This window comes from Leptinotarsa decemlineata, unplaced genomic scaffold (genome assembly GCF_025532065.1).
Source record: "Leptinotarsa decemlineata unplaced genomic scaffold, Ldec_3_MD MMD2_tig00026358_RagTag_RagTag, whole genome shotgun sequence".
NCBI classification, from domain to species: domain Eukaryota; kingdom Metazoa; phylum Arthropoda; class Insecta; order Coleoptera; family Chrysomelidae; genus Leptinotarsa; species Leptinotarsa decemlineata.
In genome coordinates, this window is record NW_027412703.1 from 6,353,526 (window position 1) to 6,425,614 (window position 72,089).

Sequence of the window (72,089 nt, forward strand, 5' to 3'; positions counted from 1 at the left end):
CCATCTCTGATACAACAAAGTGGATGAAATAATGTAAAAAACTATAGAGAATTCATAGACTTCATTACCGAAAATCTCTGTTGGAATAATCATATGGAGAAATTTCGAATAAAATCACTGATTACACAACACAACAAAGTTTTTGTTTCGGGGTTGAAATTAGATGATTTTAATGTATTTCCACGTGTTAAAACCGAAAGTGACCATAAAAATTATATATTAGCTCTTGTTTTCAAGATATAGTATCATTATATTATATATATGTATATTGAGTTTTCAACAAATGAAATATTTCATCACCAACAGTTGGTACACATGTTTGTTTACATAACACCCCTCTCATCAGCTGTTCTTAAGTAGTAAACATAACCTATGTGAGTTTGTCAATTGTACGCACGTGGTTGCTATTGAAATTATCGTGTGAAGTTGATTTTTAAATTAATTTAAGTGCTGATCTGAAATGCCTCGAAAGTGTGTGAATTCTGTCGATAGATTTTGCTATATATGTGGTGAAATAACATTTAAGGCTCAGAAACGTAAAATGACACTTATCGTTAAGACAGCCTATGAACATTATTTTGGTGTGAAAGTTGGGGACCAAGATAAATCATGGGCTCCTCATATATGTTGTAATTCTTGTTCCGTCATATTGCGAGAGTGGCTGAAAAATAAAAACCGGGCAATGGCTTTTGCAGTACCTATGGTTTGGCGTGAGCCTACCGAACATACAGACGACTGTTATTTCTGCTTAACTCCTCCCATTAAGCAAGGTTTATCTATGAAGAAAAGAGGAACGGTTAAATACCCTAATCTCCCATCTGCTCTTCGACCTGTAGCACACTCAGACAATTTGCCAGTCCCTTCTCCACCCCAAAACTATGAAATTTTAGAGGAAGGTGATGAAGATTGTTTAGAAGGAGCAACCCATCCTTCTACATCCTATGACCCTGATTTTGAGGTAAGCGATAGGTTTAGTGATCCGCACAGAATTAGTCAAGCAGAGTTGAGTGACCTTATAAGAGATCTTCGCTTGTCTAAGGAAAAGGCTGAGCTGTTAGGGTCAAGACTACAACAGTGGAATCTTTTAAAACATGATGTGAAAATATCTCAGTACAGACAGCGTCAAAAAGATTTGCTTCCTTTTTTTGAGAAAAAAGAAAACGTCGTAGTTTGTTCTGATGTTAATGGTTTGATGGACTGTTTGAATTTGAATCACACTCCATCTGAATAGAGACTATTTATAGACTCTTCAAAACTAAGCTTAAAAGCTGTACTTCTGCATAATGGAAATCAGCTACCCTCTATTCCTATAGGTCATGCAGTTCACATGAAGGAAACGTATATAAATATGAAAACACTTCTCCAATCAATCAAATATGAACAACACAAGTGGCACATCTGTGGTGATCTGAAAGTCATTGCTATACTCCTAGGAATGCAATTAGGGTTCACCAAGTACTGTTGTTTTTTGTGTCTGTGGGACAGTCGGGATAGAAAATCTCACTATAAAAAATGAACTGGCCTACACGAGACCTAAACCCTAATGAGAAAAATGTAGTTTACGAGCCTCTTGTAGATCCTAAGGATGTTCTCCTTCCCCCATTACATATTAAGTTGGGACTAATGAAAAACTTTGTGAAGGCCATGGACCAGGAAGGACAAGCTTTTAAGTACTTGAGAGCAAAGTTTTACAGGTTGAGTGATGCTAAAGTCAAGGAAGGCATCTTTATTGGGCCTCAAATCCGTGAAATCGTAAATGATCCTGCTTTTGACATGATTTTAACAGGAAATGAAAAAAGAGCCTGGGAAGCCTTTAAGGGGGTTGTACATGGGTTTTTAGGTAACAAAAGAGATGATAACTTCACAGCATTGGTTAAAGAGCTTCTTCAAGCTTACTACCAACTTGGATGCAACATGTCCTTAAAAACTCATTTTCTTCACTCTCATCTTAATTTCTTCCCACAAAACTGTGGAGCTGTGAGTGACGAACATGGAGAAAGATTCCATCAAGACATTGCCTTACAGAGATATCAGGGCCGTTGGAATGAAGCAATGCTTGCAGACTACTGCTGGTCTGTGTGTAGGGATGCTCCACAAGTGTTTTATAAAAGACAAGCTAAACGACAGCGATCTTACAATGAATCGGATGGACTTAATTGAAATTTGGTGGTACAAACGTCTTTTATTTGTCAAAACATTAAGAATAATGTTTTTTTTTTATTAATTTTGTACTTAAAATATTCTTAAAAAACATAACAATATTGTTTTATGTACTTTCACTTTTCACGTATAACTACTCTTTAAGATTAAGTACTGTGTATCTCAAAAACCAGAGCTAATAAAAATTTTTCATTGTTATTTTCGTTTTTATCACCCCAAAATTAGTAGAAATTGACTAATTTAGTGTAGGAAACATTCAAAAAATATTTTTTTGTTGTGTTGTGAATATCGATAATTATCGATATTCTTTATGAAATAATAGCAAGTCATTTTTTTTTATTTTTAAGTTCCTTCTTGAAACTTGTCTTGGAACTATCGCCATGACAGGCGATCCTCGATTTAAGACAAATTTGTGAAGAACTAAGAAGAGTATATGAGGAGAATAACTGCTCAAAAGCAATTGAGACCATAAGTGGGACCACCTATTGGTGTGACACACAAGTTAACTTGCCAAGTTTCCATGTCAGTGTTGGTGGTTTAACCATTCAACCGAAAACTGCATTAGCAGAGTTCTTTTAGGTTCTTGACATTTTGTCTTCGATCGAGGACCGCTTGCCTTGTACTGATGATGCCCAACAGCCAGAAACAGCTTTTTACCAGTGGCTCTCAAACTGAAATCAATTTGAAAATGATCAGAATAGTATTATCTTATTCTTTTGATTTTCATGGAATAAATTTTCACCAGCTTGACTGCATTAACCATTCTTGATTTTATATCATTTTTAAAAACATGAGAATTCGTTTACCAATGGCATTTCCAACAAAGTTTCGCAAATTCCTGCTAATGCAGTTTTGGTTTGATTGGCCAACCATCAATAATGTCAAAAACTTAGCAAGTTGACTTTGGAGTCACACCAATAAGTGGTTCCACTTATGCCTCGCTTGCGTTTACGCAATTATTTTTATCGAGTACTTTTCTTGGTTTTTCACATTTTGTCTTCAATCTAGGACTGCCTGATCAGTACTGACGATGCCCAATAGGCTGAAACAGTTGTCTACATATGGCTCTTAATTTGAAATCAATATGGGAATGATCAGAATAGTCAAATCTCGAAGGAATAAGTCCAGGTATCACCCGAAGCCGATTGTGGATAATAACAATCGAAACGTCTCAAAGTAACTAGGTTTGGAATATTTCAATTTTTTTTATTTTCATTTCTTGTCAATAATTTTTTAATTTTCATCTCGTGTTAATAGTTCAATTTTCTTGGTTGTTGCTTGTATTTTATTTCATTGTAATTTCAGTATTTTTTGCTTAATATAATTGTTATTTTTCAGCTAATCTCTTTTAATTTTTCACAGATTCTTTCAAGTATTTCAAATAAATTTATATCATATTAGATTAGTCTTTCTCTAAGTGGACGATCACGTCCCTTTGTGGAAGCTGGATGCCTGAAGGGGCACAGAAGGCACAGAGAATATAAGGGGGCGTTGAAGAGGTTTAGGGGAGCGATGACTGATTTAAAAATGTTTTTTTTGTTTTTAACACAAACTTTACCGCTTCTTTACGCGTTTTCTTGTGTAACGCCATCTAGGGGACTAGACAGTAACTATTTCCTGTCCGATAGTTGTCAAACTATACAATAGATGGCGGTAAGTTTCAATGCGAAGCGGGAAGTTTCTAGTCTCCATTCTCGAAAGTACTTGGCCCGCCCGCTGCCTCATATAGAAGCGGGCGCGCCGTCCAGCCAGTAATGTCATTCGACGATATCACAAAAACAAGTGAATTGAGTTAGCGACTAGCTGTACGTGCACTGCACCGCTGTACGTGCGGTGATGAATACTGTGAGTGGTGTCATTAGCAAGTTTTTAATACTCGATTCTTTACTTCGGCATTTTTTAAGACAAAATTATGTCGGAAGCAAAAACGAAGAAACGGCAGTATAGCGCGGAATATTTAAAACATGGATTTATTGAAAATCCCAAAAATCCATCTTCGCCTATGTGCCTTCTTTGTCAAAAAATATTTTCGAATGCATTCAGATAAAAAAGACAAAAGTGTGACTTATTTTCAAGAATTGGAAAAGAAACACTCAGTTCAGCCAACTGTGTCAAAACTTTTTTCAGCGGCTTTTAAGCAAGACGACGACTGTCTCCGAACTTCCTACAATATCTCCTTGCTAATTGCTCAAACAGGTAAACCTCACACTATTGGAGAGGATTTAATTTAACCGGCAATAAAAGAAGTACCTAATAACTAATGTGCTCCATAAACCAGCGGCAGAAATTATCCAAAAAAATCCTTTGAGCAATAGTTCCGTGCAAAGACGAATTGATGAGATGGCTGAAAACATTGAAGAGTCATTGTGCAATCATCTGAAAACTTCTAAATTCTCAATTCAGTTAGATGTATGTATGAAGTATTGTTGTTGTCATACGTGAGGTTTATTAAAAATGAGAAAATATATCAAGAACTACTATTTTCCAGAAATTTAGAGACGGAAACAAAATGAGAAACCATATACTATACACTGGAAAAATTGTGTGATGAGAAAGAAATTTCACTGAAAAATATTATATCAGCTGCTACGGATGGCGCTCCGGCTATGACATGACGTCACAAAGGCTTCATAGCGTACTCAAAAAATAAAATTCCAGATATACTCGCTGTACATTGCGTCATTCATAGGCAACATTTGCTTGCGAAAAATTTGAGTGACCGCCTCTCTCAATCACTGCAATATATCATCAAAGCAGTCAATAAAATCCGAAACAGCTCTTTAATTGACAGATTATTTTTTCAGCCTTGTGTTGCTGATGATGAAGATTTCAACCGATTGCTTTTTCAAATAGAAGTGCATTGGTTATCAAGAGGTAACTGTTTGACTCGATTTTATAATCTATTCGACTCTGTTATAGAATTCTTGGAAAACAAAGACAAAGAATTGTACGACAACCTCATCACTTCAAAGAATGATATTGCGTACTTGACAGGCTCGTATAAGTTATTTAATGATGTCAATCTCCAACTTCATAAACATAAAAACTTGGCAAGTTGATTTGGATGTGACACCAATAGGTAGTTCCACTTATGTCTCACATGCGTTCACGCAGTTAGTTATATTAAGTACTTTTCTGGGTTATTCACATTTTGTCTCCAATCGAGGACCGCCTGTCCGATACTGACGATGCCCGATAGGCTGAAACAACTGTCTACAGGCGGCTCTTAAATTGAAATATATGGACATGATCTGAATAGTACTTATCTATTTATCTTTTGATATTCATGAAATGATTGACTAGTTAAGACCTAACTTGGAAAATATCTTTGGGTAACCAGCAGAATGAAAGTGTACTCAAGTTATTCCAATATTTTGATAAAATTTATTATCACCTTCAAGGAAAAGCTACAAAATTTGTATGATGATAGTGCAATATAAAATTATTATAAAAGGGCTCAACTTACTGTAAGTGAGGATGGCCGTGTCGAAAAGAATGTTACATTTGAACAATTGAAACATGTCAATACAATAAAACAAGTGTTATCCTCAAGTTTTACCCATTCATAAAATATTTTCTAAAGTTAAGGATAAAACCCCTATGAATTTCCAGTCTCAGTTAATCTATTCCATTTCATGTTTAAATTGTAGTAGTGAATATATTGGTCAAACGTCAAAACCATTCAAGGATACAATCAGTTCAAAAGAAAGTGATAGTAAATTACATCCAGAGAGATGTGCTCCCAGTGATCATGTTCCCAAAATCTCATTCTAAAAACAAAACTATTTCGAATTCGAAGTATATAATGCTAGAAGTTTCAAATCAAAATAAAACTCCAATACTTCAACGTTCAGACCTAATTCATTGTATACCATATTCCAACTGCTATGAAGAATATATTGGACAAACTATAAGATTATTGAAAGATAGAGTAACATCTAACAAAAGTTACTGTAGATTAGGGCCAGAAAGATTCAATATAATGGCTCATATTATGAACAGCGTGAAGGAACGGCTATGGGTAACCCATTGTCTCCATTTATAGCGAACCTATTCATGGGTAGGTTTGAAACGGAAACTGGGAAAGAACTCAGTTACTTTCCTAGGGTCTGGATCAGGTATGTTGATGACATATTCGCTGTAGTGGATACAAGGATAACCAGAATCGAGAATGTCCTTTCAGCACTAAACAACAGGTGTAAGAGTATAAAATTCACATATGCAGTAGAAAAAGAACGAAAGTTGCCGTTTTTAGATGTATTGGTCATAAGAAACGAACAGTACAAAATAGAATTTGACATTTACAGCAAAGACACGGGCACTTTCAGATAAATTCCCAATGACTCGAATTATTGTCCACAACACAAAAAGGCGGCACTGCAATTTCTGATATACAGGTTAATAACTTTTTCTTTAAAGGAAGATAAGTACGACAATGAAAAGAGAGTGATTCGGTATGTAGCTGGAGCAAATGGTTTTAACCCAGATATAGTTGACAATATAATTAGAAAATGCAAGTTTAGGGAAGCACTTCGTAAATCTTCGACTTTTCAAAAAGACGAGAGTAATAACAAGTTTATAGTAATCCCATATGAACCCCAATACACGAGAGGGCTTCAACAGATATTCGATAAAGTAAATATGAAAGTTGCATATAAAACTTCTCATAAATTGCAACAGCTTCTTGGTAATCCAAAAGATAGACTAGAAAACACAGAAAGGTCGGGGATGATTTACGAAATCAGTTGTCAAGATTGCAACAGCAAATACATCGGCCAGAGCCGACGAGCGATTAAAACCCGCTTCAAGGAGAATTGTGCACACATGATAGATAGAGATAGAGGATAGAAAAATCCAGTGTCGCACAACATGCTCTAAACAAGGACCACAGAATTTGTGAAAACAATCTGAAACTGATTAGGCATGTGCATGACACCAGGCTACTCGATGCATGTGATAGTCTAGAAATAGCAAAATGTAAAAACTGCATGAATGGCGATAAGGGACACATCCCGTTTAGCCCGCTTTTAAATCTTCTGTTAGGAAGAGAATAATTACTAAGAACTTGCAGGTAGTTAATTACCGAGAAATTCCATATTGGACTTCAGGTATACAACCTCAGGTAATAAATTTTAGTATATAAGGACTAACCAGACTAGGTATCAATTTTCTTCTCCTGAGGATGCTAACTTTGTTGGCGAAACGCTCGTCGAGGGCAAAAATATTAGTTTGGTGTTAGGGCAATTGATTTCGAAAGAAGTTATTCTATGTTGAAACTGGCTTCTGGATATGAAGCAATAATAATAATAATGTTTATTTTGAAAAATAGGAAAATACAAAAAAAGGCTATCCAACTTTGAAAATAGACATGAAACTTCACTGAAGCTTTGAAGCTTGTGCGTGATATAGATGTTAATATTTATATACAACAGTAATACATCAGAACATTATTAGAACAACAAATATTTACATAGGTACTATCGAACTAATTTCATATTTTTTTATTATTTTCGTCAAGGTAGGGTTTTGGAGTCTTATTTTGGTAGGTGGGTTGTCATAGTCCGGTATATGTCTTATTTGGGTGATTTGGAGTGTAACTGTCCATTGTAGAAACTTTAGGTTTATAAGGTTATTGAATATGTTTCTATCTGTAGTTTTCATCCATTGTTTTACATGGTATTCAAAAGAGGTATAACATTTGATAGATTTGAGGTTTTGTGGCAGTATATTGTGTAATACTGGTGCAAGATATTCTGCTGAGCGTTGACTGGCTGTTTTTTCGCAGGTTGGAACTTTCATGTTTTTATTTTTTATTCGAGTTTCATAACGGTGGTCGATGGGTGTTAACTTGATTTTATTTTTACGGATATACATTAGAATTCGTTGACAAAATATTTGTCTTATATCAAGAAAATTGGTCTCTGAGAATAGCTTGTCACTGAGATATCTTATGTTCTTCTTCAACATTATTCTCAGAATCCAGTTTTGTATGATACTCAAATTATGTATAATATTTTCTGACACACCTCCTCAACCTAAGATTCCGTAAGAAACCTGAGATCGCACAAGTTCATAGTATAGTTTTTTTAAGTTTTTCATATCCAAGAATTCCACTAAGTACTTGAATTTTGTGGGTAGACCTCTTAATTTATTTTTCACCTGCGCGATATGTAAATCCCATCTCAAGTGTCTATCAATTATTATTCCTAAATATTTCAAGTGATCTTTTTCTTCTATACGAGAGTTGTCTTCAATGTCCAGGGTTCCCAAGTTTGGAAGGGGATTAGGGTAAAATGTGAAAGGCAAATAATATGTTTTTTGAGTATTGCCTGTTAGTTTGTTGTATTTGAACCAGTCACATATACTCCTCAGGTCCTGTTCTGTTGTTGTTTTCAAATCTGTCTATGTTTTCCCCTTGTAGATTATTGCCATATCATCTGCAAAAACTGATGAGTTTACCATCAGATGGTAATGCCATCAAACTATTTATATATATAGTGAATGATAAGGGTCCAAGCACCGATCCCTGAGGTACACCGTAAGTGATAGTCCTAAGATGTCTTTTTATTCCTTCAATATCAACTATTTGTTTTCGATCTGATAGGTAATCTTTCAGCAATTGGTGTGTAGGTGTATGCCATAGGAGTAGAGTTTTTGCAATAATCTCTCGTGGCGTACAGTATCAAATGCTCTCGATAGATCTACAAAAATGCCTAATGAAGGGATCTCCTTATCAAATGCGTTGTGGATTTCGGAAGTCAGCATCAGAATGGCATCTTCTGTACTGCGATTTTCTCTAAAACCGAATTGGTTATCAGACAGTATATTACATTTCTCTAGAAACTTGTATATCCATTCTTTCATTATTTTTTCGAATATTCTAGAAAAAGCTGACAATAGTGTGATTGGGCGTTAGTTTTCTGCATTTGTTTTATTGCCGTTTTTGTGCAGTGGTTTGATAACCCCTATTTTTAGGCAGTTTGATAATTTTCCTATCTCAAAACTTTTGTTGATGATATGAGTTAGAGGTAAAGCTATTTGTTCTCCTAATTGTCTTACTATTTCTGATCTGACGCCATCCCATCCAGGTCATTTTTTTAGTTTTAGGTTAGGTTGATAGTATTTTCATTGGTAGGTTTTAGGTAGACACTATTTTTTGTAATTTATTGGTATTATTATTTCATCCGCATATCTCTGACATAAATTAATAAAATGGTTGTTGAAGTGAATGAAGTGTTTTAGGACAAATTTCATTGACTGCTTTCCATAGACCGCTTGAAGTGTTTGGTCTCTTTTTTATTATTTCATTTATTGTTCTTTTTTTTTTCACATTTTGTTTTTGAGTGCTTTATATCTTTCTTTGATAGTGACGTTATCAGGATTTTCCCGTAATTGTCTATAATTTTTTTTTTCATTTCATATTACAAAGCGAAATATTGTTCTGAGGTTCTATAATTTATTATAACTTCAAAAATTTCTCAATGTTTTTTTGGTATGTTACTTTTCACAATTTTGAAAATGAACAAATCTAAATCGATGGAGAATCTGCTGAAGTGTAATAAAAGTTGACCTGAATAGTTTACTCCGAAGAGTTACTGCTTCATATAAACCACTGAAGAGTCCAATTAGTCTGTAACTTGTATTGATACATTTTTTCTAACAAATTGAAAAATATCAAATATTCTTGGGAAAGAAAGTTTTTGGCTTTCTACTACTCCATCTTGATACAAAAAAAAAAGATGAGGGAGTCTTCCAAAGAAAGGAAGAAAGTAAGTCTATACATGGATGCGTAGATCATGCAAAGAAGTAACTTTCAGACACAAACTGAAAGAAAGTCCTCTTGAAACAGCTACTTTCATATATGATCTACACATCCATGTATAGAGTTACTTCCTTCCTTTCTTTGGAAGACTCCCTCATCCTTCTTTTTTTGTATCAAGATGGAGTAGTAGAAAGCCAAAAACTTTCTTTCCCAAAAATTAATCACTCCTAAAAAATATAACCCCCTCAATTCAAATCAAATATTCATACCTGACTTTCGTTGATGGTCGATGATTCGAAAATTTCTTTCCGTTTCCAAAACTAGGAGTATTCACTTTAAAACTTTCGCCACAAATTGTGAATAGCTGCAATTGTCTTTACATACGTCAAAAGAATGAAATATTCACATGTCATATGCTAGTCTACATAAATACTTACACTAGATTCTTGAGAATTCAGTTAACGTTCATATTGTCGTTTTCAACCTCTTTCCTTAGTAATGGTAACCAGGTACGATCCATTTCTACAGAGCTATTTGGAATACACTTGTTACCTTCTAAAGAAGTATGTGCGGCTTTCATGAATTTCTTTGGTGATAATTTTTGTTTCACTCAATTGAATGACGTAATCACCAGTTGATTTTAGAATATGCTCCGCTATACCGATCCTGCCATATGTGTTCTCCTTAAACAGGTTGGACCATCGAAAACTTGACATGGAGGTTTTGGGTACTTATTTTACAAATCCTAAAGAACGTTCAGACAGGTCGATTTTTACTGGGAGGGGGACAGTTTTTTCCCCATTTACAGCGTCGTCACTTCAACCCCGAAGCAGAGGGGTGAACAACCCTTGGAAGTTCAACTGGGGGCGAGTCGCACATCGTTTGAAAGAACTTGGAATTCTCTAAACAACTGTGTTCCTTTTTTTCAATTTAGAGTTGAAGTTATTTACTTTATTCACAGCATATTCTCAAAATGGGCACCTCCAGCTTCAATGCAATAATACATATTCTTCTGGAAACGTCCTTGAACATTGTGGAGCATTTCTGGAGTGATTTGACGACATTCATTTGTGATTCGTTGCCGTAAATCTTCGAGTGATACAGGAGGAGACAGTAAATTCTGCTTTTCAAATAATCCCACAGAAAGAAATCTGAGGGCAAAAGGTCTGGTGATCGTGGTGGCCCGCCTCCCAATCCAGTGATCCGGAAAAGTCTCATCTGAATACTGCCGAACAGGCAGATTATGGTGTGGAGGAGTCCCATCTTGTTGAAATAATAACACATTTTCCAGATATTTGTGATCATTTTCGATAATATCGGTGAGAAGGGAATAAATAGTACCTTCCAGAAGCTCCAGATGCATTTATCCGGTTAAATTGCCTTCTAAAAACAATGGGCCAACAATACGGTCACCAAAATATCCAGCCCATACATTTAATTTTTATGGACGTTGAGTATGCACTTCATGGAAGATGTGAGGATTTGAATCGGCCCAATAGCGACAATCATGGCGATTAACTGTGCCATTCAGAAAAAAAAAACATTCATCACTGAAGCAAATGTTAAAAACTAAATATGGATTTTCACTGCGCGTTCACTAATCAACTCGCAAAATTGCAAGCGTCTATCGAAATCACCTTCAATCAGTTCTTGCGTTGATTTAATCTTGTAAGGATGCATTTTGTGGGCTTTTAAAGTACGCCGAATGATAGTTCGTGACACCTCGAAAAAAATGCTAACTTTCTTGTGCTCAAAGTATTGTCAAGCTCAACATGGTCCAGAATTGCCACTTGTGTCGCCTCATTTGTTACTATTTTAGTATTCATTGTTTATGCATATTTTGCTCGATATCAAATGTACTAGTAATTTCGATAATTAAATAAATAAAAGAAAGAATTATGACTCAGTTTTATTTCAGGTATGAAATGGAAGCAAAGAAGGAAGATGTTGACTCCTTCAGTGCACTTTTCAGTAGTATCCAGTTATCTTCCAATTTTTAAGAGATCTGCTGAAATTCTAGTTCAAAGAATTTATAAACATTTAGAGACAGAATCAGTCATCGATATACATCCTTTCGTTCCTACATTCACATTGGACATTGCTGGAGGTTTGTACTTTCGTTTCCTACTATGGAAGATGAATCCCTTAGCAAATACAAACATGTTTCAAATTCCTTCTCTTGTTTTTTGTTTTTTTTTTTTAGCGACATCTTTTGGGTATGACTTTGGAAGTCAGGATTTTCTCAAAGCAGTTGAAAATTTCACGAAAACTCTTTGGATTCGAAATTTTTCAGTCTGGCAAAGGTCCTACACTCTATTCAAATTGTTCTCCAGTAAATACGCTGCTTTCAAGAAAGATTTAGATATTATAATTGGGTTGTCCTATCGGGTGATTGACAACAAACGGGAATATTACGAAAAACATGGGAAAGTACAGGGGATTGACAGCAATGAAAATAGTTATAAGAAGAAGGTAGCTCTCATAGATGCTCTGTTGCAGTTGCCTGGCTTGTCTGACAGGGATATTCAGTAAGAAGTGAATACGTTTCTGTTTGGGGTAAACTAAATTTATTTACACGTGCATACATCAATAATGTTTATTATATTTGTTAGAATCCATCTTGAATGAGTGTTACTATCTTCATTCGGGTTTGAAGGCCGTGGTTGTTTGGAACTGCATCCTAACGCATTGCCAGCACGAGTAGCTGGCTTCTTCAGAAGTTTATTCATCTTGATGATTCACCGATGACTGGTGATTTGTAGTTCTCTCTCTCCATATATTATATATTTTGGATGGTCGTTGCTACCCACTCGGGCGCATTTAGCCAAGCTACTTCTATCAAGGTTGACAGGAGCTTCGTCGAACACGTGGTTCGATTTGCCGTTTTTCATTTGCTACAGATCCAGGTGCGCGAAATTTTGCAATCAAATCGATAACATGCTGTCGCGACACATTCTTCCCATGTTGTTGATTGAACAGTTCAGCGGCTCTCGCAGCACAACGTCTATTTCCATACTACAGTTCAATCAACTCAACCCTCTCTGCACTTTTAACATGAAAATGAGAAATAGAAACAGAATTTTTAACCATTTCTCAATTGTAATAGTCCTCTTATCAGAGAATAACTAAACAATTAACAAAAAAGTAGCGTAAGAAACAAATGAAAGAGTTATATGATGGAATCGGCCGATACTTGATGAAAATCCATAACTAACGTATTCCAAAAACACTTTATTGTGAGATTTTCACTAAATTGTTTTACAAAAACGCAACACGTGTTTCGCCATACAATGGCTTCATCTGGCGTGTCTTTCAACTAATTCTACCCGTAGAATTAGTTGAATTAGTAGAATTAGTAGAATTAGTTGAAAGACACGCCAGATGAAGCCATTGTATGGCGAAACACGTGTTGCGTTTTTGTAAAACAATTTAGTGAAAATCTCACAATAAAGTGTTTTTGGAATACGTTAAATGAAAGAGTTCCAAATACATTTCAACTGAGCGGTGGTGTACAACAATTTGTTGCTATTAACAATATTGAAAAATTTAATTATCGGAAATAACTCTTTTAAATACGTCCAAATTTTAAAAATTGTACACCATTGTTTAGAGAATTACAAGATATTTCAAACAATATGCGACTCGTCCCCTATTCCTTATTAAAATTCCAAGGGTTGTTCACCCCTCTGCTCCGGGGTTGACGTGACGACGATGTAAATGGAGAGAAAAACTGTCCCACTCCCAATAAAAATCGACCTGTCTGAGCGTTTTTTGGGGATTTGCAAGATTAGTACCCAAAACCTCCATGTCAAGTTTTTGATGGCCCACCCTGTATATTCAAGATATTTATTTTTTTCTCATACATACGTCTTGAGGTTTCACGTATATAAATTTTTCCGCAGGAACAAGGTATATTGTGAATACAATCTTTCGTTTCGTTTTTTCAATTTCTCAGACAAACCAGGAACATAAGTATGGTTTTAGTTGTGAGGTATATGTATTTACTTGACTAATTTTTCAGTGTTTTGCGAATATACAGTGCTTTTCAGATAAAAGTATCCACCTTTAATAACTTTTGTAATACTGGTATTTAGGAAAAATCCAAAAACACGTCAATTTATGTTGGAAGGGGCAAGCATTATGGCTTATTTAAACTTACTGGAAAAGCCACCCCCTCACCCCTAGCATCATCCCTTTTTTTATAAATTACTTCTCATATTTTTTATGTAAAATTTGGATACTCCTCTTTGAGCTGATTGCAAAAATGTATAATACTTGTAGGTTAAAGTGGTTAGTTTATGAGATAAACAATTTTTCTTTTAATAGCACAAATTTTACTTATTTTTTACTTTCACCTTATTTGCCTGTACTAAAATGGGTTGTACAACAGTTCAAACTCTTTAATTTGTTTAACTGTGCTATTTATTCTACTTCAAAAATCCAAACAACAAAAAACTTTACTTTTTATTAAAGTTTGACATTGTCAACTAGAATTTGTAGTCACTATTGATAGTGTACTTTGATACATTATTTATTTTGTTTCGCTGAAATGGTTTACTCTTTGCAAGAAAGAATTGAAATTGTAGGTTTATACTACCAAAATAATAATTGTGCAAGAGCTGCTGCTAGAATATTTAACGAATTACATGACGGAAGACATGCAACTCATAAGTATGTAATTCAACTGATGGAGAAATTTACCACAACAGGGTATGTTTGCAATAAAGTGCATAAGCGAGAGGGACTCGTAAATAACGAAGCAATTCAAGTGGCAATTTTAGGACAAGTCAGCTTAGATGCTCAACAACCCCAATTTTTGTCAACAATAAGTAGAGCGATCGGTGTTTCATCTTCTACAGTTTTCCGAGTTCTACATAAATTCAAGTACCACCCATACAAAGTTAAGTTGGTGCACGAGTTGAATGAAGATGATTTTGATCGTCGTCTAGAGTTTTGCGAATCAATGACGCAATTTATCAATAACAATTCACAGTTGTTAAACAATATTTGCTTTTCTGATGAATGCTCATTTTCATTAAATGGCTTAGTAAATAGGCATAATTGTTGATATTGGGCTGAAAGTGATCCACATATTATGCGTGAATTCCATACACAAAAGTTAAACGTCTGGTGTGGTATCCTAGGTGACCACATTGTCGGACCTTTCTTCATCAACGGAAATTTAAATGGTGAATCATATCTTGAGTTACTCAGAGAAGGGGTTGACCTACGTATTACAACAATAATAGAAAATGATGATAACCTTTCCGAAGATTTACTGGTATTTCAACAAGACGGAGTTCCCCCACACTATGCTATGCATGTCCGACAATTTTCAAACGAAACATTCCCCGCTCGTTGGATAGATAGAAGAGGGCAGATGATGGAGTGGCCACCTAGGTCACCGGATTTAACACCCCTAGACTTCTTTTTCTGGGGGCATTTAAAAAGAAAAGTTTATGCTACCCAACCAGAATCTCTGGATGATTTACGAGGGATAGAAAATGAATGTCGACAATTAAATCCAGCCGTATTAAGCAATGTCAGAGAGGCATTTCAAAATAGATTATATCATTGTATGGAAGTGAATGGCACGCATTTTGAACACTTATTGTAACTTCATAATAAATAGCACTGTTGTACAACCCATTTTATTACAGGCAAATAAGGTGAAAGTAAAAAATAAATAAAATTTTTGCTATTAAAAGAAAAATTGTTTATCTCATAAACTAACCACTTTAACCTACAAGTATTATACATTTTTGAAATCAGCTCAAAGAGGAGTATCCAAATTTCACATTAAAAATATGAGAAGTATTTAAAAAAAAAGGGGATGATGCTAGGGGTGAGGGGGTGGCTTTTCCAGTAAGTTTAAATAAGCCATAATGCTTGCCCCTTCCAACAAAAATACCAGTATTACAAAAGTTATTAAAGGTGGATACTTTTATCTGAAAAGCACTGTATATTACCCAGTAACTTTTTAGGGTGAACTCTTCAGTTTACTTTTCATTACACTTCAGCAGATTTCTCATTGATTTAGCTTTCTCTTTTTTCAGATTGAGGAAGGTTATATACGCAAAAAACCCGTAAGAAGCATTGAGTTTTCCACAAAAAAAATGTTTTTCAAAGAATAACTACAAAAACGTATTGAACCATTAGTTGACTATTGTTTTCATTCATTGAACGTAGACAATAGTGTTGAATATGTATCTTAAAGACTTTCAGAAGTTTTTTGTGGAGGTCCTTTTCGATTTCGGTAAAAACGATTGGAGATTCACATATCTGTGGCATATTACCATTATATGTGTAACACTCAAACTGAATAAATAATATGAAAAACTCAATGTTTTCGATATTGCCAAAAGAAACACTTCGCTGAGAATAATTCCAATAAATTATTTATCTTCAAGAAGATACCAAATTCAAAATTAAGTTGAAATGGATTGCATTTGATAAAATATTGGTTTCAACTGTTGAGAAACATATAATTGGAATATACAGGGTGTCCCTGGACTTCCTCTTTTCCTCTCGGGAATGTATAGATGGGGTCAAAATATCACCAGTACTTCATATAACTTTTTTTCCTAAAAGTCTTCGTAACCAAGTTACGGGCCCTCGAAGTTACAAAATGAAAAATGTTTTTCTTTGATAACTTTTCAAGTGAATATTCAAAATCATCCAAATTTTGGTAATTGACTAAACAAATGAATTCCGTCGATGAGCTTTCATGCAGGAGTCAGTTGTTTTGCTACAAAGTCAGGAACGGACTACCCCCGATGGTCCACACCCCAAAACTTTGAAATGACAGATATTTTTCAATATTTTTCAACAAAATAAGGTTACTTGGACAATTTTATGAATAAAAGTACTCGTGTGGAAAGTCGATCGGAGCAACGAGTCTTGATAAAAATGTAGTTCTACTCGACGACATCAAACCCGCTCGTCCACCATTATTTGAAATGAATAATTATCAAAGCAGAAATAATAATGATAACGTTAATTCAACAACATTTATCCTGAGATGTCTACCATTATTCGAAAATATTAGTTTTTAAGGAAAATGGAAATGATAGGTAAAATGTTCATAACGAATTTTTATAATGCAAACACGTTTAACTAACGAAACTCAAGAGCCTCAAGAGCAAACAGAAATGAAAAATCCGCTACAGAAACTGCTCGATATGATCACCTTCTCTCTCTATACATTTTCTTAGTCTGCGAAGACACCCTCTCTGTACTTGAAATAGAATTCCAGGGTCGTTTCGTATGGTCCAGGGACACCCTGTATAAGTACGAACCGATACAATGACATTCATTTGCCACGAATATACACCAAAAATCGATATTACTATGAGGAATTCAGAATTCTGAGACGAAAAAGTAAAAATCTTATGTTTAATGATTATGAAACTTATATACAAATAATATCAAAAACTAGATCAAAACGTGTCCCAAAAAGTTCTCGAAATAAGTAACTTCATGTAAAAATGATGTAGGTATTCCTAACAAAATCAGCTACAACAATACGTTTGCTGAAAATGTTGAAAGTATATGCGACCTATATGCTACATATTTTCGCAGCGTTTACGAGCCCTATCAGCAAACATATCATGTTCCTCTTCAGTTGAAGAATAATAATCTGTTTAAATCAATAGAGTTAGTTTACTTCAGAAATCATATTAGAGAAAATGAAGTCACTCGATGTGAATAAGGGTGCTGGGATCGATGGTTACCCTACATACTTCGTTAAAAACTGTGCCTCTGGTCTATGCTATGCCTTGAGTATCTTATTAAATAAATCCATGCAGTCTGGTGCTTTTCCAGAGGTTTGAAAATCTGCTCTCCTAGTTCCGATCCTTAAAAACTCTGGTAATAGAAACTCAGTAATAAATTATCGAGGTATCAGTAAACTGTCTATTTTCAGCAAATTGTTCGAAATCACCGTTTATGACTTTATGTTTTACTATATCAAGTCATCAATCATAGAATGCCAGCATGGTTTTTTCCACAGGAAGATAATAGAAATGAATTTAGTAATATATGCCGACTACATTTCAACTGCATTAGACAATCGAGCACAGGTAGACTCACTGTATACTGACTTCAGTAAGGCCTTTGAAAAAGTCGACCATAACCTTCTCATTTCAAAACTTGCTGGAATCGGTATGCAGGGAGATCTCCTTGGATGGCTTTCATCCTGCTTTCACAATCGCCGTCAGCTGGTGAACGAAAATGGATACAGATCTGCTCCATTTGTGGTAACCTCGGGAGTCCCTCAAGGTTAACATCTGGGTCCATTAATGTTTCTAGAATTCTTAAATGATTTGAAAGATTTCTTCAAGCATTCTAAAGTACTACTATATGCTGATGACTTGAACATGTTCAGAAAAGTAACGACGATTAGAGATTGCTCAAAGATTCGGAAGACCTCAATGCTTTTTTCTGTTGCCTCAATAAATTAAAACTTAATATTGATAAATGTATATGTATATCTTTTTGCAGAAATAACATACCAATATATTTTCAATACTCCCTGGGCAATAATATTATTGACAGAGTAGACCAAATTAAAGATCTTGGAATCTATTTTGATACAAAAATGACTTTCAATCCCCATTTGGATCATGTAATAAATTTCTGCAGCAAAACCTTGGGATTTTTCTGCAGAATATGCAAAGACTTCAACAACGAGGCAGCAATCAAATCTATTTACTATGCATTTGTTTATAGTAAACTTAATTTCGGAAGTGTCATATGGAGTCCAGATTAAAATACACATAAATTACGATTAGGAAGACTCCAGAACAAATTTGCAAGGTTCTTGCATTTCAAAATAACGAAGACTTATGTAACACTTGGCATTAGCGAAATTCGTATCACTACAAAATACACAGCTTCTAGAACAACGAAGAATAATAACCAACTTAGTTTTATCTATAAAATTATAACAAACTGTTTTGACTCACCCAATCTAGTATCAATGATTTTTTATCACGTTCCTCATAGGAATAATAGAAACAGAAAATTACTTGCCAGTCCGAATTTCAACACAAATTTTAGCTAAAACTCCCCAATTACTAGAATGAGTGATGTATTGTAGTAATGTAAATGTTTTCTCTATCACGTTGAATTCCTTTAAAATAAAGATAAAAAGAATATTCAACATATAGCAAAAAAATAGGTTAGTATGTACGAAATTTATTAATTCATTAAATTTTATTTTTTCTTGTATCTGTTGACACCGTATATCTCTATAACCACTACTATCAGTGGATGCTTCCATCGGAATTTACCTGTTTGTATCCCAAATTTTGAATAAATAAATAAATAAACACAAATTTTCAAAATCTTTTATCTGAAATCTGTGCTAATTTTACAATAATTGATTGGAAGCATCTTTTGAGAGTTTTATATAATGTTATTCTCTAGAATTCACAAAAACAATGATATGTAACCAATAGGAGAGAAAATAAAACCCAATCAGATAATAACAATAAAATCCAACGACTGCCAATATTGAAATAAAACCTTATCAAAAAGCTTTTGAAAACGATAAGTGCACCTGCGTAGGCATCTGTGTTACCTACGGAGTATGTCGCTATGTTAGTGTCCCTACCCCGAAATTCAGGATAAGAATCAGGATATAAAAGGACATTCCCGGATCTGGTGCATTCCACTAGCCATCTTCAACTGTTCTGATATGATGTGGTCAGCAACAGTGCTTCTTGCGGTTTTTGCCGTTTTTGTTTTAGTACATGGTGCACCACAAGAAGTAAGTACTCTAAGAATTTACGTTATGAATATGTTTTTGTATATTCCTTTGACTAGTGTTTGATTTAACAAAATTCAGAGTTTTTACAAACGACTATGAAAATCAAAGATGAAACTGGTGGAGAAAGGTTTAGTCATTAGTGCTTAGTATGTTAATCATCAGAGTATAGATATGAAAATTTTACAATGAATTGAAGTATCTTGAAAGCCTAATATTTATAATTCTGTGTGAAATTCATCTTAACTATTTTCAAAAATTATATGTTATGTATATTGGATATTTTCCGTCTTTATTACATGAATAAAGTTTCTTGCTGGCTATATACTGTTGAATTTGACATTTGTGGTTTTCATCGTTACATACACCAATTGTCTTGCTAGCTATAGACTGTTGAATTCGATATTCTTATTATAAACTCGGAACTTTTTTATGTTGAAGGATGGATACACCTAAATTGAAATTTATCAAAGGACATGCTTAATATTAAACTCCAATAACATACGTTCAGAATGTGAATATAGGACCAGATTATGTCCTATATTTACACTGAAGTTACTCCTCTCATCTCAATCATTTCAAGTAAGAGTATTTTCCTCAGATTTGAATATTTGTCAAAAATACTGGTATTCCGAAAATCAAGTTAGTGTTGATGTTGACATGAAGCATTTCTTATGAATGAATTTTAATTTAAGGGTCTCTTTCATTAAATAATTTTCTGGGCTCATTTATAACAAGAAGTCGGACATGTTTTTACAATTAACGATAAGAACACACAATCTCGAGCTGAAATCTAATATTTTTTCCCTTGTATAATAAATAACTATTTCAGCACTTATGTTTAACGATAAATTGAAACTTCAGGTTGAATCAAAACTATTTCAACAGATCACTGACCCACTCCTCACCAGTTTCATCCTAGAATTGGGTAACAAAAAAACTCAACAATAAAAATTACATTCATTACTTTGAAAATTCATAGTGGAACAAAAAGATGTTGATCACTGGAAGTTTGAATCAGCTCATTCCTCTTTCATTTCGATAATTATTCATTTCCATTATCGCATGAGGAGTGTGATATTGCAACACATTACTATTATTATTAATTATCTCTATAATGTCAATGTATCACATATATTGACTGCCATTCATTCATCAACCAGAAATTGAACTATAAGTTTGAGAACTATGGGTCATTATTTTCTAGAAATGATGGTTTGCAAAGATTGAATAAGAGAGAAAATCAATTCTGGTACCCCCAAGAGTTGTTATTAACATCATGAGGCTGTAGCTACAAGTCCTTGAAACTTGATAAATTAATTGAAATTATTAATTGAAATTATTTGACAGTATTCATCTGTTTATTTGAACGAATAACATAGTCCTTATAAAATTTAGATACGTAGTTATTCGAAAAAACATTTACCTTCAAAGTTTTCTCCGTATCAGATTCACAGTTTCACACATCATTTCAATTTGAAATTACATATATTATCAATAATAATTTTCTTGTTGTTTTTCGTGAATATTACTGGAGTTTTTTGCCAACACTAAATCGTTATTTTTAACACCTCGACACGTGTTTCCATCACCAAGTGATCATCTTCAAAGAGGAAGATTAAGTTTTTATCTTCTTCTTTGAAGATGATAACTTGGTGATGGAAACACGTGTCGAGGTGTTAAAAATAACGATTTTGTGTTGGGAAAAAACTCCTGTAATATTCATTACTACACAAAAAGGTTCCAAACAGTGCATCATAAGTTGTTTTTCGTATTCATATTATTTTCTTTAACGAATTCATCCCTATAAATTATTATCTGCAGTAAAACATTTTTGCATTGAACCAATAGATGGTGTGTATAGCATTTTAAAACATTTTGTTCAGGTTTTTGTAATGAAAAAATCAGAACCTTCAAAATTTTCAAGTATAATTGTTTCAAATTTTCAGTAACTCACCATGTGTTATTGGCTTTGTAGTTTTTATGCAGTTTCATCAACTAGTAAATTCTCTAGTCGAAATTATTTCATTCCTAAAAAATTTATACAGAGAAACTAATTGTGAAGAGATTAATGAAACTATACCGAGTCATACTTAGAGTCAGTTGAACACTTGAATTTCATGATTTTTTTACGTAACTCATCGCGTCAAACTATTCCTCCTCGTTGAAAATTGCAGATTTTATTTATGATCATATGACAGCTCTGTCCGCTGGAACCCGCTTTGAAAAAAATCTACCTTTTTTAGCCTACTTCATCTACAAACGAAGGACGAGTAATAATGTGTCAAAAAGTTCTGAAATAGGTTCTAAATGGTTTGTAGTTTATTGTAGTAACAACAAAATACAAACGATGGAGTTGACTGTAGCTGAAATTAGATGTTTGTAGTTACCATTAAACACATCAAAAATGAATGAAATAAAATCGATTATTTTTCAAGTGCATTTGTTGTGAATCAAGAACAAAAAAAATGTTCTTTTTTATTCAGTTTTAACTACAAACGATGCTGATGAATGTAGTAGAGTTCATTTTTTTGTAGTCTTATCGATTACTGAGAAAGCACTATTGATATTATTCTAACTACAAAGGACAAGTAATAATGTGTCAAAAAGTTCTGAAATAGGTTCTAAATGGTTTGTAGTTTATTGTAGTAACAAAAAAATACAAACGATGGAGTTGATTGTAGCTGAAATTAGATGTTTGTAGTTACCATTAAACACATCAAAAATGAATGAAATAAAATCGAATATTTTTCAAGTGCATTTGTTGTGAATCAAGAACAAAAAAATGTTCTTTTTTATTCAGTTTTAACTACAAACGATACTGATGAATATAGTAGAGTTCATTTTTTGATAGTCGTATCAGTTACTGAGAAAGCACATATTTATTATTAATTACACTTTTTATTATAAATAGGTTATTCAAAATTACCAAATAGGTTTGAATTTTTGTGATAGCCAAATTTAACCGACAATTTGAATAGTGACACAGTATAATTGAGTCAAGTAGTAAAAAAAAATTGTATCATACTAAAAATTCATTCACGAAAAATAAACAAAAAATATTTTCTTTTGAATCACCACAAAATTACAGTAGGACATTTGATAAAGCAATTTGTAGTCGTTGAAGAGTTCAACATTTTATACAATTATTAGTTTTTGAACGATGACTGTAATTTTTTGTTCTTGATTCACTACAAATGCACTTGAAAAATACTGGATTTCATTTCATTCATTTTCGATATGTTTATTGGTAACTACAAACATCTAATTTCAGCTACAATTAATCCATCATTTGTAGTTTGAGAACAATAGTTATTTTATGAGTTGTAGTCTTGTTTTAGTAGCTTTTCTGCTACACGTCACAAGAATATAAAATATAGTAATATTTTGTTGTTACTACAATAAACTACAATCCATTTAGAACCTATTTCAGGAATTTTTAGCACATTATTACTCGTCCTTCGTAGTTAGAATAATATCAATAATGCTTTCTCAATAACCGATAAGACTACAAAAAGAAATTAACATTACTACATTCATTAGCATCGTTTGTAGATAAAGTAGGCTAAAAAAAATTTAAGTTTTTCCAAAGCGGGTTCCAGCGTAACGGAGCTGATGCAGCTTTCCAATCACCATATCATATGTGACCCGTTTTTTAAATTTCAAAATGGGTATAGATCCCTAAAAGTAAGTCATATGCCATCGACTATAAAATAAGAATAATATGTGGTGAATTGTTTTATTAACCTCAAAGGGCTTTGCATGGATAGCAATACCATCCCGGCTTCGTACTATGTCACCTAATTCATTCAACTATATTCAAGCAACATTTCTTTGTGAGATCTTCACAGTTCAGAAGATCACAACACGTGTTTCATTATACAATAGTTTCTTCAGACGTGTTCATACTGACTAACTTCTACCTAACCACTGCTTTATATAAATAACCAATTTGAATAGTATGACTTACTACTTACTTGGTGACCAATAATTTCATTCAGGTTTTGGTAGGAGCTAATTATAAATTTTAAAACAAACTCATTAAGATGGACGTGTGAAATCTCACAATAAACCTTTGGGAATCACACGTTGAAAGGTAAGACCTCGTAAGACCTTAGCTCGCACAAGTTTCGACTCTTGAGAGTTGTCGTTCGTAGGGGTGCGAAAGCTGGTTAACGGAAAAACAGTTTTCAAACAGTAATTTTCAATTTCTTGTTGAAAATATATTTCCAGTAAATAATGTTATTTATACTCAAGTTGTGCTGGTTCAGACTAATTTAAATTTCCAATATCGAGTTAAAATAAACGTAGTGTTAGTCATCCCTTCCGATAGTTAATGAGTTCTTGAAATGCCTACTCCTATTGGAAAACTTATTTACTTGTTTTAATTGATCCGATCATTGACATAGCGCGTTTAAACCTGATATCTTCCGTGGACTTCATTCGTATCGCTCTCATGCAATAATACGTTTTTCGACTATTCACTCGATTCATTAACATCGCGGTTTTATAGAAAGAGTGAAAAAGTACGGGTATGTATTTGTATAAACTTTTCACTACATATCAATGATCTCATAGAACAGTTGAAAATTGAAATTCCTTTTTTGAATCATGATCTATGAAATGCTAGTATTTGGGGTCAATATCAGAAAAATATTGATATGGAATTGTTTATAAAGGGAAATGTTCCTCAATTTGTGTTATTACAGCAAATGCAAGTTTGAACAAAATAAAGTTGAGTTTATTTCATGAGTTTTTCAAATTCACTTCGAAAAGTATTCAAATTCATGTTTCCAATGTTGGGTTTTAATTTTCAAAGGGATCTGGTTCTAATTAACACATTGGCAACAGCGTCTATATCAAGTTGACTTTATCAAGTTTCTACTTTAAAAAGAAAAATTATTTTTATAAATCAACAATTAAGGCAAAATATAAATTATAGTTCAATACCACCTCCACAAGCCACATGAACAACAGTTGCTTTGTTATTTATTTATATAGAGGAAGATAGGTTAGGTGCACAAAATGTCATATGTCACAGAACGTTTCGGAACTCGGAACAGAAGTAAACAGAACATCACGCCTCTGAAATATGTCATCTTTGTTTGTCTCATGCAGGTAACAGATTCATTGTCCTTTATTAGCTATAACAGATGTTGCCAACTGTTGAAATAGAAACGAATCCCTTTAAATATTGAATTCATTATTTCATTCGTCTTTTTTAAGTAGGTATTTAAATAATTTTTAAAGAAAAAAGTTGAAATGATAAGTTTAAAATGCGTTGTTTTAGAACTCTTTTATGTAAACTACTTGATTTTCGTCAGAAGGAACATTTCCCATTATATGATTCAGAATAGGGTGGCATATTTTTGAGAAAATTCATTTCATTGAAATAACTATCCTAGAGACTGAATGAAGTGTTAGAAACCATCTTTTTTATATTGAGAAAAAAAATTAAAGAATCATTTCGGAAATTATATTTCCAGAATTTTGCTTCATTCTGAATAGCATTCAGTACTCATCAATATTTTTCCAAGCATGGAAAATAATCATAGATGATTAAATTTCCAATAGATAACCCATTTGACACCCAATGATTATGTTTTATGTATTTCAAAAATTGAACTGATTTCTGTAAAATGAATTTGAAAATCATAAAAAAGAAATCTTGAATAATTGACTTTCCTGGTCGATTGAAATTATCACTGATGAAATTGAGAACTTTGGTTATGCTACCTATCACTCTGTTGTTGAGGACAAGAAAATCGATATCCTACTCATACTTGATTGAAGGTGGTTGACAATGTTTCATGGTGAATTTTTTCAGTTCGGACTTCCGTTATGTAATAAAATATAAAATGATTTGGAATTCCCGAAAGGACCAATACAATTGGAAATTAAAATTAATAGCTAAAAATAACAATTATATTGAACGAAAAAACCTTGAAATGAAATCAAAACGGAATAAAATACGAGCAAAAAATTGTACAAATAAACAAAAAAAATTTTTTTAAATGAAAGATTTCAAGCCAGGTTTTATATCTGTAGAGTGAGGAGGGTGAGTGTAGACTCACAGCACTTATTCCACATGTGAACCATTGTAGATCCTCCCGAGGAGTTGTCCTCTTAGGTCATCGTCCTTTCCAGGAAGGTGAACAGGTCACTAGGAGACATCTTCTTCATATTGCCAGGTGTAGACCAAGACTCGCCGAACACACACTCTCTTTGGCAACCTTGAGGTGTCTCACGGAGGCCTCCGCGAATATTGGGGTTCCCTCCGTGGAGGTGCACAAGTGACGGAGCTTTCTTGCAGGGGTAGCCGGTTCCTTGCCTTTATTCAAGGCGGAGCTCTTGGCGCCCGCTTCAGGAAGTGCCCTTGCTGTTGGAGGGGATCTGCTATGTCCAGACTCATTCCAAGCGGTAGATTTGGACGGACATTTCTGTTCATCCCCAGCCGCCGCCTTAGATTGAGGTGAGTACTTCTCTCCTGCCTCGGGATTGGTTTTTGTTTTTGTTGTTTCTGTTTTTGTGTTGTTCCATTCATGTGTGTTCCCACGAGTAGCAAGGGAAGAGTTGGTCACCTCTGGAAGAGCCCCGCATTACCAAAGGTAGGCTGATGAGGTTTCGCCCAGTTCCCTAAGGGGATCGTTCGTAACCGCATATCACCCTGCGGCCATTCAGCTGTCGGCACGATTCCTTACACCTCAGCTTGGGTAGGCTGGTCCACGGTGGCATGTTTCGCAAAGGTTTTTGGGGGTTTTAGTTCCCCTCACCCTACTTATTTCTGCCACTGACCAGGAGTCCGGCGACCCCGTCCGTAAGGCCACATTGGCCTCCCCAGCAAGGCCTCCAGTCCCCTGGCCGTTCCCCTATCCGCCACCTAGGTAGCCCAACCCACGGGTTCAAGCCAAGTTACTTCACGACATTTCGATTGTAACCACAGTCACTACTCGAAGACGTTTGTGGATACTAACAATCGAAACGTCGTGGAGTAACTTGGCTTGAAATTTAATTTCAGGTTTTTTGCTTAAAATAATTTTTATTTTCAGCTATTCATTTTAGTTTTTGATTGTATTGGTTCTTTCAGATTTTTCAAATCATTTTATATCATATTAGACAATGGAAGTCCGAACCAATGAAATTCACCCATTCGTAACTATTTGCATATCTAAATTTGAAATTTGAAAACAAAAACAGTCTTCTACTGCTTTTGCTCACCTGTCTGACTAAATACAATACCTGTCTGACTAAAATTCAAAGACTACTGAAAGGATCTTTATCCGGTTTTCACCAATGAACGAAGTGACTGAAAAGCAAGGTTTATAAGTATAATCAATTGATGTTTTTGTTCAAATTATGAGATGGAATTGGCCGATGCTTGATGGAATTGGCCGATGCTTGATTTATAGATTGAGACATGACGATTTCATTCGTACGATGTGGGGGCGGTGGTGCTACTCTATCGGAGCCGGAGAGCTTTATTAGAAAATGATCCTTGATCCCTTTGAGATATAACAAACTAATCCACTAGTTTATTGTTCTTCTTCAACAGGTCTAAAAAAAGTTATAGCGTATGTATCGCATATAATGGGATAATTGGAAAGACATTTGAAAGGATACGATATTAAAAAAAAAATGTGTTTTTCCGATAACTAGCTGTCGCCCCTGACGAACAACTAATCCCAAAGTTGAAACTTGTGCGAGCTAAGGACTAACAAGGTCTTACTTTTTAACGTGTGATTGATCTTCTATTCTATTTGAAACGAGACTAAAACAATCATGGAACACAACTCAAGTAGTGAAAGAGTAAAACAGGAACATCTTGAATTTCACTAGTCCGGACTTCCATTGTCTACTATATAAAATGATTTTAAATCCCTGAAATAACTAAAAAAGAAGAATTGAAAATGAGATAGCTGAAAATAATAATTATGTTAACCCAAATAAACCTGAAATGAAATAATAGTGAAATAAAATACAAGTAAAAATAGAACAATTGAATAAATAAAAATAAAGAAAGGAACATCTTGCGTAGAACAAATCTAAAAACAAGTACTTTTCCCAATCACCAGAAATGAAATACCGTTTTCTGAAGATGCCAACTTGGGAAGAGTACTTGTTTTCGGAAAATCCTAGTAATCAAAAAATCAACCCCTTGTCAGCGAACCTTCTCCACAATAACCCTCATGTAATAAAATATAAATTAAATGAACAGCTTCTAATTTCTCCATTACATTATGAAGAATATCAGGTATTAGTAGCTTGCAACACCTGTTTATTTCTTTTCGTAAATTAAGTGCGTATCGTGGACTGACTTCAATCATACCCACAAAAAATCCACTGGAGTCAAATGGGGGGATCGAGGTGGTCATTCTATAGAACCTCTTCTTTCAATCCGTCGATCTGGAAAGTTTTTAGTACTGTCCTGAACGTCTCCTGTTGTCGTAGAGGATGCACTTTTCATCACAGATCACAGGTGATGATACGATCTGAAGAAGAATCGTTTTGATTGCGCAAAAGCGAAGAAGAACGGACCTCGAAACGTGACAATTTTTGTCGATCGTTCAAATCATGAAGCACCCATTTTTCGTGCATTTTGACATTTCCAATATGGCATGATAGCCGACTCCCAGTTCTTCGCCATCCCAAGCACTGTTTGTGCTTGTTTGGTCAGTCTCCACCAGGGTACTCAAATCATCGTCGTGGATTACTGTAGGTTGATCACTTCGGGGCTCATCTTCGAGGTTAGTCTCCGGAACGAAATTTCCCAAAATAACGTCGGACAGTGGGTTCATTAACACTATCATTGCCAAATGCCAGGTTAATTTCTTGCATTGCCGAAGCAGCGCAAGAAATTAACCGTTAATAATAATAACAATTCATTATTATAATTAAAATGACTGGAAACCTATTTAGACGGATACGATATTGATTATTATCAATATCGAAAAGTGGACATTCCTAGCTGTAAATTTGTATAAACTCTGTATTTTGACATCATTGAAGTATTCTCAAAATTCACATATGATTCAACGGCCGCAACTTCAAAAATTAGTGGTCAAAAGTCAAAAAAAACCGACTTTTTGCACGTTTTTGCCAAAATTTCGGTTCCAATGGGTTTTATGCCAATTATATCCATTATCAGTATTGTAGAGAATTGAATTCTCTACAACTTTTGTTTCAAACATTTTTTCATACGTTGAATCGATTTTGAGATAGAGGGCAGCGCGAGCGCAGATTAAATATTGTCTGAAATCAACTGGTTTTCCCGATCGGAATCAGCTCATTTGAGGTTTATGAATTGTTACTTAATGAATAATTATAAATAATTTTCATTTTTCATTAATAAATAAATTATATTTAAATATTTTTTTCATTAATTATTTATTTATTTATTTTCAATTATTTAATAACACTTACCTGCCCGTGTAGTTATAAATATGTAGAAGGAAAAATATATATTACATTATAATTTAATCTGTAGTAATTATTCTTTAATAAATAAAAATGAATAGAAAAGAAATAAAATTTTAAATAATATTTTTATTATAAAATCTCATTTGATACATTTATGAATGTCAAAATTAAAATAACAGATAAAATAATTAAAAGAATAATGAGTTTTAATTTCAATTTTCTTCTTCTTCATCGTCGTCATCTTCTCGCAGCTGTAAAAATTCAAGGGCGTTATCATCTTCATTGTCATCTTCACCCAGATTTGTTTCCAATTCTTTCATGATTTCTGGATCAAAGGACCTATCTTCGTTAACATCGGTCTCATATGGTACAGCATTGAGACAAGCTTGCCCATTACACTGGCCACAAGCTAAATAACATTGCAACCCCGCTTTCCTGCATCCACATCTTGAACCACAACCACTTTTGCAGTTACAGAATATCGTATTGAGTAACTCATCTAGAGTAGGTGGTAAAATGATCATGATAGGTTCTAGCAATACGTTACGCATTGTCCAACCTCATTCCTTGGGTTCCAAATCATGTCCTAACCAAGTTTGAACTTGGTAATAAACACGATTGAAATGTTGGTGAGCTGCTCCACTTGTTGGTGGGATATTTGATAACTGCACAAGTTTATTGAGCTTTGTTAGCTTGGCAGTTTTCTTCTTCAAATGCTGCGGCAAGTTCATCCAAATTACATAATTTCTCGAATGTTCTTAAAAACGTTTTTTTTTTCTTTTCTATAGAGCGCAGAAGTCGTGTCACAGCCGCTTAAAGCGTGAAGGAACAAAATGTGTTTTTAGAACTTGACTATTTGTCAAAACTCTTAGAGGAGTATATTTTCGTTTTCGCATTTGCTTTGCCAACTTTTTCAAAGAAAATTTCTTGTTCAAGAGATAGTGTACGCCCAATTAAAATCTCAAGTAAATCAATATCTTCACCGACTATAATTGCTGTTCTTTGACGTTTAGATTATTCAATAGCATCATCCGCATCATCTCTGGCCTGTTAAGTGTTGATGTTAACAGCTTCTAATTTTTCAATAAACATAGTAATGAGCTTTTCTTTATTTTTGCTGTTTGATAGAAATTTATCTTGGCTAATTGATACAACCATGGTTTCGTCGAAACAAACTTCGTATGTTTTTGAAATTGCAGCCATTCTTCTCTGCTGTTCCATAGCGTTTATGTTTTTACTGTAATCTGAGTATTCATCAAATACAACAATAATCTTTGATTTATAATGTGTTTGTAAATACTTAATGTATTTATCAAAAATAATTGAAAAAGTATCTTCTTTACTCCATACAACTCGATGTAAGTGAAATACAATTACAATGTAAATAAAGTATACCCCTCATTAACTTTTTGAAATACAGGAATAAATTGCATTATTGAATTCATAGATCGGTTCATTAATGAAAAATATATTTCAATATAATGTATTTGTTGATGAAAAATCGAAATTATTCATAATTATTCATTAAGTAATAATTTATAAACCCTAAATGAGCTGATTTCGATTGGGACAACCAGTTGATTTCAAATAATATTTAATCTGCACTCGCGCTGCCCTCTATCTCAAAAAAGATTCAACGTATGAAAAAATGTTTAGAACGAAAGTTGTAGACAATTTAATTCTCTACAATATTGATAATAAATATAATTAGCATAAAACCCATTGTTAACGAGATATTGGCAAAAATCGTGCAAAAAGTCTTTTTTTTTTACTTTTGACCCCCTATTTTTGAAGTTGCGGCCGTCGAATCATATGTGAATTTTGAGAATACTTCTATGATGCCAAAATTCAAGGTTAATACGAATTTACAGCTGGGTATATCAACTTTCCAAAGTACAGGTCTAAATCGACCTAAAATGACTGGACTACCTCACAAATCGACGCGACGGTAATGGAAATTGTTGTTCCGTTAGTTTTGAAGGTCAATGTAGCATTTTTGTTTTGTATTCTCTTTAGTAGATAGTAACCCACCTATTTTGAAACTGAAATCGAAAGTCATGAACTTTTGAATGAGTTTCATTGAAGGTATTATTATTAGTTACAAGCTGATGATGAAAATTATGACAGAAAAAATGTAGACATAGGTGATAATTCGGGTCGAGTCGTTTGTGATAGATAACTGTTGTTTCAAAAAAGTGTTCCAAAAGTAAAATACGAATCTCATAAATATCCCAGTTTGAAGAATACAATTGACTAACTAGTACATATGTTCCCCATCCCAGTATTAACTGGGAAGGGAAACATATAAAAAAAAATTGTTTCGTAATAAAATTGTTCAGAAAACTTTTTCTGGGATCATAAAATAGATTTGTATTGAATACTGGCTCTGTTTTCATATGCAAAATTTCATTTTATTTTTCAAAATTCACATCTCATTTCAATTCCCGAACACATGTGTTTTATTGGAAATCATCAATTTATACTGACAAGTGAAAAATATAACAGGGCTTTGGTTGAAAACATTTTCATTCAGATCACTCCTGGTAATCAGGTTCATGCATCCAAAAAGTAATTTTGCACCGCACAAATATACGAAATATGCAAATTCGCCGGACATTCAGCTGATTGTGATTGTGTGTTTAAATCAAAGCAAACATTGCAGAATTTGAAAAATATGAATGAATTTACTGTAAATCTACTAATTGGAGTTTGTTTGTGCAACTAGGTTTTATAATTTTCACCATGATTTCGTAATGTACGTTTTTGTAAGCTCCCGTAGTCTTTAAGGATTAGTGATATTAGCGATTGTAACTGATACCAGGAGTGATCAACTAATAACATCGATAATTTATTACCAGTAAATTGTTTGTTGAATATAATCTAAAATCATCATGAAGAACTATCCGTATATATATATCTATATCCTCTACTTTCATATCATGATTCTGAAACCAATTGATATCCTAAGTAAACAATTTCAGCAAATCCAATATCTCACAATAATAATATCATTAGTATTTATATAGCACGTAATGTAAAACTTCATTGGGCAAAAAATTATATTTTTAACGATAGGTAAAGTTACCGGAAAATTAAAAAGTTTTACTGCAGGAATTCAAAACCTCACACATTTTTCCTTCAAATTCATTATTGCCCTACCAAAATTAATATTATTATATCTATTCCGCCTATTTCAAAAGTGGAGATGAAGTTTTTGATGAAAATTCACTGAAGGTATTCATACTGCTCACAATGAGTTGTGAGCAGTATGGAACGTGTTAGGAATCACACGTTAAAAGGTAAGACCTCGTTAGTCCTTAGCTCGCACAAGTTTCTCGACTTCTGAGAGTTTTCGTTCGTATGGGGACGACAGCTGATTAACGGAAAAACAGATTTTAAACAGATAAAGAAAATACCTCCTTTGCACTGTTTGGAACCTGTATACACCAAAGGTGTACATTATTATAGTAATGAATATTGCTGGAGTTTTATCCCAACAACAAACCATCATTTTCAACACCTCGACACGTGTTTCGATCACCAAGTGATCATCTTCAAGAGGAAGATTAAACTAAATATACATACAATGTTGTCCTTATGTTGCTTCATATACTAGTCCTGAATTAATTTCACAATGTGGCCTTATCTAATAGTCAGGTTAATTAAATGATTAAAATATTATTTCAAGAAGCTATAGAGTATGCTATTAGGCAATGGTCCACCATCGTTATTCATAAAATCATTATGTTTACTTATTTCTACACTTTTGTAGGCTTCTAGATGCCTGTTGTTTTTAACTTGTCCAACTAATCTTAATAAACTAAAGTATATGGAATGATTTTAAAAACATACTTCCCAAACTGAGTTAGGAAATTCCTTTTTTGAAGAAATTTGTTGACGATGTCATCTGTGCCATACCTTATAAAAACCTGATGAAATTCTTGATGTTATCAATAGATATGATAAAAAATTACAATTCAATATCGAAATAGAAAATAATCAGACCCTTCCTTTTCTTGATACAAGAGTTATACGTAAAACTAATAATTCCTTGATTACTGATTGGTATGTCAAACCTACTAATTCAGGAAAGTATATCAATTACTATTCTTTTCATAAAAAGTCAGTTGAAATCAATTTACAATTTAGAAATTAGAGATAATATCACATACACGGATCAAATACCCGAAAAACCAGTTCAGCATATTCCTATCCGTGAAAACTTCAGATTTCATATATATATATATATATATATATATATATATATATATATATATATATATATATATATATATATATATATATATATATATATATATATATATATATATATATATATATATGAAAACGCTTAGAGTTGCGTATTTTAGAGACCTATTCAATGATGTGAAAAAATCTAATATAGCTCTTTTGATTCTGGGGATATACAGGAAAAACCAAAAAATTCCAAATTATGTTTTTGCCTATATCTTCTTTACTCACAGACATATTGAAAATCTATCCACATTTTGCTATTGGCACTTGATGTGGGCTATCAGAATATGTCTATGAATCTTTTATAAAGAGTGTAATCTGACTTGGGCCACCCTCATTTTGAATTTTTAAAAACGGACTTGTATTTTTTGTTGTAGTTTTTGTATCGTAGAGGTTCACTTCATACTGAGAAATTGAATTTTATTTTATATTTCGAGATGTTTCGGTACTATTTGATTATAATTGGGTGAATTATTCCCTTTTAAATTACGGCCCTGGAGATTGGTTGACTGAGTGAAATAAAAACAAAATAGCAACTTTAACGTCTCGTTATGTACCGTAGAATTTTTTTTTCATTTTTAGGTACCTATTCATATTTTTTCATATTTCCAGTACTCTAAGCGTTTTCTACAATAAACTTCGAATAAGAAAACCTTTTATGATTATCTGAAACATTTATATAACAAAAATATATTATATGTGTTTTGATGAGTAGAAAAAGAAATGATAGCAACAATAACATTCGAAACGAACACTATAATCGTAATGAAAATTGAAATGAAGTAATTTATATACACAAAGAAATTAATGGCACAATAAATGTTCGAATTGAAGTCCTTCCATTTCGAGACAAATAATGGGCCGATGAGATGGCCTGCAAGGTCACCATATCTTATTATTTTGGACTATTTTCTATGGGGGACATGGAAATGAATGGGATTTATGCTAGCAGAGAGATAGAAAATGTTGAAGACTCGAGATTGCGGATTTTGAATGATTTCGCAACAATGCAGCAAATAAGTGTATATTAATATGAAAAATCGAGTTCAAAAATATCTCAAAATGAAAGGACTTCAATTCGAAGATTTATTGCGCCATTAATTTTTTTCTGTATATAAATCACTTTATTTCAATTTTCATAACAATTATAGTGTTCGTTTCAAATGTTATTATTGCTATCATGTCTTTTTCTGCTAATTAAAAAACATATATTATATTTTTGATGTAGATATGTTTCAGATAATCATAAAAGGTTTTCTTATTCGAAGTTTATTGTAAAAAACGCTCAGAGCAATGAAGAAAATATGAATAGGTACCTAAAAATGAAAAAAAATATCTCGAAAAACTCCACGGTACACAGAGAGACGTAGAAGTTGCTATTGTGTTCTCATTCAACTCAGTCAACCAATTTCCAGGGCCGTAATTTAAAAGGAAATAATTCCCACTATTATAATCAAATATTACCGAAACATCCCGAAATATACAATTGAATTTGATTTTGAAATATGAAGTGAACGGCGACGATACGAAAACTACAACAAAAAATACAAGTCCGTATTTAAAAATTCAAAGATGGGGGTGGCCCAAGTCAGATAACACCCTGTATAAAAGATTCATGGATATATTCTGATAGCTCACATCAAGTGCCAATGGCAGAATGTAGACAGATTTTCAATATGTATGCGAATAAAGAAGATATAGGCAAAAAAATAATTTGGGATTTTTTTGTTTTTCCTGTATATCTCCAGAACCAGAAGAGCTATATTCAAATTTTTTACATCATTGAATAGGTCTCTTAAATACGCAACTTTGCCACGATTTAACCGACACTCTATCTCTTATCTTTTACGAGATCCCCATGTACAGAAACGAATTCGAATAGCTCTGTATATATATATATATATATATATATATATATATATATATATATATATATATATATATATATATATATATATATATATATATATATATATATATATAAATATGAAAGTTATTGAGTGTCTTGATATAGAAACAGAAGTTAATGTCGGACATAGCACTCATGAAAGTGGCAAACCATAGACACGTGTTTCGGGCTTTTGGCCCATCATCACTCAATAACTTTCATATTTATATATATATATATATATATATATATATATATATATATATATATATATATATGATATTCATATGAGTGATGCAACTAATTTTTCTTCATTTTCACTATTTCAATATTAATGTAAGTCACAAAAAGGATTTGAAGCTCGAAAATTTCGACTTGAACTCGGAATTAAGTGATTTCGTTTTCAGAATCGTTTGTGATCCTTCTACACCTTCGTACTTACTTCGTAAATCCGTTTTGTCTTATTTTGTTCAACTACTAAAATTGGTCGGATCAATTCGGCCGTTACTTGATGAAGATCCATAGTAATTTCAAATTAACATTGATGAAACCCCAAATTCCAAAATTATATTCACTCATAAAACTGCACAGAGTTATCCAGGACAGTGATTTCCTTTGTCACTGCACCATCAGTAAAATTATCAGAATCAATATCATCTTGAACCATTGTAACTTCCAACCAAAATTCAGTCTACGGAATTCATATGACCCAATCAATGAAATAGAGAACATACCTAAAATTATTATTTTTTGATGTGCAGAATATATTTCCCAGCATACCTCCTGATGATACTATCACTTTAGTAATAGAATTATTAGATAAAAATAGAGTGATCCCAGTCATGAATCGAGAAATCATTGACCTTCTGTCGTTATGTCTCAAACGAAATTATTTTCAATTTAACAACAATATTTATTTCTCCTCGAAAGGTTTAATTGTGGGAAATCCATTAAGCCGCTTACTTGCATAAAATTTCATGGATAATCTAGAGAAGTCGATCTTTAAACATCCTTTGATTGAGAATTTTTTGTATTGGCATAGATATAATAATAATAATAATACGTCTTTATTCACCATAAAAATACAAATGGAATAGACAAAAATAAAATAGAACAGAATACAGGAACAATAACAAAAACAAAGAAAAAAAACTTTCAGTATATGGTGAATAGACGGAGTATCAGCCAAGGCTGTTTTTCAACTCAACCTGGGAGAAACTATAGATAAATAATATGAACACAAGTCGAGTTAACAATATCAAAAAATTTTAGTTTTTGCTTTACTTTAGAAAATTCATTTTAGAAATGCCAAGGTCGGGAACGGGCAAGAGGCTAATGAGATAAATAAGTCTTCAGTCTTTTTTTAAAGTTTACGATGGTGTATGATCGAAATTCGCAGGGTAGTTGATTGTAATATTTGGGTGCATTATACGAGAAGCAGCGGGTGAAGATGGAAGATTTGTGTTTGGGGATGACTAGAACTGAACTGTTCCTTGTAGTAAAGCTGTTAATCGTAGAGAATGTTTTAAGCTTCTTCAGTAAGTAATCAGGTTGTCGAGTTATCAAAAATTTATGTGTGTTGGTAAGAAGGTGTAGAGGGATATATGGTCATATTTCCGAATACCAAACGAGAAACGTAGACAGCTATTCTGAATACGCTGTAGTCGGAGAGTATCCGATTGTTTCAAAGCAGGTCCATAAATACTATCGCAATAGGAAATTTTTGACATAATCAAAGACTCGCATAGTCTGAGTTTTAAGTTTGTGTTGAGCAAATCACGATTAGGAAAAAGCTGTCTGAGAACGTTATAAGAAGATTGGTTCAGATAGCTGACATGTTTAGTAAAGCGGAGATCCAGATCAAACCACAATCCTAAATTTTTTATCTCGTCCACGGAGGGAAGTATATCGTTTTGGATGCGAACTTGAAAGGTAGAGTTGGTAAGCTCTCTGCTCTTCTTAGCTCCGAACATCATTATTGCGGATTTGTCTGAATTGAGCTCAAGCCTATGGGCAGTAGAAATGTCAAAGATGGCTTGGAGATCGTTATTAATATGCGACAGAGCAGATGTAGACTCGCCTGGCAAAAAGAGAAATATAACTGCGTGTCGTCTGCATAGTGATGTATATTGCATTTTTTCACGGACATATAAAAGTCACAAATATACAAGCTAAAAAGCAAGGGCCCAAGGATAGATCCTTGTGGCACTCCCTTCAATACCGGCAGAGCATCTGAAATAACTTCATCCACAACAACTCTTTGAGTACGATTCTTCAGATAGTTTTCTAAGAGAGACACTGCTTTCCGAGAAAAACCGAAGTAGACAAGTTTGTCACACAATATCACATGATCTAGAGTGTCAAATGCCTTGCTGTAATCTAGTAGTATTAAACAGGTCAAATTTTGTTCATCTGCAGCTTGAAAAATATCGTCAGTAATTGACAGAAGAGCCGTGGTGGTACTATGCTGAGGTCTGAATCCTGATTGTACAGATGTTATAATTTGATTTTCATTGACGTACTCATTAATCTGATTTTTCAGAATCGATTCCACGACTTTAGAGAGATACGGTAGAATTGTAATTGGTCTTAGGTCAGAAAGGACAGTAGGTGAGTTACACTTAGCCAGAGGGATAACCAATCCATCCTTCCAACATTTTGGAAATTGGCAACTGGTAATGATAAAGTTTATGAGAAAGGTGAAGTGATTTATCAAAAAAGAGTCAATGAAATTGATCATTTTGAAGGATATCCCGTCAGAACCCAAAGCGTTGCTCTCGATGCGTCTCAGGGAACTTCGCACAATCTCACAGGTGACTGAGGTGAAGTGAAAGGAGTTTTCAGTTTCTTCCGAATTAACATATCGATCTAATAAGGACAATTGGCGAGCAGATCTGATAGGTTGAGGTATGGAATTGAAGTGCTGGTTAATTAGATTGACGTCTTTTAATTCATCAGGGATATCTGATTTTTTGTTGTTCCTCAGGATATCAAGCGTTCTTAAGGTATTCCAAGTTGCTTTGGAATTTTTATTTCTCAAAACAAAGTCCAGATATGCTTTTTTCTCGCGTCGTATTGCACTACATGTATAATTTCTGAGGTCCTTATAGCTATTCCAATCGGCGATAGAGAAAGATTTCTTGTATTTACTCAGAGCTCGGTTTTTGAGTGCAATCATCATTTTTATATTGTAAGTTAACCAAGGTGCTGGGGGTTTAGTTACTCTCTTCGTTTGAGAAGGGGCGTGTTTTTCGAAAAGATTAAGAATGTTGTCGTTCAGGAAGGAGACCATACAATCCACGTTATCGAATTGATAGATGAGATGACGTTTTGTTATGTTCTACAGGTACTAAGAGATAATTATATACTTTTCATAGAGATATTAACAAAATTATTGAAAACATTAAATTCACTATTGAAATAGAAGCAGACAACTCAGTCAATTTTTTGGCCTTAACAATTAGTACTTAGGCCACATGTGACCCATTGTACAGGAAGTGCCCTTGCTGTTGGAGGTGGAGTGAGGAAGGAGGAGGGTGCATTTATATTTCCTGCCACTCCTGCCTCTTTTGCTCTTTTTCTCCTTTTGGCCTCGGCAAGGCAAATGCGCTCACGCCTTGGCCTTTGTATTACATCACGAGGTGATCTGCTATGCCCAGCCTCTTTCCAAGCAGTAGATTTGGGTGAACATTTCTGTTCATCCCCAGCCACCTCCTTAATTTGAGGTGAGCACTTCTGTCAAGCCTCGAGATTGGTTTTTGTTTTTGTGTATGTTTCATTCATGTGTGATTCCACGAGTAGCAAGGAAAGAGTTGATCACCTCTTGCAGAGCCCCACATTACCAGAGGTAGGCTGATTACAATGGGGTTTCGCCCAGTTCCCAAGGGGATCGTTCGTGACCGCATATCACCCTGCGGCCATTCAGCTGTCGGCACGATTCCTAACACCTTAGCTTGGGTAGGCTTATTTCTACCACTGACCAGGAGTCCGGCGACCTCGTCCGTAAGGCCACCATTGGCTTCCCGGACAGGGCCTCCTGGCCACCTGGGGACACGCCCGATAGGTGTCCCAACCCGCGGGTTCCTATACGGATATTACTGTACATTACGATTCTATACCCATCCTTATCAACACAAAGTAGCAGCTCATAATAACATGATTCATAGATTAGTCAATGTTCCTTTCAATAGATAATTTCAATAAAGAACCTAATATCATTAAGCAAATTGCGGTTAACAATAGGGTTGAAGCCGAATGGTTGCATTTAACAATTTTTTTATCTCATTATTTGAAAGTTTATGTTTCAAATAGTACATCTACAAAAAATCTGAAATTTCATTCTTTATCTTCCTCCTCAAATTAATAGTTGAATGTGGTCAAGCTTGACGTCACATCAATCGACTCGGCGACAAGGGAGTGCTGACGGCGATCGCGATGGCAGCGATTCATAATCTCCAACTACAGGCCCGGTTGCCACCGCTCGAAGCTCGTTGCTTGGTGTGACGTCAAAATGTATCGCGGGCGATCTCACATTTTCAATTGTCTTGCTCAGTTGTTAGTTGACATAAAAACCGGAAAATTTTGTGGGATACTTGGGAAATGATTTACTTTTATAATATATGATTTTCAATAAAAATCTAAATTGGCCTGAATGAGCCCATACAAAATACTTGCCAAGAAAGTCTACGCAAAAGTGATTCGAAACGTTTTTCCTATTGATAAGGTAGACAATCAAAATTATAGAGCTTTAACGTATTTTGGAAAACCAACGGAAAAAGAAGCTTCATTTTTGAGGAAACGAGATAATAAAATTGCATACAGAACAAATTCATCCAAATTCGACAAATCAGGAGTGCGTGCCCTAAAGTATATATTGGTCAACCTGGCAGAACATTTAGGAATCGAATGCAGGAACATCATAGGAGCTATGTAACAAATTCATCATATTCAAAGCACATTCTAGAAGAGAATCATATCTTTAACGAAGACTTCGAAATTTTGCACATAGAAAATAATGGTTTGAAACTGAATCATTTGGAAGCAATGAAAATTATTAAACTTGAAAATTCAAACATTCTAATGAATTACCAACTGGATTTGAATAGATCACCATTATTGAACTTGTTTTCTTGAAAACCGAGAAAGAATTATTATTGATGTAGAAGTGAGGCAATATGCTTTAGGTAATCATTATTGAGCAGGTACCTTAGGTAGAGGTTTAGGTAATTTTTTGGAGGTAATCTCAATTATGGTTACCTGTAAATATGAGTGTAAGAAACAACTTGAAGTATTCAATTCACTTGACAAAGCTACTAGCTGCTAGCGAAATATATTATGATATATTTTTCAAATGAAGTTTGTGGAGATCGAATCGTGAGGTGTAGTTTTTGAAATTATTAAAATTGTTTTTTTTTTCAGGTCGCATCATTCAGACACACAGCAAAAAATCCAAGTAAGTTTAGAATGATTTATTTTATCATTCAAAATCACTTTAAACTGTATAGTCTGGAGTTGTAAATAATTATTGTCCTGATTTAAAGAAATAAAGGGCCACAGAGGAGGAAAAGATTTTGAACTGGGATTACACAATTTTGATGTGTCAATGAATATTTCATCTGTCAGATGAGAATAAAAATATGATCAACTCACCATTGATTATATTCTTTGACATCTCATAGTGAAAGTGTGAGAACAGAATTTGATTGATTTGTTATATTTCTACATACAGGATAGTAATTCTTTGAAGAAACTACTCCATTCATTATTGTGCATATTTCAACTCAAATATTACTTTCAAAATATGTCTGTCTGTTCAAACCGTTCGATGACTTAAAAAGCATACTCTTAATGAGATAGCAACAGAACTGCTTTTGAGTTTATATTATTCGTTGAGTTTCACTTTTATATGGAGTCTCCATCCAGAATTTTTAACTCATACATCTTATTTTTATGAAGATGTAGATAAATGATTTTCAAACTTCCTATATCTGACTAATAGTTTTTTCCTCCTCCCTAATTTCTTTTGGTCTTCACAAGATGAATGTAAATATTGTATATATTATTTAGTCATATCTAGTAATTTTTCGATTCATTATTCAGGCCGTTGAATTACTGGAAAATATAATTGAAATACTGTTTTCGATGCCGAAACATTTGTGATTTGAGTAGCAAACTTTACAAATAACTTATTTTGTTTTATATACAAAACTTCAGTAATACCAAATTATATGGTATCACATCATTAGTGAAAATTTTATACTGTGACAATTTATGTTTTCGCAGTGTTACATACATTATATTTCATTGCCTTATTTTAAGTCTAGTTCACGAGTTGAAAAATCGAGATGATGGTCTCTCACCTTTAGTATTTGAAATTTTAATTTGACGTCGAAAAAAGCGAGTACGTCACAAATAATAATTTTTTCAACTATTAAATATTTCTATAAAAATTAGGGTGTACTCTGAATTCTATAAAAAAAACTGATTCTCGTTGGAAAAAATTTCGAAGTGGGTAATTAATAATCAACATTATTTCACTTGACTTGCGTCTTCATTGGAGACCACAAAAAATATTTTAATAATTTTCCAAAAATAGTTTTCTCAACAAGAATTTTCAATTGTTTTCTTTCTTTATATTTCAAATGTTTAAATGATTAGTTGAAAAATTTTTTTGGGAAAAAAAGTTTTTGGCTTTCTACTCTCTTCCAAAGAAAAGAAGATTCCCACATTTTTGTATGTCAAGATGGAGTAGTAGAAAGCCAAAAACTTTCTTTCCCAAAAAAATTAATCACTCCTAAAAATATAACGCCTTCAATTCAAGTTAAAAAATGTTTTCTATTTCAAAAATCATAACTGACATTCCTTTACAAATTGAAAAATAATATTATTTTCTATTCATAATTTTGTTTATCAACCAAACAATTTGTTATGAACACATTCCTATGACGATATATATATTTTTTCTCAAACTGCTGAAAATTACAAAAACATACATACATACATCTCAAACATTCAAAGAATTATTTTTCAATTTTTAATTGTAGTTATGTGCTACACAATCAACATGAACCACTCTATTTATGAACTGAAAAATAAATATAACTTTGAATCTATTGGAGGTATGAAAATAAACATTGAATAAATGTAAAGAAGTGAACTTCAAATGTTCAAGCTTGTCTCGGATACACCTACACAGTTGGTTGAATGGACCGACACCTATCAGAAAACAACTACTCCACTGTCTAAAACCACGAACGGCGTTGGATTATATCCGACAGGCGTCAGTGCAGGAATCTTCACAGAAAATTTCCTGTAGATATATCTATAAACGAGACGGGCTTGAACATTTAAAGTTCATTTCTTTAGATTTGTTTACTGCCTGTCTTCAAGCATGGCCCACTGACTAATAAGAAAGTTTTTCTTTCTTATCCAGAGGAATCGGGCAAATTTCGGATATGCAGTTGGTTAGTACCCCGTACAATAGATGGAGTGACATTTTTTATGTTCGCTCCAACTCAAGACGAGGAATAAAATACTCACTCCTCACTCCAACTTAGAATGATGAAGGGAATAATCTGAAAAAATTTCGATTTTCAATTATGGAATATCATTGACTTCAAGTCGATGTCACTATCTTGCACTGACGAGTGGCTGAGGAGCCCGAAACCGGTCTGCGTGTGTGCCCGTTCCAAAAGTGAAGGTCGACTCTTTTAGTTGTATTGCCAATTGCATATGCAAGAAATTTTCTGTGGAGATTCCTGCACTGATGCCTGTCGGATATGATCCGATTAATTTTTGACCTACCTTATCAAACTTCATCTCACGATGTAAACAAAAACCGAAAAATTCTTACTGTTACTTCTATTTACTTATATAAATTACTCAGCCATATCTACCCAAACCGAATTAAACTGTCAAAAAATGCTGATATTCACAACCACAACACAAGGCAAGAAAACGACTTGTTGCAAAAAAAATCGAACCACACTTTCCACAAAAAATCACCTCTGATGATTGGAGCGTCTTACTTCAATAGGCTTCCTTATAATATAAAAAATAGTAACACATACGGAATTTTCAAAAGTAGGTTGGAGGAAATTTTAACGAATCATTGTTTTTATAGCTTAGGGGAATTTGATGACTTCCTTTCTAGCAGTGTTAACTGAGTTCATAGTGTTTATTGTGCTTTATGATTTTTTATATTCATATCAAGATGTCTTGTATACTTGATTTTATGTGTCATTGAGTAATATTAGGGTTACATCCTCAACAATGTATTATGTCCATGTATGTATGTGTATATACTCTATTTTGTCAACCTAACCTGTAAACTAGTACTTTAGGAGTAACTTTTTTTTGTAGTAAGTGTGTGGGTTTTACACCTCACCAGACACGTCCAATCCATTGTATAATAGGAAAACAGATTCAATAAAATTTGATTTGATTTTGATTTGATCCGATGCCGTTCGTGGTATTAGCCAGTGGGGTAGTTGTTTTTTGATAGGCGTCAGTCCATTGAACCTACTATGTAGGTATATCCGAGATGGGCTTGAACTTTTGGAGTTCATTTCTTTAGATTTGTTTACTGCCTCTCTCCAAGCATAGCCCACTGACTAATAAGAAAAAACATTGAATACATCATTTGCCTAAATTACTATATAAACACCATATTTTTGCGTTAGAGCAACGTATTATCCTGCATAGAAAAGATAACTTCTTTCCATTAGAATGTTTATTTCATTTTGAAGCTGTATTTGTGAATAATAGGTACATGAAACTTTTTTTTTTATTTGGGCATCAGGAAAGAAGTTCAAGTCATAAAGTGTCCGACAATTCAGGTCAGAAATAAATGCTCTTCAGAATTTCAAAGTATAAAACTTTCTGAATATTTGGCATCCACAAAGGATAAATCTTATCCTCGTTAAAAGTACAATTTGTTGAAGACGTGAAATAACTTCAATTTCAAGGATCGTGTGTGGGTGATAGTTAACTCGAGTTTACATAAAGATGTGGAAATATGAAATATTTCTCAATGGGAGCTTATCCCCAGTTTATTCATTCAACATCATAATTTGTTATCTGTTAGTATAGGGACCAAGTACCTATACAATATTTTTTTTAATGAAACAGTTCGTTATTAGTACAAGGGAGTATCCAGTAGTGACCATCAGATTATCTGAAATTTTTTAAATGGATAAATATGCCTTGTTACCAGTAACTGTTTTTGACCAAATTATTTACCGTATATTCATTTTAATAAAAATAAAATTATTTTTGAGAATAACTAGAATTCTTTTGATAATGAAAACTGTCATTAGAAATTTATAATCATGTAAGTATAATGTCAATTAATTGAAAAAACAAATCTATATCAATCATTCATTTACATTCAAAAGTCACAACAGTCTAACACAACAATTATACATGGTCCATCTGGCAAGGATATAATGAAACCTGATATTGATACATACGAGAGGCCACCAGCAAGAATCCTTCTACAAGCGATACTCAAATCAAATCAAATCACTTTATTTCTTTAAGACAACATACAGTCGTTTAAGAAAGAGTCATGATAATCTTCATTGTAATAAAAAAAAAAACTCAACTTTGAAATGTGTATTTATATGATGTAGTATATATATGATCATCTATAGTTATATCCCTCTATATGAGGGATATCTGTGTTGTATTTGTATTTTATTTTAGTTTATAATATCTCATATTGTATTACACATGTCAGTTATGGGATGGGTGGAAGACAGCCTCCGGCTAACCCGATCCCCTTTGTGTCTAAAATGTATTTTTTATGCACAATAAATGTATTATTATTATTATTATTATTACAACCGCATGGTAGTACGGTCGGGATTTGAATGAAAGATTATATAACACTACGAAAACATGTTCACATATACATATACATACAGGGCTTTTCATGATGAGCGTTAATTAGCCGTTTCTGACAAACTATTTAGCGGATCAACCTGAAAATTTCACAGTATGCATAAATCAATATGACCTACACGCGTAAAATATTTCAGACGATGCGGCGTTGTCGCTTCTACTATAAAGTAGCGGCTTCTTTGATATTTCAAATGGAACACCCCGTATATAATATCATATTATGATTCATTATCACTTTGTCAACAAATTCATATACTATTTCCCTATACCTTTCTATTACCGTTTAGAAGATATAAATTAATTTCGATATTTTTTTTACCAAACATGAACTTTTATAAATACTGATAATCTTGAACTCTCTTGCACTGAAACGATCAAATTTGAAATGGAGTGGAGTGATACTATGAGGATCTTCACTTCGAGTCATATTTTCATTTGCCTCATACAGGGTCTTCAAAAAATACAGAATTTGATCTCATGAAAAAATGAGTGGAACTCAAATTTTTCAAATGGAACACCCTGTATATTTCAACATTTTTGAGCTCTACATCCAATTTTAGATTAACTTCATTCAGATAATACTATTTCTATTTTGAACAGTTTTCGAGATAAACTGTTTCAAACGGAAACTGACGTGGTTTTCTTGCTCGTTTTTTTGAATTCATCACTTATTTTGGATATTAAACATTTTTTTTTATACTTGGTAATATTTCTTTTTGATCGAAATTGGTATAAACCTACCTTAGAAAAAGTTAATATTTTTAATAGTGTGCTTTGGAAAAATAAATAAACCAATTATTTAACGTCAGACTTTCATTGGTGGTTTTGACTGATTGTGATAGCTACCTATTATAATAGAATAATGTCAAGATTAGGTTACAGCAATGAAGATTTCTTGAATTTATTAATAATTTATGGTGAGTGCAATAGAATTGCAAGTAGAACATGCCGAGTATTTCATGAAAGATATCCACAACTTTCGAAGCCGAATAATAATGTGATAAATCGACTACTAAAAAACTGTAGGTTGAATGGAACCTTCCGTCCAAAAATCATTCGTAAGAAGACTAAAGTGGATGATGATGACAATGGTATAACAGTTTTGGGATACTTTCATGCATTTCCAAATGCTTCTCTGCACGAGGCTGAAAGGGAGATAGGAATATCCTATGTGACAATTTGTCGAATTCTTAATAACCATAAATGGCATCCCTATAAGTTCTACTGTGTCCAACATTTGAAAGAGACTGATTTACCTCGTAGAGTGGAATTCTTTGAATGGTTACTTGTCAAGACTGAAGAGGATGAACATTTCCTTGACAATATCATATGGACAGATGAGGCCAAGTTCACAAAAAATGGAGTTTTCAATAGACACAACACTCATTATTGGGCGCCAGAAAATCCCCATGTAGTCCGCCAAAGGGGTTTTCAAGAAAGATGGCAAATCAATGTATTTTGTGCCATAAAGAATGAGTCAATTTTTTATATCGAGTTATATGATGATAATTTGAATGCATCAAAATATGAAGATTCACTGAGGAATGGAATTCAAATGATTTTAAATAATAGACCAGGAAGAGAACGTGTATGGTAATAAATGGATGGTGCTCCACCCCATAATTCTCATTCAGTCAGCGAAGCTTTAACCGAAATCTTCAAAGACAGATGGATTGGTAATAATGGACCTTTTCGTTGTCCTCCTAGAACACCAGAATCCATTAGATTATTTCGTGTTTGAACATATTCTGAAATACACTGACGATTAAATTACCTCATTAATTTATGGGTTTATTATTTTCAGTTCGTGTTTCAGCGTTAATAAAACTATTGTTTGAAGAGAAGTTTCATTCGATGGTTGAGGAGTATTTTAATAATTATCTTTTCATTATATTATCTGTGACTAATTGAGAATCATCAAACGAAATCTGATTTACAAAAATGAGAGATGAACAAGGAAACCATGTCAATTTCCGTTTGAAACAGTTTATCTCGGAAACGGATCAAAATAGAAATAGTATTATCTGAACAAAGTTAATCTAAAATTGGATGTAGAGCTCAAAAATGTTGAAATATACAGGGTGTTCTATTCGAAAAAATTGAGTTCTACTCATTTTTTCATAAGATCAAAGTATCTGCATTTTTTGAAGACCCTGTATGAGGCAAATGAAAATATGACTCGGAGTGAAAATCCTCATAGTACCATTCCACTCCATTTCAAATTTGATCGTTTTAGTGCAAGAGAGTTCAAGATCATAGGCATTTATAAAAGTTCATGTTTGGTAAAAAAAATATCGAAATTAATTTATATCTTCTAAATGGTAATAGATAGGTATAGGGAAATAGTATATGAATTTGTTGACAAAATGATAATGAATCATAATATGATATTATATACGGGGTGTTCCATTTGAAAAATTAAAGAAGCCGCTACTTTATAGTAGAAGCGACAACGCCGCTTCGTCTAAAATATTTCAGGCGTGTAGGTCATATTGACTTATGCATACTGTGGAATTGTCAGGTTGATCCGTTGAATAGTTTGCCAGAAACGGCTAATTAACGCTCATCATGAAAAGCCCTATATATATATATATATATATATATATATATATATATATATATATATATATATATATATATATATATATATATATATATATGTTTCTGATATATAAGGCGTTGAAGTTATATATATATATATATATATATATATATATATATATATATATATATATATATATATATATATATATATATATATATATATATATATATATATATGAACATGAATATCCGAAACCGATATCGTAACTCTTCCATCGGAACTTGTTTTGCGCTAGTTTTAATTGTAAATAATGTACATATTTTTCAACCCTCTAGTCTTAGTGAAAGAATTTGTGTGTATGTGTGTGTGTGTTTGAGGAAATGGAATATCCATTAAACCGTACTGGCTACTGCCACACCGATAGTCGTATTTGAATTTGAAAAATTATTTGGTGCAGGATGCACGATGTATATAGCTTTTTGTGGAGTAAGTAGATTATTGTAAATAAATGTGAAGACATGATATGAAGATATTTTTCATTAGCATATCTATTTTCCAGATTCAAAGAGAGCCAAACGTACCGTCGACGATTTAGATGATGATCTGATTAGAAGGAGTTTCCGTGGTAATAAAAGAAATCCATCATTTCGCCTAGATAACATTGGTGGTGGAGCTCTGATAGGTCGCAGTTTGGATGATATTGGTGGTGGGAGTCTCATCGGTAGAAGTTTGGATCCTATTGGAGGGGATAGTCTTATTGGCCGTAGCCTAGACAATATTGGAGGTGGAGCTCTGATTGGTCGTAGTTTGGATAATATTAGTGAAGGGAGTCGCATCGGTAGAAGTTTGGACACTATAGGAGGAGATAGTCTCATTGGTAGAAGCCTGGAGAGTATTGGCGGTGTAGTCAAACGTACCATAGATAATATAGACAATGGTCTGATTGGGAGAAGTTTAAGTGGAAAGAGAAGTCTGGACAGTATTGGTGGTGGAGCTTTGATAGGGCGCAGTCTGGATGATATTGGTGGAGGAAGTCTCATCGGTAGAAGTTTGAACCCTACAGCTGAACGTTCGATTGATCCTATAGATCCGGGTCTAATTGGAAGAAGTTTGAGTAGTGGAAGTCGAAATCCATCATCTTGGCTAGATAACATTGGTGGTGGATCTCTGATAGGTCGCACTTCGGATGATATTGGCAGTAGAAGTTTCATGGGTAGAAATCGAGACCTCACAGAAGGGGTTGATCTCATTGGTAGAAGTCTGGACAGTATTGGCGGTGGAGCTTTGATAGGGCGCAGTTTGGATGATATTGGTGGAGGAAGTCTCATCGGTAGAAGTTTGAACCCTACAGCTAAACGTTCGATTGATCCTATAAATCCGGGTCTAATTGGAAGAAGTTTGAGTAGTGGAAGTCGAAATCCATCATCTTGGCTAGATAACATTGGTAGAGGACCTCTGATAGGTCGCAGTTTGGATGATATTGGCAGTAGAAGTTTCATGGGTAGAAATCGAGACCTCACAGAAGGGGTTGATCTCATTGATAGAAGTCTGGACAGTATTGGCGGTGGAGCTTTAATAGGACGGAGTTTGGATGATATTGGTGGAGGAAGTCTTATCGGTAGAAGTTTGAACCCTACAGCTGAACGTTCGATTGATCCTATAAATCCGGGTCTAATTGGAAGAAGTTTGAGTAGTGGAAGTCGAAATCCATCATCTTGGCTAGATAACATTGGTAGTGGATCTCTGATAGGTCGCACTTCGGATGATATTGGCAGTAGAAGTTTCATGGGTAGAAATCGAGACCTCACAGAAGGGGTTGATCTCATTGGTAGAAGTCTGGACAGTATTGGCGGTGGAGCTTTGATAGGGCGCAGTCTGGATGATATTGGTGGAGGAAGTCTCATCGGTAGAAGTTTGAACCCTACAGCTAAACGTTCGATTGATCCTATAAATCCGGGTCTGATTGGAAGAAGTTTAAGTAGTGGAAGTCGAAATCCATCATCTTGGCTAGATAACATTGGTAGTGGATCTCTGATAGGTCGCACTTCGGATGATATTGGCAGTAGAAGTTTCATGGGTAGAAATCGAGACCTCACAGAAGGGGTTGATCTCATTGGTAGAAGTCTGGACAGTATTGGCGGTGGAGCTTTGATAGGGCGCAGTCTGGATGATATTGGTGGAGGAAGTCTCATCGGTAGAAGTTTGAACCCTACAGCTAAACGTTCGATTGATCCTATAAATCCGGGTCTGATTGGAAGAAGTTTAAGTAGTGGAAGTCGAAATCCATCATCTTGGCTAGATAACATTGGTGGTGGACCTCTGATAGGTCGCACTTCGGATGATATTGGCAGTAGAAGTTTCATGGGTAGAAATCGAGACCTCACAGAAGGGGTTGATCTCATTGGTAGAAGTCTGGACAGTATTGGCGGTGGAGCTTTGATAGGGCGCAGTTTGGATAATATTGGTGGTGGGAGTCTGATCGGTAGAAGTTTGGATCCTATTGGCCGTAGCCTAGACAATATTGGAGGTGGAGCTTTGATTGGTCGTAGTTTGGATGATATTAGTGAAGGGAGTCGCATCGGTAGAAGTTTGGACCCTATAGGAGGAGATAGTCTCATTGGTAGAAACCTGGAGAGTATTGGCGGTGCAGCCAAACGTACCATAGATAATATAGACAATGGTCTGATTGGGAGAAGTTTAAGTGGAAAGAGAAGTCTGGACAGTATTGGTGGTGGAGCTTTGATAGGGCGCAGTTTGGATGATATTGGTGGAGGAAGTCTCATCGGTAGAAGTTTGAACCCTACAGCTAAACGTTCGATTGATCCTATAAATCCGGGTCTGATTGGAAGAAGTTTGAGTAGTGGAAGTAGAAACCCATCATTTTGGCTAGGTAACATTGGTGGTGGACCTCTGATAGGTCGCAGTTTGAATGATATTGGTGGTAGAAGTTTCATGGATAGAAATCAAGACCTCAGAGAAGAAGTTGATCTCATTGGTAGAAGTCTGGACAGTATTGGCGGTGGAGCTTTGATAGGGCGGAGTTTGGATGATATTGGTGGAGGAAGTCTCATCGGTAGGAGTTTGGACCCCACAGAAGGAGATAATCTACTTGAACGTAGCGTAGACAACATCGGTGCTGAAGTACTAATAGATCGCAGTTTGAATAGCAAACGTATACAAAGGTTAATGGGTAAAAAATCTGTGCCATTTAGTTACTACCTGAGGAATTCAAAAATTCTTTACCACTGAATGCAATTAATATAATGAATGATCATGGAATTTAATAAATCATATGAAACTGTATTCCTTTTTTTTTCTCACTTATTGGTACACAAAGATTCTCTAACGGATTTCTATAATTCTGAAGAATGTCACAAGGTGGCGTTATTTAAGGTAAAAGTTGTAAGGAGTATACATAACTGAGAATGGGATCCTTTCGATTCTTAATTTCTCCATTTTCATGTCTAATTATTTTTATATAGACAAATGATAGAAACTCATTCATAAAATACTATAGGATTTGAAAATTGGAATTACTGAGTGTATGAAAATTTTGTTGAGCCTAGAGAAATGTTGTTAAAAAAAATACCAAATCGTCGAATGTCATATCAATCGCCAGTGCATATCTTCGGCAACAATTGGTTTTTCATTTTATTGGAGACCTGGAAAAGAATCTGTTTGTGGTGACACTTACTAACTAGAAATTGATGCATCAGTTTGCTCTAGGAAGGTGAATGTGGTACCAGGCCAGGTCATACAATTCCACCAGTAGCGTCAAATAATTTATTGTGTGTGAAATTAGATAACGATATATTTTGGTTCAATCTCATAGCTGGAATTTTATTCACACTCCGAAACAGTATGAAACCTCTTGGAATATATTCAGTTACAAAATTTTCTTCGTGAACCCATACAAATTCTGTTTGTGAGAAACATATTCAAAAAATGTTTTTGCTATAAGCACTTCCCAATTCAAACAACAAACAAATGATGCTAACTGCTTATCATAGTAAAAATCAAATTATTTCTAATCTAAATGTTCGAGATGGTTTCATAGGTAGAGTATGAGCCTTTGGCGTGGAATCAATCTATTTAAAGCACTTTTTGCCAGCAGATGGTAAAAATAAATTTAAAGAGTCAGTTTCTGGTCATGAATGTATTATACGAATCGCAACTATCGTATATCTGGATTCTATCGAGCCTATGAAGCTGGAAGTAGACTCAAGAATATTGCTCGAATGTATGAAGCACCACCCCTAAGTATACCCTGAGGCTACTATAATTTATACAGAAAAGAATCATCTGGACAAGTTAGGCTGGCGGGAAAAAAGTTAGGTATGGTTGAATGGCTGAAAAAAGAACAGATGGCCAAAAACAGGCGATATACTGACAAATTGATTCAAGTCGTGAGCAAAGGTTCGAGGTGTGTTTTTCCAAGATTCAAGTATGGGTCATCGATTTGGATGACCCATACTTCAATATTATGATTGGAAAAAGAGTGGTTCAAGAAGTGTTCATTTCCACAGGTAAAACAGTGTTTAACCATTACACCTTCAACGTTTTTCTGATTGATTCGGTCATTACTTGATGAAGATCCATAGTTATTTCAAAAACTACACTTCACGATTTATCTCCACAAACATGAGGTGTAGTTTTTGAAAATACGTTCAACTATTTTCAGGTCGAATATTTTTCAATTTTCTCCCACATAAACTTCAGAATGTTTCACGACAAATTTCTCATAGTTACCTAAATATCCTTGAAGCGAGCATACGACTAAATATTTTATTTTCTCTTCTTCTTTAGCTTTGTAATATTCCACGGTGTTTCCAGTCCTACGACTGTAAAATCTGTTCCGATGATGAGTGAGGGTTGGTAGAAGGTTTTTGATATTAATTGTTTGCCTTTTTGTTGAATAGATATCAACAATATCTTTTTTTGAAATTATTTCAAGCCCGAAAGCTTTCGTTCGGAAGAGAAATACCATCGGGAAATGATTCGAAGAATCACAAAATCGAATATATCTGAATACCATTCGGATATATTCTATTTTGAAACAGCATTCATGGTAGTAGAACTGGGAACACCGTAGAATATTATAAAGCTCAAGAAGAAGAGAACATAAAATATTGTTGTAAATTATTCCCGAAAGGAAATAATGCCGGCGGCCACTGGTAACCATAAACCAAACGTGACGTAGCTGAGAGCGTGGGAATATCCAGTGTTACCTGCCGCTCAAGAAACAGCAAGAAACATGCTACCGATGTCGATAAAACTTTGGCAAAATTCCATGCTGTTCCATTGCGATATTTAAACGCTGGCTGCAAGCGTATTCGTCAGTCAAGTATACAGTGAAGTGGACGTAACAGTGCAGTACGCGAAGTGATCTAGTAAGGCGATAGACATTCAAATAATAGTTGAAATTTTTAGTTGAAGTGTTTGTTGTATTTTAAGTGAAATGAAGTCGAATTTGATTCACAGTGTAGTCAATTATTGGTAAACCTACGGGTTAAAAACGTAACAATATGCTCGTTTTACCCTCGACGATATAGGTACGATAAATTTCCTACAGGACATTCTGAAAAATACTCGATCTGAAAACCGTTGAAGGTTCACTAAAATGCATCATTCTATTCAGGGCCGTAGCGAAAAGAAATACCAGTGGGGAAAAGGAATTCAAATTTTCCCAACCCCACCAGCAAAATTTATCAACTTTCGAAAAAATGAAAGCCGAGGGATTAGTTACTACTATAATATATCGATTTTCTTACTTAGCTATCCAAAGATTGGCTGAATGCCTATGCCCGTTAGGGTATGCAAAAACAAAAATAATTTTTGGTAATTATAAAAAAATAATAATCATTATTATTTCATATCCACCATGTATTTAATACAAATGGAAGGAAACAACACTTGAATAATATTGGGCTTATTGTTTTCTACTATTATTGTTTCTATTTTCACGGCCCGAAATTTCACAACTTTTTCAAGTCGAAAAAACTGCGAGAAGTTGGGAAATTTGTAAAATTTATGGACTGTTCTGGACTGTTCTTTTACTTAGGAGAAATTTAACTTTTTTGAAGTTTTCAAACCTTCTCCCGGTTCTTTCCCTTTCCCTCTCCCTTTCTTTTCTCTCATTTTCATTTTTTTAATTTTCATCCATTTTTTTACTATTATTTTTTCTATCTTCACGGCCCAAAAATTACCAACGTTTCCCAAGTCGAAAAAGTTTGGGGGGGCTCCCCCCATTCCCACCCATGGAGACGGCCCTGATTCCATCACCTCAAGATTCATTCCACCCTATTTTACTTATCGAAATAAACGAATAGTTGATGTTTCTTTTGTATCAGACATGCAAAAAAGTCTGAACAGCGACTGTTCATAACTGAGATACATGGGTTATGAACGAAATAATAACTTAAAAAACAGGGTTGTCGGTCTCTTTACGGAGATGATGGACAAGTTCGTCAAAATGAAACTGAAAACTTCCGAATGTCCCAAAAAGTGTCATACCAGATGAATACAAATACATGGTGACTACATGTAATATGGTAGCTAAATATATGCTCAACCCGTTATTGGTAAAGTGGGGCGATAGAGAAAATCAGTCGAAAACCTCATGGATCCTACCACATATGTGGATTCTATCTTCTATCTTTTTAATAAATGGAAATATCCTAATAGTTGATTGAAAGTATGAAAAAGGAAGGGTAAAGGTAGCGAATATGGTAAGCTTCATATTCATAAAACTTGCGCAGGTGCGCAAAACATGAAAAAAACACTGTAGCAAGCGAAATTTTCGTGCGGAAATTATAACTTTGGGATATATGCTCTTTTTTAGTTGAAAAAAACGAGTTTTTGGGAAATGTCTATCTAGCAATCTGTACAACACTATAAACTCTCTTTTTTGTAGCCAATACACTAACTGCATCTTTATTCACCTATTTACTGCTGTTTTTTGCAAATAATATTCTTAAAAACACAAATATGTTTATTATAAACCCACAGGTACATAAACATAAATCAAAGTTGTCAAACTTTACCACTCGTACAGTGTTGCCAAGTGATTAGGCAAATTTAACAGATGATTTCAGATGAATTTCCTATTTTTTGTAGCCATTTATTCACCAATTTATCGCAATTTTTTTCCGTATTGGCACGTTGGTTTCGAAAAAACCTTTTTCTTCATATATTCATCAGTTTTTTCGAATATTTCCATTTATGCGCCCAACCGTAGCACACGCCGCAGATGACCCAACCTTCGGTTGAATCTGAGTATAAGTACCCACAATAGATATGCAAGCACAGTCATCATCCTCTTCTTGGGATGAACTATCTTCCGATTCAGTTTTTTTTTGTACCTTTTGGTTTGATGCTTTTTCTGCAGGTTTTCCTTGTCAGTTGTGTATTTAATCTCCTTTGCAGTCTCTTTTCCAGGTTTCTTCATTTATTTTTTACCTTTTTCAGTCACTTGATTATCAGTACATAGAAAATGTTATTTTAATCACAAGGGCGGGGCAAAACGGGATAGTATTTCATTACGCCCCGATCATCTTGCCCCGATCCACACGTAGGTAAAAAAGATGACGCAATTCTAACCTCAAACTTTACCGGCGCAAAAATCTGGTTTGAATTCGATGTTTTGGACTACTATAATAAGCTCGGGATTGAAATAATACATTAACACGGGCACTTACATGTCTGTACATCAGTTTTCGAATCAAATATCGCTTAAAAACACTTGCAATATCACTTTTTTCCCTCTGCAACGCAAAAAACGAGTTCTAACCTGTTCGCTCTGCTTGGAAACACTAGCGGAAAGTGAGGTTCGTGCAAATGGCGCTGTCGCCGCTCCGAACACGATTACTATTCACGCACACAAGCTTACTTCCCGTGCTGCCCCGAACTTCATCTTGCCCCGGTCCCCCCTACAAGTTTGTTTTAAATTTTAGATAGGTTCTGAATTTTCCGAAGTAATACGACAATTATAATATGAAAAGCTTTGCAAAAACTTACCTGAAAAAGCGAGTCTACGACTATTTCAAGTTTGCGATTTTCATCGTTTTTGACGAGTTTTTAAACGTCTGTCAAAATTTTATGAAAATCCTAAAGGTTACCATATTCACTACTTTTCCAAAGAAAGTTATAAACCTTTGTATATAGTAATGTTACGAACCAAGCTCGTCTCAAACTATATGGTCATTTGTGAAAACTAGCGTAAAGCGTTCTCTACTATGACACACACTCCATTACATTCACACATAAAGAAGGATAATATCACCCTTCTACAGGTGGATTTTTGAGTGATTTCACAGACAAATTTGAGTGTTTCGGCATGAAGGAATATTTCTCAAACAAAGATTGTTCGATAAATTAAAACTTACAAATGAATACTGATATGGATTATATCAATTCGAAACTAAATGGATTACACCAGATGTCACGACTAAACACCATCAAATTGAAAGGTGTACCAGAAAAAATAAATACAGTTTAAAAAAGTAAAAAAACGCTTTCAAAGAACATCGAACTAAAAAGATAAAAATATTTTTCAAATGAGCTTAAAACGAGAACTAACGAAAAATACTACTATTATTGTGAAAAAAGCGACGGCCGCTTGATATACAAAAAATATGGCACAAAGCGTCCACGCTTTTTTCACAATAATACTAATATTTTTCGTTCGTTATTGTTTTAGGCTATTTAAAAAAAATATTTTTAGCTTTTCAGTTCGATGTTCTTCAAGAGCCTGTTTCTTAGTTTTTCAAACTATATAAATTTTTCAGTTTTTAGTTTCGTATGTTATAAACGCGTGTTTTCCAGTCTTTTTAAACTATATTTATTTCATCTGAACTTTGGGGTCAATCAGCCGTATATTGTTTACAAAAATGAAAATTGATATTTTCCGATTTCGGAGAGGAAGCCTGAAAATCAGCTACCAAACCCAAGGCAACAGGAGCGCAAAAAAGGGTTGCAAATAAGGTAGCAGACGCGCAAAGGAGATTTATATATAAGGCAGCAGGCGCACGTGTTATTAAAAAAAAATCGAATGAAGAAATACATGTGAAGTGAGTTCAAATAGTATTAAGCAGGTTACATACAGCACCATCTGCTCGCGAATATATCGAATAGGTTACGTATAGCGCCATCTGCCCGCGAATAAATCAAGCAATAATGTTGGTATATTAAGAAGGTTACGTACAGCGCCATCTGCCAGAGAAAAAATCAAACAAAGAAAGTTACAAACAAACATACATACAGGTGAACTTAATGAAAGCGTGTTAAAAAAGGAAAGAACCTTTTTCATGTTTTGGATGAAATTGGAGAGTTTATCAACTGCAATTTATAGATTCGCCATAAATAGAAACTCAGCAACCAAATAAAAAATGAAATAGTCAAATAAAACTCTCGTAAATATAGAGACAACTTCATCACTGCCGCCAAAACTATTTGTAAACAGAACAACATTGCTTCACTAAAAATAAAAGAGTATCTAAGCAACTTTTCGTCAATGCACACCTAACTATGACTAACAAACTTCTCTACAAAAACGCTGAAAATGGCAATTTATCCCTAAGAAAAGTTGACACATCGAAGATAATAAATGTGAAATCAACTGAAACCCTGCAGAAATTGAAGTAAATTTTTTGGAATATGTATTTTTGAATCCAAATTTCAAAATGGCGCCAAACGAACTCAAAATTATATACCAAAATACCAGAGGCTTACGATCTGAAACCAATGAATTCAGTAGACAGTGACATTGTAGAACTCACGGAAACATGGCTCAACGGAAGTATTATGAGTGGTGAATAGCAAATATTTACACGTGATCGCGATAAAAAATCATCTTTAAAGTCCGACGGTGGCGGAGTGTTGATTGCAGTTAACTCGAAGTTTCAGATAAAGTACCTTCCAGAGCTACAGTCTGACGCGGAGGACATACAGAGCATTTCTATAATGTCCCCTTCCTATTATTTTTTGAACGGGTCAACTCAAAAAATTGAAATTTGGGATAATGAAATTAATGCATCAATACTTTATTTTGAAGTGAAATTGACAAATAAAACTTTCAAGACAGCGACTGGGGGCCATCTGAGAAAAAAATTAAATGGAAAAGGGGGTCTTGAGACACATCATTTTAAAGCTCACAACCCTAGAATATGAAGGTAATATCTTCACCTACTACAAAATGGAGGAACACTGAATAATTTCATGAAGACAAACACATTAATATCGATATTTCCAGAAATGTTCCTTTTTATCTGCCATATGGCAATTTCAACAACCCGATAAGGTTTGTCGAGTTATTTTTTGTTTACAAAAACGACAAAAAATGTCACTAGGACAATGAACATCATTGTGCAGTTAAAATATTCTCATTCAGTTTTCGGTTTTACTAGTAGAAAGGTACCAAGTCAAAAATCTGTAAAAGGGTCAATTCTCGTCCATTGAAAGAAAAATTTGAAGCGATTTTCATTTACATTGCGATGCCTAACTTTCACGAGACCGAAAGGATTTTCAATGAATGTTTTCCGAATCGTCCTACCTGTAGAAAATATTTGAGGGGAACATGTATCCAAATTACAACAAGAAGCCCCCATGTCATCCGTTCATTTCGGAAGAACATCAAGTGTAACTAATTGGTGAATTGGTAGTGAATCCTGAACAGTCTACTTATTCCGTCGTGAATTTTTTTGAGGTATCTCCTTCTACTGTGTGGAGACTTTTGAGGAGGAGTAGGTATCATCCATACAAAATTAAAATCTCAAAAACTACACCTCAACGATTTAATCTCCACAAACTTCATTTGAAAAATATATCACAGCATGTTTCGGTAAGACATTAGCTTTTTCAAGTGATTTGATTGTACAAATCACTTGAAAAACTAATGTCTTAGCGAAACATGTTGTGATATATTATTTAAGTAAAGTTTGTGGGGATCAAATCGTTGAGGTGTAGTTTTTGAAATTACTATGGATCTTCATCAAGTAAAGGCCGAATCAATCAAAAAATCACAAAATTAAAATGGTACCCAATTAACTGAAGATGACCCTGATTGAAGAATAGAATTCTGCGAAATCATGACGGAAATCATTACGGAAACCATTACAAGGCCTCCTACCTATCTCCACAATATTTGTTTCAGTGACAAATGTAAATTTTTATAAACGGCAATATTCACAGACAAAATTGCCGTTATTGAAGTGACACCAACCCTCAAGTTTTCCGAGAAAAGGCATACCCAATATCCAGAAAAAATTAACGTTTAGACAGGAATATTGGGAAACCATATTGTAGCACCTCTATTTATTGATAAAAATTTAACAGGGGAACTGTGTTTGAATATGCTGGAAACTACTGTTGACCCACTCATCACTGACATCGTCGAAGCGAATCCTAATGAATTCGATATGGATATTGTATTCCAACAAGATGGAACACCACCACATTACTCCAGACAAGTAAGAAACTATTTGGATACTACTTTTCCTGGTCGTTGGATTTGCCGTCGAGGTCTTAGAGAATGGCCAGCCCGCTCGCCAGATCTGACACTTTTGGACTTCTTTATGGGACTATTTGAAGCAAAAGGTGTACGGAACTGAACCTGCTTCAATATTGGATATACGACAGAGAATAATAAATATTTGTAGAGATATTGACGTTACTGTGTTCAAAAATGTTCGGCGTGAAATATCGGATAGGCTCTTCATATGTCAAGAAGTTCAAGGCAACCATTTCGAGCATCTTCTGAACTGGCCTCAAGCTCATTACCTCATATTATGTAGTTAAATGTCAATGTATTCAGGCAATTATTTAAAGCTACGCCATTTTGTAGTAGTTGAAGATATTGACATTAAATTCTAGGGTTGTGAAGCATTTGTCAAGAGCTTCAAAAAGGTGTGTCACAAGGCCCCTCCTTTCTATTCAATTATTTTTTTCTCAGATGGCGTTCAGTCGGCATCTTACTTTACAATAAAGTATTCATGCATTAATTCCATTATCCCAAATTCCAATTTATGAGTTGACTCGTTCAAAAAATGAAAGGGGGAGCATTGAAGAAATGCACTGTATAACCGTTTCTCTCACTCTTACACACGTCTCCCTAAGGTTACATCTCAGCTTGAACTTGATGTGAATCCGTCTACGCTTACGTCATACCAAATCAAAAAATTAAATAGCAATTCGAAGACCATGGATCAAATACAAAACGAGCATCTCATCCAAGGCCCAACACAATTTCAAAGACTTGTGTTTGTTTGTCACTTCATAGTCGAAGAATCGTTTCTAGACCAAAACAAAGTCACCGCCAGTTTTGTCACGCCACACCTAAGTGATAGTCAATTCTACTTTTCATCGCCGTTTACTTACGCTCTTTGGGTATGACAGAAATACATACGATTTCTATCTGTATCTGTAAAGTAGAGAGGGTAAGTGTAGACCCAGAGCACTTAGGCTACATGTGGCCCATTGTACATCCTCCCGAGGAGTTGTTCTCCTAGGTCATCGTCCATTCTGTTCTTTCCAGGAAGGTGGACAGGTCACTAGGAGACATCTCCTTTATATCGGCAGGTGGAGGCCAAGACCCGCCGAACACACACTCTCTTTGGCAACCTTGAGGTGTCTCACAGCGGCCTTCGTGAATGTTTCGGAAAGTGCAGCAACATTACTGTCATTGCGCGGCTTCTTTGACCTTCTTGGGGTTCCCTCCGTGGAGGTGCTCAAGTAAGAGCACTTTCCTGCAGAGGCAACCCTTGCTGTTGGAGATGGAGTGGGTGAGGAGGAGGGGGCACTTATAGTTGCTTCCACTCCTGTCTCTATCGCTGTCTTTCTCTTTTTGGCCTCGGTGCAGCAAATGCGCTTACTCCCTGGCCTTTGTATCATATCACGAGGTGATCTGTCATGTCCAGCCTCATTCCAAGTGGTAGATTGGGATGGACATTTCTTTTCATCCTCAGCCACCGCCATAGGTTGAAGTGAGCATTTCTGTCCAGCCTCGGGAGTAGTTTTTGTTATTTCTGTGTCTGTTTTTGTGTTTGTTTCATTCACAGGTATCAGGGGAAAAGTTAGTCACTCTGGCAGATCCTCGCATTACCAGAGGAAAACTGATTACAATGAGGTTTCGCCCGGTTCCACAAGGGGATCGTTCGTAACCGCATATCACCCTGCAGCTATTCACCTGTCGACACGATTCCTTATACCTTAGCTTGGGTAGGCTGGTCCACGGTGGCATGTTTCGCAAAGGCTCTTAGGGAGTTTTCGTTCCCCTCACCCTACTTACTTCTGCCACTGACCACATTGGCTTCCCGGACAGTCCCTTGGCCGTTCCCATATCCGCCATCTGGGGACGCGCTTGATAGGTAGCCCAACCCACGGGAAAGAGAGACGATGTGATCAGGGAAAATAATGGTGACATGATTGACCGCTCGGTGGTGTGTGGCGAAAAAAAATCATTGTGTTGAACAGTAAGTGTGTTGGGCGGGGAAACGTGACAGGCGACGTGGGCAAGAAAAAATTGGCGGTGAGATCGCATGGGCAGCAAAAGTGACAGACGACGTGAGCGGGAAAGGTGGCAATGAAAAGTAGGGTTGACAAATAACAAGGACATGGCGGAAAAAGTGACACATGACGTGAATTGGGAAGAAGGGTTTCACAAGTGAGTGTTGTCCGACGTCATTTCCTGTCTGATGCAAGTGCCCAAACACCTGCTTCATCATTATTGGTATGCCGTGCTATACAAATCATAGTCCTTTCATTAACAGATTTTGTGGCATTTTCAATGAATTGGACACACCACTTCCCAATGATATTCTCTGACTGTTTTTTGTTTGCTAGTATGTGCCTTAACACTTTTTATTTCAGATAACCTCATAGAAAATAGTCCATCGGAAATAAATCTGGTGATTTTGGTGGCCAATTAACTTTCCAATCTCGTTCCATCATGTTGCTCCCAAACATCTGACTGAGAGACAGTATTTCACTTTTACCGTATCGGGGATCGGTGAGGCAGAGATAGATTATCCAAAACTTAAGACAACTGCTTCGTGATGAAATTTCTGTAGATGTCTGTGTTCGAATTTTCTCCAAAGAATAGGGTCTAATCAGTTGTTTATGTAGTAAACCATACCATATATTTGTCCTGAATAAATATTGATCATGGCATTCTATTACAAAATTTGAATTGTTTTTGGGTCAATAACGACAGTTTTGAAAACTGATTCGTTTGCTATAACTTTTCTCTCACCTGATTTTTTGAAGATTTCTCAAAAATGTCAAGTTTGACATGATAAAGAAAGAAGCTGTTTTTTACTCATTTCTCAATCGATGAGAGAAACTTGCATGTGTTGCGGACATTATATGTGACACTATACAGGGTGGACCATCGAAAACTTGACATGATGGTTTTGGGTACTAATCTTGCAAATCCTAAAAAACGCTCATGCAGGTCAATTTTTATTGGGATGGGGACAGTTTTTTCTCCATTTACAGCATCGTCACTTCCACCCCGGAGCAGAGTGGTGAACATTCTTTGAAATTTTAATAGGGAACTGGGGGCGAGTCGCACATCGTTTGAAAGATCTGGGAATCCTCTAAACAACGGTGTACATTTTTTTTAATTTGGAAGAACCATATTAAATTTAGGGTTGAAGTTACTCACTTCATTCTCATATCAGGCATATGCTCAAAATGGGCACCTCCAGCGTCCATGCAATAATAGAGATTCTGCTAGAAACGTTCTCGAACATTGTGGAGCATTTCTGCCGTAAATCTTCAAGTGATACAGGAGAAGTACAGTAAATTCTACTCTTCATATGACCCTACAGAATGAAATCCAACGGCGAAAGGTCTGTTGATCGTGGTGGCCATTCGATAGTAATCCGCCTCCCAATCCAGTGATCTGTAAAAGTCTGATCTAAATACTGCCGAACAGGCAGAGCATAGAGCGGAGGAGTCCCATCTTGTTGAAATATTTACAAATTCTCCCGATAATTGTAGTAATTTTCGATAATATTAGTGAGAAGGGGATCAATAGTACCTTCCAGAAGCGCCAGATATATTTGTCCAGTTAAATTGCCTTCTGAAAACAGTGGGCCAACAATACGATCACGAAAAAATCCAGCCCATACATTTAATTTTTGTGGACGTATGCTCTTCATGAAAAATGTGAGGATTTGAATTAGCCCAATAGCGACAATTATGGCGAATAACTGTGTCATTCAGAAAAAAAGAACATTCATCAATGAAGCAAGTGTTGAAAACAAAATGTGGATTTTCCACCGCTCGTTCACTAAACAACTCGCAAAATTGCAAGCGTCGATCGAAATCATTGTCATTCAGTTCTTGCGTTAATTTAATCTAGTGAGGATGCATTTTTTGGGTTTTTAAAATACGCCAAATGCTAGTTTGTGACACCCGAGAAACAAATGCTAACTTTTTTGTGTTCAAAGTATGGTCAAGCTCAACATAGCCCAGATCCAGTTGCGCGAAATTTTGCAATCAAATCGAAAACATACTGTCGCGACACATTCTTCCCATGTTGTTAATTAAACAGGTCAGCAGCTCTCGCCGCACAACGTCTATTTCCATAGTACAGTTCAATTAACTCAACTCTCTCTCTGCAGTTGTGTAAACCATTGTTTCTTTAGCAACACTTCACAGCACTCACTACTATTGATGATGTAGATATCATTTGTAACATAAAAATGAAAAATAGAAACAGTATTTTTAACCATTTCTCAATTGTTATAGTCCTCTTATCAGAGAAGAACTAAAAAATTAACAAAAAAGTAGCGTAAGAAACAAATGGAAGAGTTCCAAATACATTCCAACTGAGCAGTGGCGTGCAATAATTTGTTGCTATAATTGAAAAAGGTAATTATCGGAAATAACTTTCCACAGCATTGTTTAGAGAATTCCAAGATCTTTCAAACGATGTGCGCCCCCTATTCCCTATTTAAATTCCAAGGGTTGTTCACCCCTCTGCTCCGGGGTTGAAGTGACGACGCTGTAAATGGGGAAAAAACTATGCCCCTCCCAATGAAAATCGACCTGTCTCGAGCGTTTTTTCGGATTTGCAAAGATTAGTACAATGTCATTTATGGTGAGGGCGACTTCATATAAGTAGATGACCAATCATGAAATCTATTGAAGAGCTAAGGTTTCAGAATAGGGTGCTAATGAGGGTTCTGAATCTTTTCCCACCTCTACCTCCTTCCCACTGTCACGCTGACTTTGACTTTGAAACCCCTTTTCCACTATCCGCCTTTGACTTGGCCTTGAATCGTATGTGATGTCACATGATCTTGTATTACGTCATGAATATGAAACTGCCGTTCAACCCTTCGTCTATGACTCCAGTTAGGAAGCTGTAACGATTCGATCATCGTGGGTCGCATTATCTTGGAAATTACGCCGATTTCGGATCATCTCCTACAGAGTTGCCAACCGTAGTGGAATTTTCTACAAATAATCAATATTGAAAAAAAATGGAAGAAGAAGAGGCAGTGGACAGCACTCGAAGCTGACAGCTGACACTTGAATAATTGAATGCACAGTCAATACATTATAGTCTTAGTAGCTGAAGCCATTACATGATGAAAGAGAAGAAGAATATTTTTGGACATTTTCATTCATATCATAAACTATAGGCGTTTTCTGGCGCTCATGTACTCAAAACGTATTCGTCTGTGATTTTGATACATTCGTTCTGGCGTTGAAACTATGACGTAACATCCACTATGGTTTGAAACGTATTCATGATGATTCAAAGCTAGAGTGAGTTTCTTTATCCAATTCTGAAGAGTTTCATCACAGCAGCTCACATTATGGCCAGAAGTATTCAATTTCTTCCTTATTATTTCAGTTGTAGGAATCTCATTGCTTTTGTAACAGTCGTATATTGTTTTATTCAATAATTTTATTACATAAACATCTTAAGGTTTTGGTATAGTATTTCCAATACCAATAGGGCTTTTCATCATAAGACGAGCGCAAGCGTAGCTGTCATATTGAAATTGCGGTAATTCAAAACATTCGTACTGTTTTAATCAACCATGGCTGTGCAAGGAATATTATCTCTACAAACAAATGAATGGAGTATACATTTTTTTTTCTGATTATTTTGACTTACTACTTTTTTTTACAAGTAATAAACTTTAATTTATATTATAATGTTCGAAACATGAGTTGCGGGCTCTTTAACATGGTTGTTTACAAAAAGATGGCTGATACTGACGAATGCGCACAAAACAAAATTGTGGTAAAAAGGCCTATTGGAACAGCACAGAGAAGGATTTCCCGCCTCGACATAGACGTTGGCATATTATTTTTCAGTGCTAGTTTTTCAGTTACTTATTCTTACAATCATAGCAATTGATCACCCCATGAAAAAGTTATCTCAACTGAATTTTTCCACCATGGGTAATTATGAAAAACTTCGAAATTCAAGGTAGTTGATTTCCGAGTCGATAACTTGTAAAAATACAATGAAAACACAAATGATCACACCGAATTCTCGTCAAACATATATTTACAAAATAATAGAGGCCAACAAAATTGATAGAAAAATCAAAATTCTTCTTCGCTATATTCGGATGAGGTGGAATCATCATCGGGTTGAATTATCCCGTTATTTTCGAATTCTTGGGATACTTATGCTCCGGTTGCTCTCGTCTGGTGACTGGGTCGTGAGTAAGTCTGGGAAAATGTCATGGAAAATCAGTTCTCTAATTCAGAATTTTTTTAGTTTCTTTTTTTGTTTTTATGGGCGCCACCCAGCTTGTTTTCTCTAAACTGGGAAATATAAAAAACACTTTCACGGACTTTCGGAGAAGGCAATAAAGCCACAATAAATATTATATTGTATATTAATAATTGATATATAAAAAAATATCGGTACCCGGAGTAACGTTACCCTTGGCTTACACTTCAAAATTTAACACTTTATTTCTTTCGAACGACCCCAAGGGTCACAATAATAGTACGTATATGAGGGAACTAAATATTTGTTAGGATTATCTTTTCTAATCCAGAGCTCGCCTTTTGCAAAATCAGGAAGGGAAGGTTAAATAATCCAGGAAGGGATATATGCTGGAATTCTAACGGTACACGGGGAAATTTCTCCTACGTCCTTGCACAATTTCCATATGAAATAAAAAATAGATTTGGTCTGACCTTAGGATCCAACTGATTGAAGTCCAAGGTGAAAATTATTCATTCATCATTTCCTATCCAACTGCACCAATGAATTATTGTGATTAATAGTAATCTCCGTGTTACCAATTTATATGTAAAAACGGCGTTATTGATATGATAAGGTATGGAGGCCTGACAGATCTACAAAAATAGGAATTGAATTCAACTTTTGATTCAACGATATAATTGTCAAAACGGATAAGGATGCAACCTACCTTCTTCCCAGAACAGCCTCCAAAATTCCTTTAGATATCAACAGGTACAGGAATGTGATTTCGCTTCTTTTGATAAACCAACGAAAAATTTTGTACCAGCTAATCTTCTCGACTCCTTCGTTCTCGATCTCTTTACCGTTCTGTTAGTCGGGACATGCGCAAATTTGAATTCCAATATTTAAATCAATTAATCTTTGAATTAGCATATGGTATGCAACCTTCCTTACCCTAGTAAATATGTTTATTCCAAATATCTACCGCGTTACTTGTTGATTTAGTAAGGTCATTTCGATTCTCTCTGAGTTATCTATACCCAGGTTAACAAAATTATCCCAACGTTTCTGAAGTGTTCAAATTTTACGTTACATAAACACCCCCTTCCAACGGAAAAAAAATAGAGCAGAGTCTGTATTTTTTTTTGTGTTTGATTAACTATAATTAGACTAAAATTCCTAACTTAAGCGCGCGCCTAATCCTACTCTAAATAGTAATCTACAGTTATACCTTAATCTACCTCCTATCCTAGGTTATAAATTATAAAATAATTCTACCTAAATAAGAACTATTTCTACCTTTCTGTTAATGAATTGAAACTCCGTACTCCGATTGAGGGACATACCAACACTAACACTAGTCGGCCTCATCAGCCGAATCCGGATTAATACTGGTGTATGGTTTTGAATCTTTTATGTGCCAATTACCGACATTTACGCCATCAGATCGTTTCAAAGTATAGACTAATTTCGAAAGTTTCCTATGAACGGTGCAAAGTATAAACTTGGGAGCTAGTTTTTGTGCGAAACTTCGAGAAGCATCCGACAATACCTTGTTTCGTTTCCAGACCTTATCGCCAACGTAAAATTCTAAATCTCGTTTCCTGGTGTTATACAATTTTGCATTTTTCACATACGCTTTATTCAACTTTTCCTGTACATCCATGTAGATTTCTGAAAGTATTCCTAAACTCTGTACGTATTGCTCCTGATTATCGACTTCCAAATCTGTGATATTCACATTACCATAATAATCTCCGGAACCAGGAATTAACCTACCAAAATTAATAAACGCAGGACTGAACCCCGTTATATCATATTTTGCCGTCCGTATCGCGAAACCAATTTTCGGTATATTCTTGTCCCAATTTCGTTGATCGCTATCAACATAACTCCTTATAGCCGTACCCACGGTTCGATTGGTACGCTCCACAAAATTTGCTTGCGCGTGGTACTTAGCCGTATACCAAATCTTCGTCTTATATTCTCTCATGAGTTTTTTAAACTCCGCACTCACGAACTGTGGACCATTATCACACGTTATAAATTGTGGAACTCCGTATGTTAAGAACACTTGATTTTCCAAGAAATCACATACACTATGCGTATTCGCTTTCCGAAGAGGTTGTAAGAGGGGGTATTTCGAAAACCAATCGCTCACTACAAGTAAATACGAATATCCACTTTTACTACGAGGAAACGGTCCCATTAGATCTACAGAGATCAGTTGCCAGGGGAACCGGATCTTCTTTTCGGCACCCATCAGACCAAATCCAAGAGTATTAGGACTTTTCTGCGCTCCACAAACTTGGCAAGCCTTGACATAGCGATACACATCTCTTCGCATCTTTGGCCAATAATAAGTCAGCGAAACTCGTGCCAAGGTTTTAGTATAGCCCAAGTGGCTAGACTTAGGGCTATCGTGGCAATTCATCAGAATATTTTTACGTTGTTTTTTCGGTACTAAAAGTTTCCATTCAGAAATATTCGTATTGAGTGGTATCTTAGATGGTATCAACTTATAAACATAACCTGATTTAACCGTCCATTGGGGAAATTCGTCCGGGTTTTCAGAAACCTTAGTACGCATTTTCTTATAAAAGTCATCAACTTCGGAAAGGTTTATGTCTAACGTAATACAATCATCGAGGTCTGATACTAGCTGATCCAAGAATTCAGTTTCCCGTTCTGGTACATCAACAGGACTACGCGACAGTGCGTCGGGCACTACATTTAACTTTCCTTTTCTATGAACTATATCAAACTCGAATTGGTTAAGTTTTACACTCCAACGAGCCAACTTACCAGAGGGATCTTTCATCCTACTCAACCACTTAAGTGATGCATGGTCAGTAATTACGGTAAACTTCGTACCTTCAACGTATGGTCTGAACTTGTCGCATGCGAAAAGAACTGCCAAACACTCCCTTTCAGTTACGCTGTAGTTACGTTCGGTCCTAGAAAGGCTTCTGCTCGCGAAAGCTATGACCTTCTCTTGACCTTGCTGGTTTTGAGTCAATACACATCCTAAACCCGTTTCCGAGGCATCGCACTGAATAATAAATGGTAATGAAAAGTCTGGACTGGAAAGTATAGGAACCGATACTAGTGCCTCTTTGATTTTTTTAAAGCTCTTCTCCGCATCATCGTTCCAGACAATCTTTTGCCCCTTCTTCTTATTTTTCAAAAGATTATTTATTGGTGCCATCAACGACGAAAAGTGTGGTACAAACCTTCGGTACCATCCACACATTCCAGTAAACCTCTTTATCTCCGTGGTAGTCGTCGGTCTTGGAAAGTTTAACATGGCTGTAACTTTATCAGGATTGGTTCGCAAACCATTTCCATCAACGACGAAACCCAAATACTTCAGGGAAGACTTTAGAAACTCGCATTTCTCGAAATTCACAGTGAGATTTGCCTCCCGAAGACGGTTAGCAACTTCTCTCAACAAACATAGATGTTCATCGATTGTTCTCGACACGATAATAATATCGTCCAAATATACAAAAATATTTGGTTCTAACTCTGGCCCGAACAAAGCATCCATCAGCCTCTGCTGACACTGGGCAGCATTAGATAATCCAAATGGAACAACTGTGAATTGAAAAAGCCCTCTGCCATTTACGGAAAAAGCTGTCTTCTCCTTGGATTCAGGACTTAGTGGTATTTGCCAAAAAGCACTCCGTAGGTCTACGGAGGATATGTAACGGGCATCACTCAGCGTACTCAGAATCCTATCAATGAAAGGTAATGGGTACGAATCTTTTTTCGTGAGAGCGTTGAGTCGTCTCCCGTCGAAACAGAACCTGTAATTTCCGTTCGCCTTTTTCACCAGGAGAACTGGGGAAGACCAATCGCTAGTCGACGGTTCAACCACTCCTAACTCCAACATGTGATCCAACTCTTTATTCAGATGCGTGAGCATATAGGGAGAAAAAGGATACTGTCGCTGTTTCACTGCTTTTTCATTCCCAGTATCTATGTGATACACCAGTTTATTCGTTCGCCCCAATTTGCCTTCTGGGTTCAATAACCTGAACATATCAATCACTTCCTCAATGTCGGTACTTTTGCCAGGATCTTTATAATTAAACGCATTAGAAGGTGTTTTAACACGCTCTAATTCTATTGAGTTTATTACATCTAGGCGTACCTCTCCAACAACATGCCATTCATTGTTGGCAAAATCAATGTTAATTCCAAACTTTTTACAAAAATCGCTGCCTAATATGACACCATACTTGAGCGAAGGAACTACTAGCGCAGGGACAATTTTACATAAATGATTTACACAAATAGGTAATTCTACACAACCTTCTACTACTTGTCGTTGACCGTCTGCAGTCACTACGAACTTGGTACCGGGGGGTTCTAGCTTAAGACCGAATTTCTCTAAAATGTAAATTCCATTCTCTCCGATAACGCTCCTACTAGCGCCGCTATCTAAAAGTGCAACTATCTCACCATCGAACACCTTTACCGCTACATAGGGCCTATTATCATTTGATTTTTCGACCAATAATGGGACAGTTTCAATTCGCTCCTTATCAGAATTAAAAAAATATGCTTGCACGTCACTAATAATTTTTTTTTGCTCGGCCGTGCGATTGTAATATCTAAATGACACACGTGATCTGGTCTTACTCAAGTTTCGAGGCGCAACTAGACCAGTATAATTCACCTCGAGGCACCGTTTCCCGAACAACTTCGACAGCTAGAAGTAGTTACACCCGGATTACCGCATCTGAAACAAAACAATTTTCTTTTTTGCCTGCAATGCCGATATGAGTGATTATCCCCTCCACAGTTCCAACATTGGAGAGTTATATTAGAATTATCATCTCTAGGATTATCGCGATTATTCGGCACCGAAGCTGGAGTACGAGTCCCTCTGATCGATTCATTACTATTTCTATAAACCGGATGCCTATTAAAATTATTTGATTGCCGACTATGGTTACCTCTCGAACCAAAGGATGACCTACTAGTACCTCTCATATTAGAAAAATGGTCAGAATTGGAAGAAATGGAATGACGAGGAAAATGTTGACTAGGCCCTGCTATTGGCCGCGAGCAATCATACGAATCAAGCTCCAAGACCTCTACTTCATTCCTACCGCGATTTGAAAATACTTCTTCCCATTTTTTACAAACTTCAGCTAAATCTTTCACAGTACTAAAATCCGTTAAAGCGATTTTTTCATAATATTTGAATAGTACATTTTTTCGAATTTTATTTATTTTAGTGACTTCGGCGGGGGTGATCTTCAATCTACGAAAATAAGATTCCATCTCCGCGATAAAAATAGTAACGGATTCTTTATTCCGTTGTTTTCGATTTTTAATAAGTTTCCACAAATTTTCATCATTATCGGATGGTAAAAAATCCCGCCTGAGTCTCTCTACCAACGAATCCCAATTACTAACTGAACTTTTTACAAAACGCCACCAATCAAGTCCCTTACCGGAAAATAAATCTACAGCTGATGCGTAAAGATCAGATTTACTAACTTTCCGTGCTTCGGCTAACTCTTCAACTCTTTCAATAAATTCCTCGGCCCCGAAATCTCTGGAAACTCCATCAAATTTTACGCCCCACTCATGTACAAGACCATTTGACGCTGACGGCGACGTAACTGTAATAACTGTAGGTAAGGTATTTTGCACTGCGGGAGTTGGCGTTACTGCATTCGTTACCTTTTCATCTAGTTCTGCTTCATACTGGAGGCAAGTTGCATACGACTCGTTTTTAAACATCGTTTGAGCTGCGTTTCCCTCTTCCGGTTTCATACGTTTTACCCTTTCCGTTACGTGTATTAATCTAGAGCGCAATCGTACATATAAACTATCAGTAGCAGGACCAGAAAAATCGTTAATAAAAGATTTTATACTATCCATGGTAGTTGTTATGGCTTCTTTTTCAGTTGTAAAATTGAAATCTGGATCAGAAACATGCAATTGTCGGTGCCTCTCTTTCAGGAGGGCTCTACCTAATATTTTTCGTTTATCACTAATATCTCGAGCAGTGTTTATGCCCCTTATTCGGAGTTCGTTAGTAACTTCATTCGCTAACAAATGGTTTGGTTTCATTTCTTCAGACATGATTAAAAAGTGAAATGAAAAATGTAGTTAAGTGCCGCAAAATAAACGCGCAAAAATTTAGAATCAAGGTATATGAACAAATTGAATGTTTTTTTTTTTAACAAACTAACTTTCCAATTTTAACACGATAAACAAACTATCCACCCTTTATTTTCGTAACTGGGCCTCAAGACCATTAATATTATTCAGTCGGATACCAGCCAAAATTCGAATGAAAAAAAAATACTTTTTAACTCCTGTTCTTTTGTCGCTCTCGGTAGCACATAAATTCTTGTATATTTTTTTCAACAGTAAACAAAATAATATCGAGAAACCCGGTATAAACTATACCCCTTTATACCTTTGCGGCTATTTTCAAACGAAAAGAACCTAGACACATACTAATGCGATACTCAAACATAATCACTAATAATCAAAACAGTTGAATTCCAGTGACCCACTCTGTATATTTATGATATAAAAATCCACCATTTCAAAACCTTGTCGCTGTTCTGCCGTACCCTGTATTATTGGTGATTCAAAAATGTGATTTATACAAACATTCACAAGATCAGATTGCTTTCAAAGTTTTTTTTCCTAGCAAGTCGTAAAAACCAAGAATCA

The 72,089-nt window shown here is 34.9% G+C and overlaps 2 protein-coding genes across 2 annotated transcripts; both read left to right on the plus strand.

The window, feature by feature from the left end:
- The first annotated feature begins 11,753 nt into the window (after positions 1-11,753).
- Positions 11,754-12,478, plus strand: LOC141486531 (cytochrome P450 4d2-like). Its single transcript, XM_074184658.1, has 3 exons — positions 11,754-11,784; positions 11,841-12,029; positions 12,126-12,478. Exons 1-3 carry the CDS (start codon positions 11,754-11,756, stop codon positions 12,452-12,454), a joined length of 549 nt encoding a protein of 182 aa, XP_074040759.1. The 3' UTR covers positions 12,455-12,478.
- Positions 12,479-19,542: 7,064 nt separating this feature from the next.
- LOC111513678 (uncharacterized) lies at positions 19,543-51,001 on the plus strand. Its single transcript, XM_023169903.2, has 3 exons — positions 19,543-19,694; positions 40,669-40,702; positions 48,258-51,001. Exons 1-3 carry the CDS (start codon positions 19,623-19,625, stop codon positions 50,945-50,947), a joined length of 2,796 nt encoding a protein of 931 aa, XP_023025671.2. The 5' UTR covers positions 19,543-19,622; the 3' UTR covers positions 50,948-51,001.
- Positions 51,002-72,089: the final 21,088 nt, after the last annotated feature.

What these genes read in the sequence shown, in the direction of transcription:
- LOC111513678 (XM_023169903.2), top strand. Translation starts at nt 19,623, where the DNA reads ATGATGTGGTCAGCAACAGTGCTTCTTGCGGTTTTTGCCGTTTTTGTT. An exon ending in TACATGGTGCACCACAAGAA is followed by an intron (nt 19,695 to 40,668) that starts GTAAGTACTCTA and finishes TTTTTTTTTCAG; the next exon opens with GTCGCATCATTCAGACACAC. An exon ending in ACACACAGCAAAAAATCCAA is followed by an intron (nt 40,703 to 48,257) that starts GTAAGTTTAGAA and finishes TCTATTTTCCAG; the next exon opens with ATTCAAAGAGAGCCAAACGT.
- LOC141486531 (XM_074184658.1), top strand. Translation starts at nt 11,754, where the DNA reads ATGCATATTTTGCTCGATATCAAATGTACTA. An exon ending in GCTCGATATCAAATGTACTA is followed by an intron (nt 11,785 to 11,840) that starts GTAATTTCGATA and finishes GTTTTATTTCAG; the next exon opens with GTATGAAATGGAAGCAAAGA. An exon ending in CACATTGGACATTGCTGGAG is followed by an intron (nt 12,030 to 12,125) that starts GTTTGTACTTTC and finishes TTTTTTTTTTAG; the next exon opens with CGACATCTTTTGGGTATGAC.